This window comes from Neltuma alba, unplaced genomic scaffold, assembly GCF_004799145.2.
Source record: "Neltuma alba isolate B1F8T4 unplaced genomic scaffold, ASM479914v2 tig00011559_pilon, whole genome shotgun sequence".
In the NCBI taxonomy this organism is placed as follows: domain Eukaryota; kingdom Viridiplantae; phylum Streptophyta; class Magnoliopsida; order Fabales; family Fabaceae; genus Neltuma; species Neltuma alba.
This window is the reverse complement of record NW_021636217.1, coordinates 141,637-209,055: the sequence shown is the minus strand read 5'-3', so window position 1 is coordinate 209,055 and position 67,419 is coordinate 141,637. Positions and strand designations below refer to the sequence as shown.

Sequence of the window (67,419 nt, the reverse complement as noted above, 5' to 3'; positions counted from 1 at the left end):
GTAGTGATTCTTCTGTGCATACAAAATTATAGTTTCAATATTTTCTGTGCACAAAAATTTATTAAGTCCTTTTTACCAATAAAATTTTTAATAAAAAACTGTTTCCTTATTTTTTTCTATTTTTATTGGGTGGATCCATTAGTGACAGAATTTCCCATGGCTTATCAACATACTTTCTTATGAAAATTCTCATAACTTTTAACCTGAAAAGGATATTTCGTGAGAGACATTTGCGAGAAAATACATGAGAGCGCACCATATATGGCGGAAACGAAATAAAAACTAAGGATGAAAATAGCAAGCCAACTTGTTGAGAGCATGTGGCCTGGCTTGTATTAATCATTTATTTTCTATATTTCATAATACTTGTTAATTTTTTATTCTAAAAATGTATTAATCCTTTATTTTCTGTTTTCCCCCTTATTATTTCAAATTTCACAAAAACTAAATTAGGAGTAATTTTGTTATTTAAAGAAGACTAAAACATTTTAGGAAAATAATATATTGATTTTATAAAGTCTGATGTTAGTAAGTGATTTTCTTCATCCATGTACGAATTGTTCTTGTAATAGATAATATGCGACGGATGGTGTCCTAGATTTTTATATTTTCTATGGGTAACGAATTTTATGTATACAAATAAAAAATAAGTTATTAAAAATATGACCCTTTCATGAACATTTCATAAATATTTGACCATGTAAAAGTCAACAACGAAAATTTATGCTTCATGTCTCAAAATTTTCGGAAAAAAAAGGATAAAACTTTGGGAGATGATTTGAGACAAAATATTCATTAGCTCACACCGAATTTTCGCAAAAATTTTATGCATGCACTACATTTTGAAAAAAGAAGACAATTTTTTGTTTGTTATGCAAAGCATCCTCTTATTAGAGATAATCCCATTTGAAGTACTATCATCATCAATCATCAATTATATTCTTGAAAACTTGTAATACCTGATTCGTTTAAAAATAGGTCGGATATGAGATAATGAGATCTAAATATATTCAATTAATGAGATTTAAATAACATCTTGATTGAGATTTGAATATATTGAAATGCTATCTTAGCTATTAAAATGAATAAAAAAATATACTCCTATTAGAATTTTAGCTATCTTAAATAATACAATTTATTAAAATTTTTAAATATAATCATATGCTGATCCGTGCAATGCACGGGGAAGAAATTTGTAGTTAGCTACTACTGGGGCATATTTCTCAGTAATGATTCAAACTTTGTATATCACGTTATAAAGACTAGTCCTTTCCGCTAGACCCAATATCTATTAGTTTAAAAAAAAAAAAAAACAGAGATAAGGTCTATCTTTGCCCTAAAAGTGTTCAACTAGGAGCTATCAATATCTTGAAGTTTTATTTAGAGCAATGTTGCCCTGAAAATTTACAAAACATAGCAATGTTGTCCTAATTTATCTGATCTAAACGGTCAACGTGGTTGACCGTTTATGCTGATGTGGCATAAACTTCACTCTTTTTTGCCAACTCATAGTTCATAAGTAAGGAAAAAGTTAAAAGAAAAAAGAAATCGATCCCATATCTTCTTCATCCTTCTCTCTCACTGAATCGTCGGGCTTCAAATAATCATAGAAGGACAAAAGAGAGAGGATCAAACAACAAAATCATCCAAATTCAATCAAACCCAAACAATAGTTGCGATTAACTTTCATAGAATCAATCGAACCTCATCTCTTTTCCCAATAAGGACCTGAAAACCAAAATCAAAAATATCCAGAAAACCTTAATCCTCATCTTTCTTGCCAGGAAGCCACCATTTGAACCATACTGAAGTAAACTTACTCGTTCGAATTTAAGGTTAGAGAAATTCATGAGGAATTAAAGTGCAACAAACAATTCATAATTGTTCAATTTGAACCAAAATGCAATTTTTTGAGTTCGATTACCTTTAATCGCCTTCAAAAATCAAAACCCAAGTTAGGAAAATTCATAGTTTTTGTTCCAGAAGCAAAACATTTTCCTCCAAGCCACAGTTTAAACTACAACCATAACCCCCCCTGTCATTCTTGAAATCAGCGTTCTCAAAACCAGCAACAGCATTACCTACCAGATTTGCCGAAACCTGTCTCCAGGTCCCTCATTAACTAGCGTCGCCACACCGAAATTGGCCTCTTGCTTGTTATATATCCTATAAATTTTAACTCTGAAGATAAAGAATATAAAATAGACAGAGGGTCACGCAGTGTAATAAAGAAAGAGGCGAAACAACTTTTAAAGTGAAACCCGGACTAAGATTGGATTGTCATTTTGAAAATTGTCTGCTAAGAAAAGGTAGAAGGGGAAATATGCCTGAAATTTTTTGAAAATTCATGAAAAATAGAATAAAAAGTCTAAGATAGTGTTTGAGGCATGAAAGATGAAAACACATGAAAATATTTTATTCTGGATTTTTTGTAATTTCAGAAAATTTTGGCTAATGAGGAAAAAATGGGTCAAATGAATTATTTAAAATATGTAGAGGCCTTAATAATTTATGAAAAATGAGAAAAATTATTTGAGAGGTTATTATAATTTTTAAATTATTTTTTCCCTCTAGAGAGGTTAATTATTTTAGCTTTAAAATATTTAAACCCAAATTATATCAATAAAAGGCTGATTTTGGGAAATTTTATTGAAAGAGTTATATGTCAATATTAAATCTGAAAAAATTAGGAGAACTTCTCCTCTTGAGAGAAAGCTATTGGGGCAAAGAAATTTAATTTTTGAAAGCACTGAATTTAACAGAGTCCAGAAACAATTCAACCGATAGCAAGATTATACAATGTGATAGTCTTATTCTTAGTGGGTGGGACAAAGTTTTTCCAATTCATTCTGCAAACAAAGGGCACCAAATGAGGGGAAGTGGATATGAAAGGAATAATACACATTGTTGAAGGTTAAGTTTGAAGGAGTGGAATTATTGAATAAAAAATGGTTATTTTTTCACATGTGTGATAGGTGGCATATGAGGTGTCCTATGAGTGGTGGTTTGAGAATTAAATGGAAGGACACACCTAAAGGGCTAAGGTGGAGTGATCTTAAGGGAAGAAGAAGCAAGATGTGTACAAGTGTTCTAGGGTAAAAGTTAATGGTGAATGTGGAAAATTACCATAAGGAAAATTGGCTTGCATTATAAATACCTCCTCCACTCCTTGATGGCCAAAATTTCATTCAAGTTGAGAGTAAGAAAGGAGAGGAAAGTCAGCCAAAGAAGGAAGAGAAGTTCAAGAAAACCTAGGTCAAATCAAGTGCTAAACCAAGGTAAGAGCTTGAATTTTCTTCTAGTTTATAATGTCCTGGTTGATTGATGTTTTAAATATGGCTTTGAAGGAATTTGAAGGTCAGAAACTTAGGATTTGGTGTTGTCCAATTTGGTTCATAATGAGATATGATAATTTAAAGGTTGTACATGGATTAGGGGATAGAGTGTCACATCCCAAAAATTTGCATTTGGCAATAAAAGATCAAAAATTGGGATGAGGTCAATATAAAACTAGATGGGGAGATGAAATAACTTTTGATATGAAACCCCAAAAAGATCCAGACTGACATTTTCGTAATTATCGGTCTAGGAAGGGCAAAATGAAAAAATTTTAGGAAAATCCCTGAAAAATAGAAAAGGTGTATAGTAGAGGTTTTGAAAACTTGATTGGGCCTGAAATATAGAATTTCAGTGAAAATGAATTATTACGGAATTTCCCGTAAACGGAGGTTTTTTAGAAAATTATTGGGAAATGAACGAAAAATAATTATTTTAATGAGTTAGAGGCCTCAATAAATTTGAAATATTGATGAAAAATTCATCTAAATATTATTTAAATTTATAAAATTTGTTTTAGGACTTAAAAGCTCAGGAATTATTTTAGAGAATTTATTTTTCCTCATAACTACCGATAAAGGCCTAATTAGAGAAAATTCAAAATAAATACCTAGAGGTGGTGAAAAATTATGAAAATTTTCAGATCATGCCTATATTAAAAGGTGAGTTATATCATGGAGAGAAATGAATTTTTGGAGGTCTGGAAAAATTATGGAATGTTACTAGTGAATAGTAACCGATAAAGTTTCAAATTGGTTTGAGATAGTGATTTGGTTTGTGAGCCATATTTTTCGGTCAGCCCAAACCATTTGTGGGGCCCACAATGGACCCATTAAAGGCCCAATTTCGTGCACTTTTCAGATTCCACCATTTTTATTAAATAAAATGCAAAATTAAAGGATATTGTGTGGAAAAATCTAGAGAAATGCCACATGGTGAGATCTGAAGGTTTGAGGCACTTGATGGCTGCCAACACACCTCCTTATCTGTCATTTGAGCATGCTAATTAGGGGGGGAAATGTCAGAATTTTTGGGTCTACAAATACCCCTTGAAAATACAAAGAAAATGTTGGAAAATTGGGGAAAAATAAGGGGAAACTCTGTCACTGTTCATCCAGCCCTGTTGCACGAAATTCTTGAGGAGTTTTAGGCAAGAAATTATCCAACTTACTTCAAGAAACACTAAGTATATCCAAGCATCAATATCCCTAAGTTTTACATTGATTAAACAGGATTTTTGCTTGGAAAAATTCTGGAAAAATGCTAAAAAATTCTGAAAATTCGTTGAGATGTGTGATGCTTAAGAAAGGATAGAAACCTTAATAATTAAGTGGAATAAGGAAGATTAAGTGGTGTATGGATTGAGTTTTGGATGAAATCAAAGTTAGGGTTTAAGGGGAGAATTTTGTTCAGCACTGTTCATGCAGAACCAATTGGATTTTATTGATTTGATGATTCCAATGGCTTTAAACATGTTTTTTTGTAGGGATATGTTTTATTGGAAAGTGTTTAAAATCATTGGAATCAAAAATAGAATTTTTGGAAATTAAGGACCCCTCTTCAGCCAAACCAGGTTCATGGAGAAGGAATGTGATTTTCAAAAATATGATTGCACCATTGAATTCCTCATGAAAAATTGTGTAGGATTGAGTCATGAGGTGATTTATTCTAAAGAAGGAATCAATTTGTTAAAAATCAAAGAAAAAGGGAGGAAATTGTTAAGTAATGTTAAAGTGTTGGAACTAAGTTGTCTTGTGATTAATATGGCCTATGTTTATGCTTGGTTTAATAGGCATTGAGAGGAGGATTAAGGAGAAGCATTGCTCCTTGGAGGAATTAATTGGACAAGCTTTGCAAAAGTAGCTTTGAATTATAATTTGATTATGATCTTGCTTGTTTGTTGTGATTGTTGTTGCTTGGATTGGAGGAACTTTGTGATGACCTTGATTGCTTGATTGATATTGGTGATGCTTTGGCCAAATGCTTTGTGGTATGTCAATATGGATAACATAATGTTCCTCTCCTTGCATGATACGTGGTATGAATTCCTATGAGTTGGGAATGGTTTGGATTGCATGACATTTCACGATTAAACTTGTATTGATTTACATGATAATTATAATTCATATGCTACTGAGATTTCTTTGAAATCTCATTCCTCCTATGTTTTTTATTTCCTAATGTAATTAGGAAGTGGACCAAGCATGGAGCAAGGGAAAGAATTGGCTTTGGCATGAAATGGCTTTATGAATATTATGTTATGTTAGAAATTTGTATCAAGTATGCCAACTTTATGTTGATTCTATGATAAGTTATGGATGACATTTTGATGTAATTTATATTGGTATTTCATGTTCCAATGTTGGAACTATGCTTGAGGCATTGTGGAAGGATTGTGGTTGAAGGAAAAAGGGGAAATAAATCAAGAAAATGGTAATTAGGAGATAAAAATTATCTAAAAAGTGCCAAAATTGTGGCACATAAAATAATAAGCAATTGTTGGATTTTGAGCATGAAATTTTACAAGCAAACAGATCTCATTTTTAGCTTTAAAACAAGTGATAATTCATCAAATTTGGAGTTGTGTGCTAAGAGTTATGTCCCTCCAAAGTTGGGCAAAAATACTGAAAATTTGAAAATTTACCAAATGAATAGTACACTTTGACGAATTTCTTGGAATTATTCTGGATGGAATTGAATTAATTATTATTTTTTATCCATGGAACTCTTAGCAAGCTTCGTGTGAAAATTGGAACCACCTCGTTTAAATTTCTCTAGATTAGTTATGAATTTTCAAAATTGGCCCATTTTCAGATGAACAGTGTACAAACAGTATGAATAGTGAAATCCTGAAATTTAAAATTTCTTATCCAGAAATGCTACGAAACGACTTATAATAGTTCTAATTGACATATAATAGATATTAAGAGAGGTGTGACATAGAGAATTGTTGGAACATAGTGTTTAATTTTGTTCTTGGAAGAATTTCAACTTGTGAAATCTAGAATTTCAATTTAGCCAGACCTAGTCTATTGAGCTACGGTTTGGTTTTTGTAATTTGATACTTCTGATGAGTTTAGGAGCTATAATTGTTCAGGGATATGTGAAGAATATGTGTTTGGAAACATTAAAATTGAAAATAAAATTTTTAAATTTCAAGAGTACCTCTCAGCCAAGCTTGATTATAAGAGAAAAGAATTGGATTTTGATAAATCTAAATTTATATATAGATTCTACAAAAAATTATATAGGAAAACCTAAGAGAGTTGTTAAAACAAAGAAGAAATAATACCCTAAAGAATCAAGAAAAAGGGTGAAGGGAGATTAGAAAGTGTTTGATGTGGTATGAGTTATAATGCGGAATGTCCTATTGCTTGATTAATATGCATTGGGCGGTTGCTAGAGGAGTATCAAGAGAAGAAGCTAAGAGGCAACAAAACAAACTCAAAAGAAGGTAGCTAGAACTTCTAACTTTAATGTTAACTTTGTATTGTATGTTTGCCATTTGTCTTGGTGCCATGATGTGATAGAGCTCGTAATTTTGAAATGTATTGAACTTCTTACATTTATATCTTGGCTATATGCATTGTTAAGTTATTTTAAGGCATGTTGTTTTCCTCCATTACCATGGTATGAATTTTGCAAGAAAGCATATTGATAGCTAGAAATATGGCATAACTTACTTTGCATGTTTGGCATTACTATTGTGGTTACATGCTATTGAGATATCCCCAAAATCTCACCCCTTTCTATGCTCAAATTTCCCCCCACTTAGGAGCTGGAAGTACAAGAGGAAAGGCAAGAAAGTGGCCTTAGCTTGAGGAAGAATACTATATGTTTTTATTTTATATGACTTTTAAACCTTTCTTCATGTATTGCGTAAATTAGTAGTAAAAGTGGAAGAATGACTCAATGACCACATTACTTTGTAAGTTATAGTTGAAGTATGGTTAGTTGATGCTATGCTTAAGAAATGACTAGTATAAATTAATATAGCATGAATTTGCAAAAATAGAGCTAAAAAGGGATAAAAGTGACCTATCAAGGGAGAAGGACGGTAAAAATGCTTCTTAATGGAAGGAAGAGTTTGAAGGGAAGGGAAGGAATCGCAGCCCATCGGATTGGCGTCAACAAGGCTCGTCAATGTGGTCTTGGGTAAGGACAGTTTGGCCGATGGTCATGCCGTTGGTGCTATGGTGTCGATGACGGAGATACCTATGATCTTGTTGTGACACTTTGTGGAAGATCAAGGTTTTGCATTGAGGTGAAGGTTGAAGTGGACGGAAGTTATGGTAGACAGAGAGCTTCTGGAGTTTTTTTTTTTTTTTTCGCTCCTTAAAAGTATGAGTTGGCCCTAAGTTGGCAAAAAAAAGTGACGTGTACGCCACATGGAGATGCCACATCAACATAAATGGTCAACTAATGTTTGACTGTTTAGATCAGTTAAATCAGAGTGTCATTGCTATGTTTTGCAAACTTTCAGGGCTGACATTGCTCCAAATGAAACTTTCAGATATTGATAGTTCTTAACTGAACACTTCCAAGATAAAAATAGACCTTATCCCAAAAAAATTGGTTGTGGTTATTTTAGAAAAATAATGACACCTAGATTTGGGTCCAAAATTGAAAAAATAGTTTAAACTGAAGCAGTATAAGGAAATTTGAGTTTGCAGTTTTATTTAATTTTCAAGAAAGAAGGGTCTTTCCTTTTTGCCGCTTTCTTATAGTCAATATAATAAAAAATAAAAAAGGCATTCTATTACATTCAAAATGATTTTGGTTAATGGGTGTTTGGGATATTTCCAAACACCAGTGGAGCATGATAAATTTTCAGAAAATGAGATTGTTAGGGCTTATTAGGAGAACGTTCAATTAATTATAAAGCTTTTTGTTGACAAAAAAAATATCTATTCAAAATATATTATCAATATAACAAAAAATATTTTTTAAAATGTAAATTTGTCTTGAAAGTTTTTACTTAAGAGCATTTGGCACTACCCAAAAGTCTTTTGGGTACAAATTTCCTCCAAAATTTAAAATTGTGGCAATTGTACCCTATACTATTACAAAATTAACTTTATCTGTTAAAAAAATGACATTGACAGTTAACATTTTAACCGTAGAGAGACAAATTGCTACAATTTTCAACTTTTAGAAAAATTTGCATCCCAAAAAACTTCTAGGTACCAAGCATTCGTAAGTGAAAATTTTAGGACAAATTTGCCCTTTAACCATTTATTTATTACTAATATATTCAAAATTGTATTTCATAATTGTAAAAGATCTTAAGCACTGTCGTCCAATAAAGACTTATATCATATTAATTTCATCGAATAATTTATTTCATTTAAAAAATATGGCAATTATGCATAAACAATGATATTTTTCAAACTACTACTTTATTAACATAGAAAATATAACTTACAAGCATTTTATTATCTGTATCACTCTAATTGGGAAAGAAACATTGAAAATAAACCCCAAGAAAAAAAAAAGAAGAAGACTTCATAGAATTTGATATTCCCTGCAGCATTAATCCCCCATCCCCCACCAGCTTTCAACCTGCTTGAAAATTTAAAAAAAAAAGACATTAAATAAAATAATCATAAAAATTTAAAAAAAAAATCCTTATTAACCATCCCTTTTTAATTCTTATACCCATACTTATCAACTCATGATGAGCAACAGAGCATATATAGAAGTTTCTGTTCTTCACGATCTTATTGTGCTATTTGTACTTGTTAAGTAATTATTACAAGTTTATAATTAAGAGAAAATTAATATGCAAGTTTTTTATAACTTTACCTTATTTTCAATTAAGTCATTGTGATGTTTTTCTTTTTTATTTTATGGAGTTTTTATAACTTTCCCAATAATAGGTATTGATCTACATATACCCACAACACTATAAAAAATAAAAAAGAATTTTGGCTCGACACCTGTTGCTGCCAAAAGGTCATTGTTCTAACTATTGTTGAATGATAATAGTCCGTTTGGTTTGAGGAAACCAAGATAAAACGATGAGAGAAAATTTTAATGAGTTTGATTTTAAAAAAAATTGAAGAAATGTAATTATAAAAATTTAATAAAGAGAAATTTAAAATAAAAGAATGAGAAAAATTAATTGAAGTTGAGGTTTTCATGTTCAGGGAGTGGATTATCCTTTTTTTTGTTTTCCATTTTTCTTTTTCATTATCCTCATTTTATATTCAATAAGCTTAACGAAATTCAATGTGAAGAAGGAAGGTCCTAGAGGCCGGATATGTCATTGAACAACTTGAGACAGTAATTTAAGAGTTAGTAATACACTGAATTGAGATCAACTCAATCATAATCAAAATAATATAATATGATGAAAATATATAAAAAATATTCATGTACAATCATAAAAGAATAATGTATAAATAAAATATTAATTCACATGTAAATAGAATATTTATATATAAGTCACATATAATCTAACAAAACAAAGTTACCAAAACATAATATGAACTTAATGTTATTTTTTTTCAACTCAAAATGATATCATTTTGAGCTTAACAAAGTGGGGAAAAAAATTGAACCTGATCGACCCCTTTCAAAATTCTTGACCCAACCGGTTAGGGATTAATTTACCAATTTGATCACTGGTTTGATCGAACAATCCATGTTGAATTTTAATACTATGTGAAGAAGTATGATAAAATTACCTTAGCATATGAATAGGCTCGAAGGATTCACTTTGAATCATGAGGACCGGCTAATTCTGCAAGAGTTGGTTTATTGCTCTTCTTTGACTCTGAAGTTTTAGAAGAGGGATAAGTGTTGCCATGACCAGCATTTCCAACAACATCTGATTTGTTGCCCTTGCCTGAGCCTGAAGCTTTAGAAGGGCTCTTATAGGTTTCACCATGCCCAGCATGGTCACCCAAATCTTTACCGCCATTGTTTTGCTTCTTAGAACTCATTTTGCCTCTAACAACACCAGATATTTCTTCACACACAATCTTGTGCTGCTCTTTGCCTTCAATTATGTAAGTTGATCTCCTATTTATATAGAACTTAGAAGTGTGTCCTAATGAACATTTTTGTGAAAATGTGCCCAATGTTCTTTCAAGTTTCATCAAAATTTTCTCAAGTTTTCGGAACACAATTTGAGCATTAATTTAATCAGCTTATTCACACAGTCAAAGATTAATGAAAAGTTTATGCAAATGAAAGTCTCGTAAATTGTAAATTGGCTAGCTACTTATTCTTTGCACCTCCAACTTTATTAATTCCATTAATCTTAAATAAAGGAGCTGGATAATTAATTTAAAAGATTAAATTTTTTTAATGAAATTAGCTATTTGTAAAAATATGTGTTGGTTTTCATAAAAGAACTTCTTCAATTATTTGCATTTGAAACTACTTGAAGGATGAAAAGATTGTAGTTTTATATTTAAAATCAAAGCAAATCTCTTTACTAGTTCTTACATTTAAAATCAAAGAGAGCGTAATTTTTTCTGTAGCTTTCTAAGCTTTTTTCAAAAAAAAAAAAAAAACGAAAAGTGTAACCCTAAGCGTACGAAATGAAAATTTAGTGAAACTGCGTCCATATTTCTTCAAAGTTTTATCAAATTTTACGGAAGTTCTCAAACAAAATCCAGGCTTATACAAGTTTACTTATTCAAATGGTCAAAGTTTTATGAAATATTTCCTGAAACGATCTGTACATTCCCATTGAAAGTGTGTCCACACTACTGCTTGCAAGCGCTTGACTATATATGCACCAAATTGTTTATTAACTACAAGAAAACCATCCTTTCATAAGAAAATTGGGAAACAAATCCTCCATTAAAAATTTTAATTTGTTGGTGATAAGAATTTAAATCAAAGTACTTGTACTTTGTTTATGCAAAATTCAGAAAGTACAAAAACTTTATGTATAGAAATTTATCAGGTTCTTCTCATCAATAAAATTTTTAATGAAGATTTTTCTGTTTCTTTTTCTATTTAATTGCATGGATTCATTAATGAAAGAATTTCCCATGACATCACTACAATTTCTGATGAAAATTCCCGTAAATTTTATCCTAAAAACAATATTTCGTGAGACATTTGCGAGAAAATACATAAGGAAGGTAGCATATATTGGGGGAGTGAAGTAAAAAGGTTTCTCACAAATTTTCCAAGTATTTCCCACAAAATAATTACGAGAAATAAGGAAAATTTTCATTAATTAAATTGTTGTCGAGGTGTGTGTATTATATGTATTATAAAAAGGCTTCTCACACTCATTCGTAATTTCTAAGTTCAAACAAATGGGCATTATATCTATGTGGTATTATTGTATTAATAAAATTGGTAAATGTTTAGTTTATTAATTTTACAACAAATTTTAATTTAGTCCTTTAATTTTATAAAATACTTTTTCAGCCATGAAATCTTAAGTCTTAATACTATTAGTGTCAAAATATGATTTTTGTGACCATCGTTATTAGTTTCGAAAATTAAACTTAACATGTCATTGTTTGATATATTTTGTGAATATTAAAAATTTTAACAGAAGCATTTTTTTGGTTGATGAAACCAATGGTGTTAAATTTATAGAAATCAAAAGACAAATTTTTGATTACCTTAAAAAAAAAAAAGAAAGAAAAACAGACAAAGCAAATACAAACAGAAATATAAAGGTAGACTCCTCCCATCGTTTATGTGAAAACTACTTAACTACTTAGATATATTAAGAAAGTTAAATAAATTATTTAATTTTAACAAAATTGACATATTCTCCTAAAAATATCCCTATATGTCGTTAGATTATATATATATATATATATCATTTTATGAGTTAGATAAATTAGTTTGAAGAACATTAATAATATGATAGATAAAATAGACTGAAGTTTTACAAATTTATTACCAAAACTAACTTCCTAACTACCCCTTTACATTTAGGAAGTATTCTAGTTCTAACTAAGAGAGTAGACTCTATGAAATTGTTTTCTTTTATAATATATGTCATAATTTTATGATTATTATTCAATAATTTTTCAAAGCAGAGGCATGAGATCGATGTTTATATTTATTTTTAAAATCATTTTTATCTTTTCCCCCCCGAATTAACTCTATTTTTTGTAATCAATAGACAACTTATATGAAAAAGAAAAGTTTCAAAACTTTACTATGTGTATTTATGAAGAAAAACTTTATTTTTTTGGCCTGCTGAAGAAAAAAAACTTTATTAAGGCTGGCTTACATGAATGAAAGTTAGAATGGCGGTATTTATTGTATACAAATAATGATACCTTTTTTTACAAAATTATAAAAACTGAAAAAAAAATTGATGAAAATTAAATGGAACTATAATAATTTAACAACAAGAAAAAGTTACAGAAACCTGATTAAAAGTCAGATAAAATTATAAATATTTACCAAAAAAAATAAAGCTAAAGGGACCAAATTCAACAGTAGGAAAAAATTATAGAAATCTTTGGTGCTTTCTATTTTTTACCCTCAATGGACAATTGGGCCACAACATAAGTCCAAGTTTTAAAATGTTTTTAAGCTTAAGCCCAAAGTTCATTTAAATATGGTGCGGGCCTCTGAAGAGAGGATTAGGCCGTTAAAAGTGTTTTGGGCTTTGCGAGTCAAATCGGGTAGGGTTTACTAGCGGTTGCAATTCGCCTACATACCTTTCTACTTTCAGTTCCCCCAAGCCTTGTTTGATCTTTTGCTTGGCATTCGTACTCTAGAGCAGACGTCGGCCTTCTCATCATGGTATTTTCTTCCTCTCTGCAATTTTCATTCTGTTGATTAGCGATTCGTGATATTGTACATTCTGCTTCCCTACCTTATGGCTTAAATGAAGTATAATGAAACGGGACATGATGCATGTCTCTTTTCTGTTGGGGATTTGAATGATACGTTCTTCACTCTGTTTGAATCTGGGTTGAATTTGTAATGGCTGGACTTTTCTACTTAAAAACGGAAGGTCGAATGATAACTTGTTCTCTCTCTGGTTCCCCCCCCCCTTTCCTTGGACTCGTTGTAGAATGAATAGAAAACCGTACTGGAGTTAATTTGTAGAAAATGACAGAAAACGGGAATGAAGGGAATTTGGAAATTGGAAGTGTGTTGTTATTCCTTATAATATGAATATGAAGGCTAAAATATTTTTGTTGCTTATAAATGGCGTGTATATAGTTAAGATCAAGAGGAGCTCTACTATGAACCCTAAAAGCAGTGTGTTACGTGCATTTTCTGAGATCTTCACTGAATTCTTTGTTGGGGCTTATGTATTTCCGGATGTAGATGTTTAATTTCATAGAAATCAGCTATTTTATCAACCGCTGCTAATTAGTCATAGCTTCTCAACTTTTTGGGTATCTGTTTAATTACTCGTTGAATTCGTTGTTGTGGGTTTTGTATACCCAGCTGTAGGAATTGAATTAGACAGAAGTCAGTTACTGTATCAGCTAATTAGTTATAGCTTCTTATTTCATCGTTACTTTTTAGCTAGTCCTTCTTGCTGCTATAGGTTCTTTTATGATTGAACGTGCATATTACTGGTTCGGGTCCTTTTTTATATGTCTACGCTGACACTTAAAGTTGCATTGCAATTTTCAATTTGTTAATCTATGGTGTTAGAAGATCTGGGCTTGTCAATTGATGTTTTGCAGGATGTGATAACATGTTTGAAGACGTTGTTGATTCTTCAAAATTTAGTCTCAATTTTTTTTCCCGCCAACAATGCATGATGTGATTACAGATTAGCGCTTTAAAACATGATATGGGTTTGATTTCAGTGCTTGTCATAATATGTGTCAAATTCTGATAGTTCTCAGCATATTAACATTAACATTTCTCTTAGATAAGAATATAAAAAATAAAAATGTTGTGCATTCTACGCAGCCTAAGCAAATCCACGAGATTAAGGATTTCCTCCTTACTGCAAGAAGGAAGGATGCAAGGTCAGTGAAAATCAAGAGGAGTCGAGATGTTGTCAAATTCAAGGTCCGATGCTCCAAGTATTTGTACACACTTTGTGTGTTTGACCCAGAGAAGGCTGATAAGTTGAAGCAATCACTTCCTCCGGGTTAGTAAAGATGAATGGTCCCGTCCTTTATTTGATGAATGTCAGTTGGATCCTCTGTAGTCTATACATTGGTACAAATGAGCGTAATTGTACATGCATTCATACTGAACTTGACATTTTAAAGAATAAGCCACCTGCATCTAGACAGATGTCACAGTGATTGAAATTACACAGAGACAATTGAAACTTTTATGTTGTGTCTGTTTTATATAAATGTTCATGCCTTCTTTGGGTGCTGTGTCATATTGGATGCCACACTATAACTTGTATTCCTCTTTTTGATCGCAGGTTTGAGCGTTCAAGATCTGTGAGAGCTATGGAAGAGCAAACGGTTTTTTTGTTTCTTATGTTTTATTTTGGTGTTGGTTTCTTAGTTATTCTCTAGTGCCTTGTATCAAGAGAATGGTTTGCTGCCATGTTTGGATAGTGTATTTTTGTCTTTAAACATGATTTTGTGGGCCGCTTATTTGGAAAAGGAATGAAATTTCGTTTTGTCTGGATATATAGGCTATGTTTGGATTGCCGATTGGGGTGCCAAACGTACGTTCAGTAGAACAAAGCTACGTTAGGGTGTGTTTGGGTGACACCCCAAACCATGGTTTGGGGAATAATCTACCCAAACACCCCCTCCAAAAACCAAAACCATGGTTTTGGGTCAAAACCATGGTTTTGGGTCAAAACCATGGTTTTGGCTCCAAAACCATGGTTTTGGAAAAAGCAAAATTTTTTTGCTTTTGGAAAAAAAAGGAGAGTGTGAGGGCTTATATAATATGTATCTTATTATTTTTTTTATAAACATATTTTTTTATAAATATATTTAATCTTATATTTTATAAATATATATACACATTAATTATTTATTAATTATATTATCTTATGTATTACTCCCTCCGTTCCTTATTATAAGAGACAAATAACCGAAGTACGTTGATCAAAAAAACAGTTAAAGTTAGTTAAGAACAATTAATGTATAAAAAGTATAATTTTTTTTCCAAAAATACCCTCATTAATAAGGAGAGAAAGAATAATTAAATTATTAAAAGAAAGAGAAGTGGGAGGGAGAGAGAGTGTGAGTTGGAGATAATAAATATGGGTAAAATAGTAAATCAACACAAAAAGTAGAGACAACTTGTAAGTGTCTCTTATATATAGGAACATGACATAAGCATCAAGTGTCTCTTATAATAAGGAACGGAGGGAGTATTAATTATGTTGGTAAAAAACATATTATTAACAATTTTATTCCTTCAAATTAAAATATATCATAAAATCTATTTTTTCTGTAATTATCATATTAACTTATGTCTTTTTTTTAGTAATTTGTATATATAAAAAGTGCTTCTGATAACAACTATCCAAACACTCTCACTTCTCAGAATCACTTTTTTACAAAATCTATTTTTCACAGAATCTATTTTCCCCAGAATCTATTCTCCAGAATCACTTTTCCAAATCACGGTTTGGTTTCATCCAAACACACCCTTAGTCAAATTTTTCTTGTTGGGATCAGCAGTAGCTCATAAGTTAGGGAAAATAACACTGAAGGTCCCATGCAACACAAGATACTACAAAATGGTTTCAGGAAATTTGGTAATGATTCTGAAGTTCCAAAAGGACTTGAGTGCAATTTGATGAATTGTAAAAAGATGTTTCTGTTCCTGATGAGATGCAACCACAGTAACTAAATGCTATCTTGTTTTTCAGTCTGAAAATCAGCACTCAATACACAGGAAACAAGAGGGAAAAAACCCAAATTTTATTCTGCTTCTTCTCCCATTTCCATATGAAAATCTCATCCATTTCATTAGCATCAATCATTGGCAAAAATCGCTTGTGTTTTTGGTTTTGGTGTGTATTGGTCATTCAAGTTGGGGTTTTATTATACATGGGTTAGGGTGATTAGGGATATTCTGTTTCTGGATATATTGTGAGTGGGTTGAAAGTGGGCTTCCTTTGTCTGGGCATGATTCAGAGGGAATTGATGAGAAAGATGAAGGTTGATATGATTAGAAACTTACTGTGAAATAGGAAAATATGTTGTCAATATAGATCGTGATAGTTATCAATATAACTCTTTGACTTGTCAATAGTAATACTGTTGTATAGATTTAAATTAACTAATTTTTTAAATTTTTCACACAAAGGCGATAACCTTCTATACCCTTGACTTATTAGTAGAGGTTACAAAAAGAGGGAGAAAAACAACGAAGGAGGGTGAGCAGTCACATAAGGCAAAAGATAAAAAAATGAAGAAAAAAAAACCACTTTAATCCTAGATAAATGATGGCAAAATAATTTTTTTGTAAATAGAAGTGGCATGAATTTTTTTTTTGTAAATGTCACAATACACACAAACAATTAATTTGATACTGGATACATGCAATTATATTTTTTTTTAATGGGTTATGAAATTGGTGTAATTACATGTATATGATGTAATAAATGAAAGTTAGCTGTTTATTACATTCTGATACATAGTTAATTGTCATTATCTGTACCCTTTATTATCAATATATGTTTCATCACTCGTCACTCACTGTACCATTAGTTGTCAATTAATGTGCTAATATAATTTTTTTAAAAAAATGATTTTACGTTACATGATGTTATACACCGTCATACAATATCACTAATTCCTCAAAACTAATCCATTTTTTATAATGTGATATAAAATACTGCCTCTGGTCCTTAATATAAGACTTTGTTTGACTTTTATTCTAGTCCTAAATATAACACTCCAATCTACTTTATCGCTCATATTTATCTATTTTTTCTAAGATAGTCCTTCTAATAATGTAATAATAGTTCTAAATAATAAACTTGGTTAGCAAGGATATTTTAGGAAAAATAATACCTATTCATTACAAATAACTAACTTAACTAAATTTCTAAGTCTCCCCAAATTAGTCAATTGGGTCTTATAATTAAGACCGGAGGTAGTAGTTATTAAAAGTCAATCATCACTGATATGAAGTCATAAAATTACTTGTCATGAACAACATATTCACTTGTTAATGGTCTTAGTGTAACTTGTCAATGATTGTATTATCATTTGTTAATTTATTTGCTGATATAAGTTTTAAAAAAATGTGAATTGAAGTTATATAATATCTATATTGATACATGAGTTTTCTTTTTTGCTAACCTAAGTTACTTTCTTTGTTCTGGTTTATAATAAGGACTACTTAATCTTTTAATATTGAACATTTTTTATAATGATTGTTGTGGTATTCATGTCTCTTTAGGGTTATAATATTTATTTCTAAAAAAAACAAAAAGTAAACCAATTCTCAAAATCATACATGTCAATAGGAAAATTGTCAAGTTATTGTACCACTGTTAATAAGTCAAGATGCAAACATTAGCAATTGATGCAATGAACATTAATTCAAATTTGCAATTCTATTATATTTCACTTAAAATAGAATTATTATATCATCTTATATCATATCATAATCAAAATGTGTTGCTGAAATTTATGTTAATTAAATAACATTTTCCCCCCCCCCAAAACTTAAGCAGATTCACAACGACGTTATTGACAAATCACAATACCACCATTAACAAGTGAATGCGCTATTCATAATAAGTGATTTTATGACTTCATATCAGTGGCGACTGACTCTTAATAACGATTATATATCACATTATTAAAAAAATGAATTCGTTTTGAGGAATTAGTGATATTGTATGACGTTGTATAATATTATGTAACGTAAAATCCTTTTTTTTTCAAATTTATATCAGCACATTAATTGACAACTAATGGTACAGTGAGTGACAAGTGACGAAGCATATATTGACAATAAAAGGTGCAGATAATGACAACTAACTATGCATCAGAATGTAATACACAGCTAACTTTCATGTACAACTTTATATACATGTAACCAATTTCATAACCATTAAAAAAACATATAGTTGCATATAACCAGTATCAAATTAATTATTTGAGTGTATTGTGACATTTACAAAAAAAAAATATGTCACTTCCATTTACAAGAAAATTCTTCTGCCATCATTTATCTGAGATCAAAGTGGCTTTTTTTGTTTTTTTTTTCATTTTTTTTCTTTTGCCTCATGTGACTGCTCACCATTCTTCATTGCCTCTTCTTCTTCTTTTTGTAACCTCTACCAATGACTCAAGGGTATAGAAGGTCATGGCCTTTGTATAAAAAATTTAAAAAATCAGTTAATGTAAATTTGCACAACACTGTTACTATTGACAAGTCAATGAGCTATATTGACTACTGTCGCAACCCATATTGACAACATATTTTCCTATTTCGCAGTAAGGGTTTCTAACCACACCAACCTTTATCTTTCTCATCAATTCCCTGAACCATGCCTAGATAGAGCAAGCCCACCTTTAACCCACCTACAATATACCCAGAAACAGAGCACCCATAATCACTCTATCCATCTATAATAAAATCCCAACTTGAATGACGAAACACACACCAAACCAAAAACACAAGCGATTTTTGCTAATGATTGACATTAACGGAGTGGATGAAATTTTTAGATGAGAATGGAAGAAGAAGCAGAATGAAGTTTGGGCTTTTTTCCCTCTTACTTCCTGCATATTGAGTGCCGATTTTCAGACTGAAAAACAGGGCAGCTTTCAGTTACTGTGGGTGCATCTCACCAGGGGCAGAGGCGTCTTTTTACAATTCACCAAATTGCACTCAAGTCCCTTTGGGACTTCAGAATTATCACCAAAATTTTTGAGACCTTTTTGTAGTATTTTGTGTTACATGGGACCTCTGTCATTTTCCCTGCAAGTTATTTTGCTTCATAACCTGTGTCAGGGCTGCGGCTATTTGTTTTTTGTTTTTTACTTTCACGTTAGGTGAGTTGGGTTTCGTTGGGTTGCATGAGTACTTTCCAGATTTGTCCTCCTTTCTTTTCTCAAAATGAAGCCTCCCTGTTCTCTCTTATTGTACTATGTGAATGTGGGCTGGGTTTTAAGGTTTTTTTTTTGTGGCTGTGTTTTATGTTTTTTTTTAATTTGACTTTTTTAATTAGAAAAATCGTATTAAAGACTCTGGAATTTTTAAAACACAGATAAGGACCCGTAACAACTTCACTATGGCTTTTAACAATAATTATAATGAAGTTGTCATGGGTCCTTATCTGCGTTTTTCAAATTCCAGGGTCTTTTTTTGCTATTTTTCCTTTTTAATTAGATTTTCTACTGCCTTTAATCTTTTAATTATTTGTTTTATTTGTAATTTTTATATATTTATTTATTAAATATATATAATTATTTGTTTTTAAATATATTTACAAGTTGTATATATATAATATATCATATTTGCTCCTTGATATAAGACCTTAATAGATTAATTTGAGTAGATGAAAAAAACTAAATAATTACTTAATTATATTATATATTCTATGATCTTTCTAAAATATTTATGTATATTATTAAATTATATATTACTTTATCAGTCAATTAAATTAATTAAATATAAATACTTTATAGTAATTTATTTAATTTTTTCAATCTTCTCAAATTAGTTAATTGAGTTTTTTTTAAAAAAAAACTCATGTCATTTTCAATTTTACATCTAAATTTACTTTTTAATTATCTATCTAAACAAGTTTTAACTTTTTAAATTGATTTTTTAGAAACATCAATATGAAGATAAATTATATTACAATAATTGACTTTTATTTTTATCTATTTTTACAAAAATCAGATAGAATAAACGTCAGTTTTCTCATTGTTAATCCAAACACACTTATAGTCAAGTAAGTTTTAGATTAAGAAGGGTTAGATATTATGTTGATTCCTCAATTATGTAAAATGATACAGTGATACAGCGCATTTTGGTGGGTATTTAAACATGCCCCGTCTCAGAAAACGTGTCATATTTCAAAACCCATTTGAAGAGCCACTAGCTGAAGAGTGGGGACGCCTGAATTAGAAGGGTGTTGAAAGGTAATGAAGTAATGAACCATTGGTTTAACTTTGATGAACCAAAATGGTATTTGATTTTTTTATACTAGTATCCAAAAAGACCAGTGTTTCTGTTGGCTAAAAGGGAAAACAAAAACCAAAAAACAAAAAAGGCCAGTGTTTGTTTTTTTTTAAAAAAAAAAGAGAAAAGACCAGTGTTTCTAGTTAGCATTGACACAGCATTAGAATAGGACCGTTTGGTTCAAGGACATTCTAGTGAAGGAAATGGAAAACTAAAATTTTTCAGAGGCCGTGATCGCTTGGTTGAAAGAAGAGGTTGGAAAGGAAATAAAATGGGATCATGATTTTTCTTTAAAGAGCAGCAGAGTGGTGGGAATTAATTTTCAGTTGCCCGTGTAAAATAGCCAATGACCCATTTGCCCTTGATAAGATTGGACCCTCATGAAATCTGTAGACAGAGTATTGTGGGGAAAAATCTAGTGAGGGTGAAGACTCTTCTGCAAGCGTGGACTTTCGGGACAAGAAGTATCATTCCTGAACTTATCATCATTTGACTCCTATTATAGCATTTAAAAACTCATGAGGTTAGAATTAATTTGAGTTTGGTATTTGAATCAACTTGAAAATTCAAGACGAATTGGTAAAATTTTTGTAGATGATGGAGTTAAGAGTTCAAAAGCATTGCAACCATCCAGTATCCTTGTATTGTGAGAGGCCATTGCATGTGGCATGGAATGCAAGAGTACGGCAAGATAAGTAGTCACAAGAATATGGCAAGATGAAATCAACAAGAGTATGGCGAGAACTGTATTTTTATATTCCACAATATGAATTGCTAATTTGGTTAATTGATTTTTTTTTTGGGGGGGTTCTCATGCATAAGCAACCGGAAACTTACTTTGTTTTGTGCATTGAAAACAGGGTATAATTAAGGGTTTAAGTACCATGTAGGTAAATTGAAATTTTGTCTGGAAGTTAGAATATGCTTAAACAACATGAAATATACTTGAACAAATTCGAATGCTATGAAAGAAAATTTAAATTTTTCTTGAGTAAATTTGAATTTGAATTTGAAATTACTGGATCAAATTTGAGTTTGCCTACTTCTTTCTTGTCATAATATTAAAGCTTTAATTTTACTGGACTTGACTTTAAAATAAAAAGATTTTTTGAATGGGTCATGTTATGTTAGATGAAACAACCTTCCTAAATAAACAGATAAACATACTTTTTTTTATAGTAACTTTAAGAAATAACTTTTTATAACCAAACCATGCTAAATACAAACTCAAATTATATCACAATCATCTACACTAACTAATTATATAATATTGTTATTTGTGATAAAAAAGAGCAGCATCCAATCATACATCCTATCACGGATAAAAGAACTTTTCTTAACTCATTTAAAAACAAACTACATAAAAAAGGATCAATCTTATCTAATCTGGTTACAAAACAACATATAATATAGCTCATAAATCAAAATATTAAAAATTAAATCTTAATTCATACTTTATAATAAATTCATAAACAAATCACATGCGAATAGGCCTCTGGCCACCTATCAGCACACATACCACAATAGTACACTCAAAGGACATAAGAAATAATAATGCATGAATCAATTAAAACCAATTTATTCTAAGGTGACAATATACAGGATACAACATAGCTCATAAATCGAGGAGACGCTACAAGTTGCTAATGTAGCTTTACTCCTCCTGAGCCTTCCCTGATGTCCCTCCTTTAAAACTTTCACCTGAAAAATGTTAAACAATAGGGATGAGACAACGTTTCAGTAACTAAATCCCTACCTATCACACACACTAGCATGGGCTAACGAGGTGTCAGGTGGGATACACAGAGTTAATAATAGTCAATAGACACTTATCTAACAGTTGAACTCACAATAACCATATAGGTCAAATATATCGGCCAATCTCATGCAACTAATGATTTCAACAGAGATAACATACTTTTCATTTATTCAAAAGATATAAACATCAATGAAGATACCATGTCATATGAAATCCATGAACCCAAATTCATCTTTATATCCTCCTTATTTCCGCTGACTGGACCCATAGGCTAAGTTCTTTCCATTTGACTAGCTACTCTGACAAGCTCACCACTCGAGTGATATGGACCGGGCAAAGACCACAGAGCACTCGGTGGACCATGGGTTCCCTCTCGAAGAACTAGTGGGGTGTCGCAGTCCCTCAAAGAACTAGTGGGACAATAATAGTGGTCAACCATAGAGCTCCGTATGGAGGCCAATACCACGTGGTAAGTATATAAATCTCAATAACTCCAATCATCTCCTTTCCCCACCCAAACTAGATGCACAAGGTTTAAAATAACACATTTATATGCATAATCAATCGAATTCCAGAATAACATCTCATAGTCATAATCATTAATTTCCAACAATACAAACGATTTCAATCCTTTTCAAAACAGTATCCCACAAGACCATTCATATAAAACATAATATATGTATACGAAACTTGGTTATAAAATTACTCACCAACCTCATACCAATGCATGTAACAGATAGAAATTTAGTTACTTGGTCTCCTAACTAACAATCAAGCATAAACAAGGCCCGTACTCGAAAATGTCACAATGGGGTTTATATTTACAATTGAAATTAAAACATTATTTCTACAGTATTAGAGTAAACTACTCACAAATTTCTAACCTTTAACACTCCCTCTACTACATTCAGTTGTTACTCGAAAATCTAGCTCGAAAGGCTTTTTTTTTCTAAGGTTTGGGGTAAGACCATATATATGATGATTTATATTTAATTCCTAGGCTCCCTTAACTTATGTTATCTTTAATTATTAAATTATATCATTTGAAGCACCAAATTCACAACTTAGATAGAAAACCCTCAATTTATAACTTATGTTTTATCTTCAAAGAATTTAGACGGATAACCTCAATATGAGTTAATTTATTCTTACTATAGAAGCCTAATTATTAATCTAACAGTTGAAACTAACAAGTTTGAAGTCTAGGATCAGCTGACCAAATTGCAGCCCGATCCAATGGTTTACAGAACCGTAAATAGCACTTTACTGAGACTATCTCAGTTTTGTGCGAAAATTATTTGGTTCATCTTTCACTCTTCCCTACTACCACCTATATATAGGCTCCTAGAGCTTCCTCTTCTCATCATTTAGTTGATGTGGGACTTCTTAACATTGCTATTTTATACACTTCCTATCATTTAATCAATGTGAGACTTCTTAACATCGCTATTTTATTCATTTTCTCATACACACACAAAATCAGAATTATTTTAATTACATATATGTATATTTAACCTCTACCTATTCTATAAAAATTTGTTTAAATATTAGATATATGAAAATTAGGATGTTACATAGAAATTAGTCTCAGTAAGCTTTTAATTGATTTGTCATTTGTCTAATTTGTATTTAAATTAATAAAGATATGTTCTCTCCTTATCATATTACATCTTATGATTTAAAGACAAAATGTGATCGACTTAAAAATATAAACAAGGAATTGAAAAAAAAAATTTATCATCTCACGAACCAAAATTAGAATGTATGATTTTTATATACCCCTCTGGTTCTATTTATAGAGCAGAGAGAGAAGATATTTTTTAGTCCTATTTATAAAGCACTAAGAGAAAATTTTTGTATGGATATATAATTTTACTCCGCATTTATTATTGTATTGATTTTGTTTATATACAATATAATGCATATTAAATAGGGATCAAATTGAGAAGTTGTTGAATTTTAAATGGGAATTAATGAAATTTAATGTTTTCTTTGGACTATGTGAAATATGCTGAAAGTGACTTATAAATAGAACCAGAAGAGTAATATCTATATTTTTGTTTCATATTCAAATTGAGTATTTTGCTTTTTTTTAAATATATTTTATTTACACTTTGTTATTTAATTTTATTTATTTATTCTTTAATTATTTAATATTGGGTGATTTATATGTATTTAATAATCATGATGTTTATTTAAATTATAATTTTACGGTTAAAAAGAATTTTTTTATTTATATCCTTTTTTATAAAAAAGGTATTTTTATTTAATAATATTATATTCTTTCATTAAGGGCAATACGGTGAAATAGCTCATTTTTTTAACCTCTTGTCATCCAACCAAATATAAACTTTTTATTAAACCCATTTTCAATTCTACAGTGAATCAAACACCCATGTGGCCAGAATTTTTTTTTTTTTCCCATTCTTTTTCATTTATTTTCATTTCAATCGACTCTTTAACCAAACGGGTCCCTAGAAAGGATAACGTGCCAACTGCCAAGGGATTCGCGAATCATTGGCAAATATTTCAAATTTCTAGTTGAAGTCAATAGTTTAGCTTGCAAATATAATCATTGATGTTTTTGAAATAAATATAATTTCAACAAAAAATTATTTGACTACAACGTTTGAGTTATACAGTAATAATGATGTATGGAATGATTTTTTTTGCCCTTTTAAAGAGAAGACAAAGTAAAACCACTTACTATTTTACTTATTTATTTACAATTAGTAACTATAAAATTTGAATTATAGTTGGTTAAAAAATTTTGGATTATAATTTCTTATAATTATATGCAATCAAGTTTCAATTATTGTTGTTGGGTGACATGCCGAAAAAGAAACAAAAGAAAACCACCTGTCCATTTTCCAGCACTGTTCTCGACCTCGACCCGTCACACCTTTGCGAGTTGCGACATAAACAAGTCACGGACTCACAGTAGCAATCCAACTAACCTGCTGGCAATCTCTAGTAGCAATGGTGATTCAGATATTGAGAACTATTTATTGCTTTGTTTTCTTCGTTTTACTCCGGCATTACCTTTGAATGGGAGTTCAAAACTTCAGTTTCTGGAGAAGAAACGCTTTGTTCGAGTTTTGAATTTCTTCCTGTCCAACTATGGCTTCTTCTTCTTCTTCTTCTTCTTCTTTCTTCAATGATTCTCAAGAAAAATACGATGTGTTCATCAGTTTCAGCGGCAAGGACGTTAGACGAGGTTTTCTGAGTCATCTAGTAAAGGAACTATGTCGAGCGAAAATTAGGGCTTATGTAGATGAAGAAATGAAAAGAGGAGAACAAATATCATCCTCGCTTCGGGGAGCAATTCAAAACTCGCAAATCTCAATCGTCATATTCTCAAAAAACTACGCCTCTTCAAGCTGGTGTTTGGATGAGCTTGAAGAAATCATGAAAATGAAGGAACAAGTTGTTTTACCCGTTTTTTACTACTTAGATCCCTCACATGTACGGCACCAGCGAGGCGCTTATAAGAGGGCATTTGCTAAACATGAATTGAAGTTTCAAGGAAACGGCTTGAAGGTTCAAAATTGGAGATCAGCCTTGAAGAATGCTGCTGAGCTATCTGGCTATAATATGTCCCATTATCGGTAAAAATTTGAAAAATACTATTTAAACATTTATTTCTGACATCAGCTCCCAAAAAAAAAATTATTTCTGACAGTTGATGTATCTGTCTGCGTGTAGCGGGCTACCTAATTTAGACCTTGAAATACGTTTCTTCTTGTTTCGTAGAAACTAGAGCATGTTTTGCATCGGAATAATTTAACTGGTAATTTCCTAATATGAATTGCAACAGTTTCATTCCGTGCTCAGGTTGATGTTACATTTACCTTGAGTGTTTTTTTTGGGTGAGATTACCTTGAGTAGTTCTATTCTAATTATGTCAAGAAAAGGGTTAAAATTTTGCTGGTGGTCACATCAAAATTTAATGCAAACGATGCAAAAGCAGTACCATAGATATCATGAATGAAGATTAAAAATGTGACATCATTTTATTGATGAGAATATTTACCTTAATTATTAACTAGTAAGTCTAACAAACGGTTTGGATTAGGAGTCACTGAATTGTGTGCATATCAGTATTCCTCTTGTTGATCAGCTAATTTATTTCATCTTCTTGTCCTGATTGATTCTTTTTTCCTTCTCTGATTTAGTAATGAATCTGAACTCATAGATGGCATCGTCAATGGTGTTTCGTCAAGCTTGAATATCTCTCCTAGTGAATCAAAAGGCCTTGTTGGGATTGATGAACATCTTGATTGTATTAGATTGTTTTTGGAAAGGAAGTCAAAAGAAGTTCAAATCCTTGGAATTTGTGGCATGAGGGGCATCGGTAAATCAACCATTGCACAAGTTGCAATTGACAAATTCTCTTCCCACTTTGAAGGCTCTTACTTTTTAGAAAATGTGAGAGAAGAATCGCAAAAGTATGGGCTGAAATCTTTAAGAGCGAAACTTATTTCTGAGCTGCAAGGGGAAAAATCCACTTTTGTTCATAAAAGGCTTGTTAGACGAAGAAAAGTTTTTGTTGTGCTTGATGATGTGGGTTCTTCAGAACAACTACAGCATTTGGTTACAGATGGAATTCATTGGGGACCTGGTAGTAGATTCATTGTAACAAGCAAAGACAAGCAAGTGCTAACTGCTGGCGGAGTTCATGCCATACATGAAGTCAAGGAATTGGGCCCTAAAGAATCCCTTAAGCTTTTCAGCTTAAATGCCTTCAAAAAAAGCCATCCTGAACAGGGATATGAGGAACTTTCACAGAGGGCAGTTGGTTATGCCAAGGGCCTTCCTCTAGCTTTAAAAGTTGTGGGTTCATCTCTTTGTTCTAGAGACAGAGGAACATGGGAAAGTACACTGAGAAAACTTGAGAGGTACCCCGATCCTCAAATTCAAGATGTGTTAAAAACGAGCTATGATGGATTAGATGATGTGCTAAGGGACGTATTTCTTGACATTGCTTTCTTTTACAAAGGAGAAGATAAAGATCATGTCATAAGGCTACTTGATGCCAGTAACCTTTTTGCTGCTTATGGAATAGAAGGACTTCTAGATAAAGCTCTTATATCCATTTCAAATGACAAGGTAATACAAATGCATGACTTAATTCAAGAAATGGGTTGGGAAATAGTTCGGCAAGAATGCAAGGAAAATCCTGGAAGACGTAGTCGGTTGAAGGACTTTGAGGAAGTGTATGATGTGTTAAAAATAATAAGGTACGAGAAAGATATCTTATCTTCTCTCTGCAAATGATTTTTGTACAAAGTGCAGCCATATTCATATCATTTACTTTTCTTATGAATTTGTTTTATTTTTCAGGGAACTGATGCCATTAAAGGGATAGTGTTATATGCTTCTCTCTTTAAAGATGTGCAATTGAATGTTGACACCTTCAAAAATATGACTAATCTCAGAGTTGTCAAATTCTACTCTCCTTGGCATGTGAGATCCTGTAATGTGCACCATCCAACAAGTTTTGAGTCATTCTCTGACGAATCAGGGAGCCTAGAGTGGAATGGATACCCATTCAAATCTTTACCATTAAATTTTTATCCTGAGAAACTTGTTGAGCATTCTATGCCAAACAGTCATGTTATGAAACTTTGGAGACCAGTGCAGGTAGCTTTATTTGTATCTTTAATTAGTTATCTTCTATGAAAATTCTAAAATTTTCCCCATTTGTTTAATTGCTTCAGGATTATGTGAATTCTAAGAGGATAAGCCTTGGCAGATCAAAACAGTCCATGGACTTGCTTGATTTCTCAAAGGCACAGGAAATAGAGTGGGAGGGTATTTGTTTTTGCGAAAGTTTCTGTAACGTTGATCCACACATATTATCTCTTTCCATGACTGTTGCCTTGAATTTTGTCCGCTCCAAATATTCAAAGACTCTTCACAGTGAGGGTAATTTTAGATCCCTTAGAAACTTTGATGTCAGTTTCTGCTTTAGCGTGAAGGAATTTTCATTGTCATCAAAGGAAATATCAGATTTGGATTTGTTAACTTCAAATTCCAAAATACTGTACTCATCAATTGGGAGTCTCAGTGAGCTACGAAGGATCATACTAGGTGGTTCAAGACTAGAGATTCTTCCCATAAACGAGTTATGTTGCCTGAGATCTTTTGAAGAGCGTAATCTTTCTGATTGCAGACAAATGAATCAAAGCCCAAAGCTTCATGTCCTATTCGATGCCTTATTTGATTTACAAGAGCTATTTATGGCTGGATGCAGTGACTTCTTTGAAGTCCCTGATATTATTGGCACTTATTCATCATTAAAGTATTTGGGACTGAAAGGAAGTTGTATTGATAGCTTACCTGCTAGCATTAAAAATCTTCCATTGCTTAAAGCAATTTACCTGAGGAATTGCAGGAGGCTTCTATCTATACCACAACTTCCGCCATCAATTATGCATCTAGATGCAACTAACTGCACATCACTGGAGAATATATTCACTATAACTACATCTGCACCACAGCAGGATGACATTTTGTCATATTTCTTTTTGTTTGTGAATTGTTTGAAATTGGATGAGCATTCACTTTGCAATATAATGGACAATGCTTACCTCTCGTTGAAGCGAGCAGTTCTTAACAATTTAGAAGCAAGTGTTTTTTGTTATCCGAGTAACAGAGCTCCAGAGTGGTTCAGATGTAATCAAACAAGAGGGGCTTCCATGTCTATGCAGCTTTCACCAGCTGTTGATGAATTGTTGGGTTTCGTTTTCTGCACTGTTCTGCCCCAGTTCACCCCAAATGAAATATGTCCAACTTACGTGAAATGCTCATGTTGCTTTGAAGATGGTGAAAAGCTTGAAGGATCAAGTACATGTGGTTATTCCATCACAGAATTATACTCTGATCATGTTTTTCTGTGGTATGACCCGCAGTACTGTATACACATTGTAGAAGGGGTTAAATCAAAATTAGGACAAGGTGAGGACGTCCCAAAGGTCTCATTTGAATTCTATGTTGTTACTTATGATGATGACAATGGTGAGAGGGTCAAACATGAGCACCTGATCAAAGAATGCGGAGTCCATCCAATATATGCCCCAGACCAACAAATGGAATTGGAATCAGAGTTAAAAATGAAGTCAAGGTGGGGACTTGATAAGCTTGATTCATTTATGGGCCGAGTTTATTCTAGGAAAAGGAGGAACAAGGGCGCATTAACGACTAGGGGGACTGATGAGTCAGTTAAAGAGGCTGAGGTTGCACCTAAGAAAGTTGCCAAGGTGGCAAGGGCTAAGTTGGACCGTTTCTAGGTCTGTATGCTACTGAGGCAAAGGTGGACACTGTTTTGGGCAAGGAGAGGTCCTGACACTGTTTTTAAGGCAAAGGAGGATAGTGTTTTAGACCTGGTTCTACTATTTGCTGGTGTAACTTTGTCTTCATTTTGCTCCTCGTGTCATCAAGCTGCAAGCTGTACACCAGAACCTATCCAGCATTAATAAAACATCTTCCAGGTCCCATCAGGGCGGAAAATTGGTGAGCAATAAGTTGATAACGACTCCATCCAACTAAGAATATTTCATTCTTTGATCAATCCACTTGTTTAGATGCTCCGTGGGAATGGAATTCAAGCTGAGTACTCAGTCCATGGGCTATGGCTACTCAGAATGTTGATGATTTAACACTCATACTATCAGAATGGTAGTTGAAATGGAATCTCTGCTCCTGTTAAGCAATGGATCTTTATCTTCTCTATTTTTGGATCCAAAAGTCCAGTGCATCTCTATCTTCCTCACCTTGGAACTACAGTTTGCAAGCAGAATGGAAGGAAAATGGTCTAGAGAAATTTTCCATGATTGGTTGGTTCTCTCTCTCTCCCTCTCTTTCTCCTCTCATCCCTTGGTACACGAATTTTCTTCATATTATATACATGGGAATCAATTGATAGTTGAAATTTTGCGTAGACAAGAATAAAAATGGTCATCCTTGAAGAATAACACTTCCTTATGTTTCAAAGTGGCTACTTTTCTAATGTGCTTAACTCTTATGGTATGCTTGAATCTCTTTTTGTTCTGAAGTTTGGGAATAATTTCTTTTGATTTGTTATTGATGGAGATTTGGTAGTATGGGATACCAAGTCTCATATTGAGTAGAATATGATGCTCAATAAGGTATTTAAGTGGGTTGGTTCTCCCATCTTAACAGCTAGTTTTTGGGATAGGGTTTCATATCCCACTTAGGTACCCATTAATTGATATCAAAGTCAGGTTGTTGACGGTTTCGGAGAAGGCTACCTATAGAGGGTTTTGACCGGCAGCAGGCCGAGTGAACTGTTGTGGAGTGCAACCGTTGGCTTTCTGACAGGGACCAATTGATGGGGACTTGATAGTATGGATACCAAATCCCACATTGAGTAGAATGAGATGCTCAATGGGGCGTTTAAGTGGGTTGGTTCGCCCACCTCAACAGTTAGCCTTTGGGATGGTGTTTCCTAAGAAAACAAGTCACGGACATCGACCCGTCGCACCTTTGCAACATAAACAAGTCACGGACTCACAGTAGCAATCCAACTAACCTGCTGGCAATCTCTAGTAGCAATGGTGGTTCAGATATTGAGAACTATTTATTGCTTTGTTTTCTTCGTTTTACTCCGGCATTACCTTTGAATGGGAGTTCAAAACTTCAGTTTCTGGAGAAGAAACGCATTGTTCAAGTTTTGAATTTCTTCCTGTCCAACTATTGCCTTTAATCTTTTAATTATTTGTTTTTATTGTAATTTTTATATATTTATTTATTAAATATATAATTATTGTTTTTAAATATTTACAAGTTGTATATATATAATATAGGGAAAATCCCAGAAAAAGTCCTTTGAATATACTAAATCCTAGATTGGGTCTTTAAATTTTGAAAATGACAGAATGGGTCATTGACCCAATCTGTCATTTGTGAAATTCAGGCGAATTGACATTTTTGCCCCTGAGCAAAAGTGAGTAGTTATTTTCTAAACAAATTTAGGTAACGCTTACATTGTTCTAGTGATTACAAGATTCGTTGTAGTTAATAATAAGGTACCTGACAATAATAAGATACCTGACTATGAAAAAATGAATAGTTATTCTCTACACAAATCTAGGTAATACTTACATTGTTCTAGTGATTACAGAATTAGTTGTAGTTAATAACAAAACACCTGACTATGAAAAAGTGAGTAGTTATTCGCTACACGAATCTAGGTAACAACTAAACTCTTATAGTGATTCTTTGAATCATTGTAGTGAATGAATAAATGAGGGTAAAATTGTCAATTCGCCTGAATTTCACAAATGACAGATTGGATCAATGACCCATTCTGTCATTTTCGAAATTTAAAGACCCAATCTGGGATTTCCCATATTCCAATGACCTTTTTTGGGATTTTCCCTATAATATATGACATTTGCTCCTTAATATAATACCTTAATAGATTAATTTGAGTAGATTAAAAAAATAAATAATTACTTAATTATATTATATATTTTGTGATCTTTCTAAAATATTTATGTATATTATTAAATTATATATTACTTTATCAGTCAAGTAAATTAATTAAATATAAATGCTTTATAGTAATTTATTTAATTTTCTCAATCTTCTCAAATTAGTTAATTGAGTTTTTTTAAATAAAACTCATGTCGTTTTCAGTTTTACATCTAAATTTATTTTTTTGATTATCCATCTAAACAAGTTTTAACTTTTTAAGTTGATTTTTTAAAAACGTCAATGCAAAGATAAATTATATTACAATAACTGACCTTTATTTTTATCTATTTTTACAAAAGTCAGATAGAATAAAGATCAGTTTTGTCACTGTTAATCTAGACACACTTAAAGTCAAGTAAGTTTTAGCTTAAGAAGGGTTAGATATTATGTTGATTCCTCAGTTATGTAAAATGATGCAGTTATACGGCACATTTTGGTGGCATTTAAACATGCCCCGTCTCAGAAAACGCGTCATGTTTCAAAACCCATTTGAAGAGCTACTAGCTAAAGAGTGGGGACGCCTGAATTAGAAGGGTGTTGAAATGTAATGAAGTGATGAACCATTGGTTTAACTTTGATGAACCAAAATGGTATTTGATTTTTTTATACTAGTATCTAAAAAGACCAGTGTTTCTGTTGGCTAAAAGGGAAAACAAAAACCAAAAAACAAAAAGGCCAGTGTGTTTTTTTTTTTTAAAAAAAAAAGAGAAAAGACCAGTGTTTCTAGTTAGCATTGACACAGCATTAGAATAGGGCCGTTTGGTTCCAGGAAATTCTAGTGAAGGAAATGGAAAACTAAAATTTTTCAGAGGCGGTGATCGCTTGGTTGAAAGAAGAGGTTGGAAAGGAAATAAAATGGGATCATGATTTTTCTTTAAAGAGCAGCAAAGTGGTGGGAATTAATTTTCAGTTGCCCGTGTAAAATATCCAATGACCCATTTGCCCTTGATAAGATTGGACCCTCATGAAATCTGTAGACACAGTATTGTGTGGAAAAATTTAGCGATGATGAAGAATCTTCTGCAAGCATGGCTTTCGGGACAAGAAGCATCATTCCTGAACTTATCATCATTTGACTCCTATTATAGCATTTAAAAACTCATGAGGTTAGAATTAATTTGAGTTTGATATTTGAATCAACTTGAAAATTCAAGACGAATTGGTAAAAATTTTGTAGATGATGGAGTTAAGAGTTCAGAAGCATTGCAACCATCCCGTATCCTTGTATTGTGAGAGGCCATTACATGTGGCATGGAATGCAAGAGTACGGCAAGATAAGTAGTCACAAGAATATGGCAAGATGAAATCAACAAGAGTATGGCGAGAACTGTATTTTTATATTCCACAATATGAATTGCTAGAATTGATTATTAATTTAATTTGGTTATTATTTGCTAGAACCAGACCCAAAGTTTTTTTTTTGGGGGGGGGGGTGTCATGCATAAGCAACCTGAAACTTACTTTGTTTTGTGCATTGAAAACAGGGTATAATTAAGGGTTTAAGTACCATGTAGGTAAATTGAAATTTTGTCTGGAAGTTAGAATATGCTTAAACAATATGAAATATACTTGAACAAATTCGAATGCTATGAAAAAAAATTTAAATTTTTCTTGAGTAAATTTGAATTTGAAATTGAAATTGAAATTACTGCATCAAATTTGAGTTTGCCTACTTCTTTCTTGTCATAATATTAAAGCTTTAATTTTACTGGACTTGACTTTAAAATAAAAAGAGTTTTTGAATGGGTCCTGTTACGTTAGATGAAACAACCTTCCTAAATAAACAGATAAATCTAATTTTTTTATAGTAACTTTAAGAAATAACTTTTTATAACCAAACCATGCTAAATACAAACTCAAATTATATCACAATCATCTACACCAACTAATTATATAATATTGTTATCTATGATAGAAAAGAGCAGCACCCAATCATACATCCTATCACGGATAAAAGAACTTTTCTTAACTCATTTAAATACAAACTATATAAGAAAGGATCAATCTTATCTAACCTGGTTACAAAACAACATATAATATAGCTCATAAATCAAAATATTAAAAATTAAATCTTAATTTATACTTTATAATAAATTCATAAACAAATCACATGCGAATATGCGATCCTAGGCCTTCGGCCACCTACTAGCACACATACCACAATAGTACACTCAAAGGACATAAGAAATAGTAATGCATGAATCAATTAAAACCAATTATTTTAAGGTGGCAATATACAGGATACAACATAGCTCATAAATTGAGGAGACGCTACAAGTTGCTAATGTAGCTTTACTCCTCTTAAGCCTTCCTTGACGTCCCTCCTTTACAGCTTTCACCTGAAAAATGTTAAACAATAGGGATGAGACAACGTCTCAGTAACTAAATCCCTACCTATCACACACACTAGCATGGGCTAGCGAGGTGTCAGGTGGGATACACAGAGTTAATAGTAGTCAATAGACACTTATCTAAAGTTGAACTCACAATAACCATATAGGTCAAATATATCTGCCAATCTCATGCAATTGATGATTTCAAAAGAGATAACATACTTTTCATTTATTCAAAAGACATAAACATCAATGAAGATACCATGTCATATGAAATCCATGAGCCCAAATTCATCTTTATATCCTCCTTATTTCCGCCAACTGGACCCATAGGCTAAGTTCTTTCCATTTGACTGGCTACTCTGACAAGCTCACCACTCGAGTGATATGAACCGGCCAAAGACCACAGAGCACTTGGTGGACCATGAGTCCCCTCTGGAAGAACTAGTGGGGTGTCGCAGTCCCTCAAAGAACTAGTGGGACAATAATAGTGGCCAACCATAGAGCTTCGTATGGAGGCCAATACCACGTGGTAAGTATATAAATCTCAATAACTCCAATCATCTCCTTTCCCCACCCAAACTAGATGCACAGGGTTTAAAATAACACATTTATATGCATAATCAATCAAATTCCAGAATAACATCTCATAGTCATAATCATTAATTTCCAACAATACAAATGATTTCAATCCTTTTCAAAACAGTATCCCACAAGACCATTCATACAAAACATAATATATGTATACGAAACTTGATTATGAAATTACTCACCAACCTCATACCAATGCATGTAACAGATAGAAATTTAGTTACTTGATCTCCTAGCTAACAATCAAGCACAAACAAGGCCCATACTTGAAAATGCCACAATAGGGTTTATATCTACAATTGAAATTAAAACATTATTTCTATAGTATTAGAGTAAACTACTCACAAATTTCTAACCTTTAACACTCCCTCTACTACATTCAGCTGTTACTCAAAATTCTAGCTCGAAAGGCTTTTTTTTTTCTAAGGTTTGGGGTAAGAACATATATATGATGATTTATATTCAATTCCTAGGCTCCCTTAACTTATGTTATCTTTAATTATTAAATTATATCATTTGAAGCACCAAATTCACAACCTAGATAGAGAACCCTCAATTTATAACTTATGTTCTATCTTCAAAGAATTTAGACGGATAACCTCAATATGAGTTAATTTATTCTTACTATAGAAGTCTAATTATTAATCTAACCGTTGAAACTAACAAGTTTGAAGTCTAGGATCAATTGACCAAATTGCAGCCCGATCCAACGGTTTACAGAACCGTAAACAGCACTTTACTGAGACTATCTCAGTTTTGTGCGAAAATTATTTGGTTCATCTTTCACTCTTCCCTACTACCACCTATATATAGGCTCCTAGAGCTTCCTCTTCTCATCATTTAGTTGATGTGGGACTTTTTAACATTGCTATTTTATCCACTTCCTATCATTTAATCAATGTGGCACTTCTTAACATCGCTATTTTATTCATGTTCTCATACACACACATAAAATCAGAATTATTTTAATTACATATATGTATATTTAACCTCTACCTATTCTATAAAAATTTGTTTAAATATTAGATATATGAAAATTAGGATGTTAAATTAGAAATTAGTCTCAGTAATCTTTTAATTGATATGTCATTTGTCTAATTTGTATTTAAATTAATAAAGATATGTTCTCTCCTTATCATATTACATCTTATGATTTAAAGACAAATGTGATCGACTTAAAAATATAAACAAGGAATTGAAAAAAAAAATTTATCATCTCACGAACCAAAATTAGAATGTATGATTTTTATATACTCCTCTGGTTCTATTTATAGAGCAGAGAAAGAAGATATTTTTTAGTGCTATTTATAGAGCACTAAGAGAAAATTTTTGTATAGATATATACTTTTACTCCTCATTTATTATTGTATTGATTTTGTTTATATGCAGTATAATGTATATTAAATAGGGATCAAATTGAGAAGTTGTTGAATTTTAAATGGGAATTAATGAAGTTTAATGTTTTCTTTAGACTGTGTGAAATATGCTGAAAGTGACTTATAAATAGGACCAGAAGAGTAATATCTATATTTTTGTTTCATATTCAAATTGAGTATTTTGCTTTTTTTAAATATATTTTATTTACACTTTGTTATTTAATTTTATTTATTTATTCTTTAATTATTTAATATTGGGTGATTTATATGTATTTAATAATCATGATGTTTATTTAAATTATAATTTTACGGTTAAAAAGAATTTTTTTATTTATATCCTTTTTTTTATAAAAAAAGGTATTTTTATTTAATAATATTATATTCTTTCATTAAGGGCAATACGGTGAAATAGCTCAATTTTTTAACCTCTTGTCATCCAACCAAATATAAATTTTTTATTAAACCCATTTTCAATTCTACAGTGAATCAAACACCCATGTGGCCAGAATTTTTTTTTTTCCCATTCTTTTTCATTTATTTTCATTTCAATCGACTCTTTAACCAAACGGGTCCCTAGAAAGGATAACGTGCCAACTGCCAAGGGATTCGCGAATCATTGGCAAATATTTCAAATTTCTAGTTGAAGTCAATAGTTTAGCTTGCAAATATAATCATTGATGTTTTTGAAATAAATATAATTTCAACAAAAAATTATTTGACTACAACGTTTGAGTTATACAGTAATGATGTATGGAATGATTTTTTTTTTCCTTTTAAAGAGAAGACAAAGTAAAACCACTTAGTATTTTACTTATATATTTACAATTAGTAACTATAAAATTTGAATTCTAGTTGGTTAAACAATTTGGCTTATAATTTCTTATAATTATATGCAATCATTTTCCAGCACTGTTCTCGACCTCGACCTGTCACACCCTTGCGACATAAAGGAGTCACGGACTCACAGTAGCAACCCAACTAACCTGCTGGCAATATCTAGTAGCAATGGTTGTTCAGATATTGAGAACTATTTATTGCTTTGTTTTCTTCATTTTACTCCGGCATTACCTTTGAATGGGAGTTCAAAACTTCAGTTTCTGGAGAAGAAACGCATTGTTCAAGTTTTGAATTTCTTCCTGTCCAACTATGGCTTCTTCTTCTTCTTTCTTCAATGATTCTGAAAAAAAATACGATGTGTTCATCAGTTTCAGCGGCAAGGACGTTAGACGAGGTTTTCTGAGTCATCTAGTAAAGGAACTACGTCGGGAGAAAATTATGGCTTATGTAGATGAAAAAATGAAAAGCGGAGAACAAATATCATCCTCGCTTCGGCGAGCAATTCAAAACCCGCAAATCTCAATCGTCATATTCTCAAAAAACTACGCCTCTTCAAGCTGGTGTTTGGATGAGCTGGAAGAAATCATGAAAATGAAGGAACAAATTGTTTTAGCCGTTTTTTATTACTTTGATCCCTCAAATGTACAGCTCCAGCAAGGCGCTTACAAGAGGGCATTCGCTAAACATGAATTGAAGTTCCAAGGAAACGGCTTGAAGGTTCAAAATTGGAGATCAGCCTTGAAGAATGCTGCTGAGCGATCTGGCTATAATACGTCCCATTATCGGTAAAACTTTGAAAAATAGTATTTAAACATTTATTTCTGACATCATCTCCAAAAAAGAAAAATATTTCTGGCAGTTGATATATCTGTGTGCTTGTAGCAGGCTACCTAATTTAGACCTTGAAATACATTTCTTCTTGTTTCGTGGAGCCAGAGCATGTTTTGCATCAGAATATTTAGCTGGTAATTTCCTAATATGAATTGCAACAGTTTCATTCTAGATCCTAAAAGTTCCATTCCGTGCTTAGGTAGATATTACGGGCGTTGGGCAAAACTGACTTCTAATTCAACTGACTTATGTAACTGAAGTTAGAGTAAAAGTCAGGTAGTGTAATGCAATTTATGTTTGGATAGGTGCTTTTAAAAAGTCAGTTGAAAAAGTTAAAAGTTGTTTGGATGATTAATAAAAAAGTTAATTTAGTTGTAAAATAACTGAAAATGACATTGAATAGTGTTTGAAATTTTATATTTTTAATGTGATAATAGTTTTAAAAAACACATAAAATTATTATGATAAAATATAAATAGTTTATTTGTGAAATTATAAAATAAAAATATTTGTTACGGAGAAAAATTTGAAAATGCATTGTAAATAATTAATTAAATATACATAATAGACAAACATGAATATAAATTAAAATTTATTTGGCCTCTAATTAAAGTAAATGGAATCACATAACTAATTAGATCGTAAGCTTTGCACAATTTTCCCATAAGTCAATTAGAAAAGTTGATCCAGATTGCGTTGGATAAGTCAGTTAGAGAAGTTATTTTTTTTTTCCATAAGTCAGTTAGAAAAGAAGCCTCATCCAAACAATTTTCTGAGCTACAATAAGCTACAAACCTCAGTTTCATGTTTTTCCGTGTGCTTTTACTATTTGCAACAGCAATCCAAACGAGTCCTACATTTACCTTGAGTGTTTTTTTTTTTTTGGGTAAGATTACCTTGCGCCGTTCTATTCTAATTATGTCTAGAAAAGGGTTAAAATTTTGCTGGTGGTCACATCAAAATTGAATGCAAACGATGCAAAAGCAGTACCATTGATATCATGAACGAAGATTAAAAATGTGACATCATTTTATTGATGAGAATATTTACCTTAATTAAGTCCAACAAACGGTTTGGATTATGAGTCACTGAATTGTATGCATATCAGTATTCCACTTGTTGATCAATTAATTTATTCCATCTTTTTGTCCTGATTGATTCTTTTCTCCTTCTCTAATTTAGTAATGACTCTAAGCTCATAGATGACATCGTCAATGGTGTTTCATCAAGGTTGAATATCTCTCCTAGTGAATCTAAAGGCCTTGTTGGGATTGATCAACATCTTGATTGTATTAGATCGTTTTTGGAAAGGAAGTCAAAGGAAGTTCAAATCCTTGGAATTTGGGGCATGAGTGGCATCGGTAAATCAACCATTGCACAAGTTGCAATTGACAAATTCTCTTCCCACTTTGACGGCTCTTACTTTTTAGAAAATGTGAGAGAAGAATCGCAAAAGCATGGGCTAAAATCTCTAAGAGAAAAACTTGTTTCTGAACTGCAAGAGGAAAATTCCACTTTTGTTCATAAAAGGCTTGTTAGATGAAGAAAAGTTTTTGTCGTGCTTGATGATGTGGGTTCTTCAGAACAACCACAGCGTTTGGTTACAGATGGAATTCACTGGGGACCTGGTAGTAGATTCATTGTAACAAGCAAAGACAAGCAAGTGCTATTTGCTGGAGGAGTTCATGCCATACATGAAGTCAAGGAATTGAGCCCTAAAGAATCCCTTAAGCTTTTCAGCTTAAATGGCTTCCAAAAAAGCCATCCTGAAAAGGGAGGTGAGGAACTTTCAAAAAGGGCAGTAGGTTATGCCACGGGCCTTCCTCTAGCTTTAAAAGCTGTGGGTTCATCTCTTTGTTCTAGAGATAGAGGAATATGGGAAAGTACACTAAGAAAACTTGAGAGGTACCCCGATCCTCAAATTCAAGATGTGTTGAAAACGAGCTATGATGGATTAGATGATGTGCTAAGGGATCTATTTCTTGACATTGCTTTCTTTTACAAAGGAGAAGATAAAGATCATGTCATAAGGCTACTTGATGCCAGTAACCTTTTTGCTGCTTATGGAATAGAAGGACTTCTAGATAGAGCTCTTATATCCATTTCAAATGACAAGGTAATACAAATGCATGACTTAATTCAAGAAATGGGTTGGGAAATAGTTCGGCAAGAATGCAAGGAAAATCCTAGAAAATGTAGTCGGTTGAAGGACTTTGAGGAAGTATATGATGTGTTAAAAAATAATAAGGTATGAGAAAGACATCTTATCCTCTCTCTACAAATGATTTTTTTTACAAAGTGTAGCCAGATTCATATCATTTACTTTTCTTATGAATTTGTTTTATTTTTCAGGGAATTAAAGGCATAGTATTATATGCTTCTCTCTTTAAAGATGTGCAATTAAATGTTGACACCTTCAAAAATATGACTAATCTCAGAGTTGTCAAATTTTACTCTCCCTGGCATGTGAGATCCTATAATAAGCACCATCTAACAAGTTTTGAGTCATTCTCTGACGAATCAGGGAGCCTAGAGTGGAATGGATACCCTTACAAATCTTTACCATTAAATTTTTATCCTGAGAAACTTGTTTAGCATTCTATGCCAAACAGTCACGTTATGAAACTTTGGAGACTAGTGCAGGTAGCTTTATTTGTATCTTTAATTAGTCGTCTTCTATGAAAATTCTAAAATTTTCCCCATTTGTTAATTGCTTTAGGATTATGTGAATTCTAAGAATAAGCCTTGGTAGATCAAAACAATTCATGGAATTGCTTGATTTCTCAAAGGCATAGGAAATAGAGTGGGAGGATATTTGTTCTTGCGAAAATTTTTGTAACATCAATCCACACATATTATCTCTTTCCATGACTGTTGCTTTGAATTTAGACTGCTCCAAATATTCAAAGACTCTTCACAGTGAGGGTAATTTTAGACCCCTTAGAAACTTTGATGTCAGTTTCTTTTTTAGTGTGAAGGAATTTTCCATTGTCATCAAAGGAAATATCAGATTTGGATTTGTTAACTTCAAATTCCAAAATACTGTACTCATCCATTGGGAGTCTCAATGAGCTACAAAGGATCATACTAGGTGGTTCAAGACTAGAGATTCCTCCCATAAATGAGTTATGTTGCCTGGGATCTTTTGAAGAGCTTAATCTTTCTGATTGCAAACAAATGAATCAAAGCCCAAAGCTTCATGTCCTATTCGATGCCTTATTTGATTTACAAGAGCTATTTATAGCTAGATGCAGTGACTTCTTTAAAGTCCCTGATATTATTGGCACTTATTCATCATTAAAGTATTTGGGACTAAAAGGAAGTTGTATTGATAGCTCACCTGCTAGCATTAAAAATCTTCCTTTGCTTTAAGCAATTAACCTGAGAAATTGCAGGAGGCTTCTATCTATACCACAACTTCCACCCTCAGTTATTCAACTAACTGCACGTCACTAGAGAATGTATTCACTATAACTACATCTGCACCATAGCAAGAAGATATTTTGTCATATTTCTTTTAATTTCATTTAAATTGATAAAATTGTTTTGGTAAGAGAGGATGACCCAAAGTGTTGCAGAACTCCGAGAGTCTCAAGGGTTAGCTGTAGACTCTACAACCTCATTCAGGGTAGGTTTTTCCAGATCCGAGCACCTAGGATGAGTTAGGGGACTCGGTTTTGGTGCCACACTGAGTGTCGTTTATGGTCCGGGCCATTATGTGTCTTCTAAGGCAGGGACTTCGTAGTCAGCAGCAGCATCACACCAGACCTCTTCTGGCATGAGGAATCTAAGAGAGCCATTAGTTAGGCAGCTATGTGAGGAGTTTGAGGCCCAGTTTCAAGCTCGTGAGGCCCATGTTAAGGCTCATGAGGCCAGGATGCAGGCCAAATATGAGCAGTGGATCAAAGCTGCTAATGCGATGATAGAGATTGTCTGGCGAAGGGTAGCTCCTGATATTCCTACTCCTGTGTTGCCTGGTATTTCCATGGACAATGATCTTCTACCCCAACTGCCCCAGCTCCAGCCTGAGCCCGAGCTCGAGCCCGAACTTAAGCCGGAGCCCGATGCGGATGATGATTTTGTGGAGTTGTCATAGAGGGCCGATATTTTTTTTTTAATTTTTATTATCAATCAAACTTTTATTTATTTATGGATTACTATAATTAATAATTGAATTTTAATTTTCATGCGATTCTAAATATTTGAATTAGTATTAGCATTTTTTATTATTTAAAAGTTATTCGATAAAATCAAACATAAATTAAATTTATTAATTAAATTAAAATGTAACTATTAAATTGGAAATTAAAATTAATAAAAACAATATAATCAAGTTAAAGTAATATATAATTCAATTCTAATTTATTAAAATAGAAATTTTTAAATTTTTAAAAAAGAATATTTATATTGGATAAAGAAAATAATATTTTAGATTTTAATTAAAGGTTTATATTCAATTCTAGATAGTTGAATTAGTATTAGCATTTTTTTATTACTTAAGAGTTATTCAATAAAATCAAGCATGAATGAAATTTATTAATTAAATTAAAATGTTACTATTAAATTGGAAATTAAAATTAATAAAATCAATATTTATGTTGGATAAAAAATTAATATTTAGTGGCAGTTATAATTTGCAGCAGTTATGAAACCACTACAAATTTTTTATTTGAAATGAAATTTCCCTCTACTACTAATATTTGCAGCGGTTTAATTAACTGCTACACATTGAAAAATTGCTGCAACAATTAGTAGTGGTTTACTAAACTACTACAATGGTGAAAATTTGAATTTGGAGCCTCTCGTTTTGTAACGGTTATTTAACTGCTACAAATATTTTACTGTTACGATTAGCAGTAGTTTATCGTTTTGCTACGGTAATTTAATTGCTACAATTTTTTGACTGTTGGATTCAGCAGTGGTTTTTGAACTTTGTAGTGGTCATTTAACTGCTATAGATTGTTGACCGTTGCTTTACTCCTTTTTAACCATCTTAAACGTTTCAAGCCCCATTTACACTTCCATTTAAGCTTTTCTCTAAAATCTTTCCCTACTCTTACTTGCATAAGTCATGGATCAAGTTGCCGTGTATGTCCCAACGATATTTGGCTTGATTAACCTCGTTTGTAAAATTTGCTTCAACGCATTCAACTACTAATGGTAAGCTTCTTTGTCCATATCCTAAATGCAATTTTAGTAAGTGGCACCCACATGATATTGTTAAAGACCATTTAATTTTGAAGCCTTTCCCACATACATTTTGGTCTTTCTATGGTGGCAACACGATATGATTACTCACTCAACTCCTACAATTTTCCGAATGGGAATTGAAGTGGAGGAGTCTGACCCTATCAATGACGCTGTGCTTGATGCATTTGGGATTTATGAACGCATATCAAATGAAGAAATAAAGGGACCTAAACCAGAGTTCATAAGAAATGAAGTTGTTTGAAGTTTTTTTGATCTCATGGATGATGTTGATAAGCCTTTATATCATGGGTGTACAAAGTACTCAAAGTTATCATTCATGATAAAGCTATATCATATAAAATGCTTATGCCGTATCACAGACAAGGCAATGTCAATACTCCTGGAATTATTGGCAGACACATTCCCTCATGTGAATTTCCCATCATCGTTTTATAAAGCAAAGAAGATGATTAACAAGCTTGGCTTAAACTACATGAAAATTGGTGCCTGCTCAAATAATTGTATGTTATATTACAGAGAGCATGCTAGCATAGAGACTTGTATAAGGTGCAAGACATCTAGGTATAAATCCATATGGAAGGGAAAAAAGCAAAAGAAGAAACCTGCAAAGATTCTAAGGCATTAGTTGCTTTAATATTAGCTTAAATTTTTTTATAAATTATGTCATTATTAAATTAATAATAATTGCTTTCATTTTCTTTAGAAATTATGTCAATAATAAACTAATATAATTTTTTTAATTTTTCTTTAGAAATTATATCATTAATAAGGTAATAATATATTTGCTTTATTATTTTTTAAATTATTTTATTACTTCAGTAATATATTTGCTTCATTGTTTTTTTAGAATTATTTTGTTAATTAACTACTATATATTTTCATCTTTCAATTCTTAGGTCCTTTCCTTTGAAGCCGTGCCTATAGAGAATATATATGTCATCAAAAATGGCAGAGCATATGCGGTGGCATGATGTTGACAAAAATCCAGACGGCAAGTTAAGACATTCACGAGATTTTGAGGCATGGAAAGTACTTAACTTAGAGTTTCTAGATTTTGTTGCGGATCCTAGAAATGTCCAACTTTTATTGGTGACCAATGGTTTTAATCCCTTTGATAACATGAGCACCAATTATAGTATATAGCATGTGGTGTTAATTCCATATAATTTCCCGCCTTGGATGTGCATGAAACCGAGTTCTTTTTTACTGTCCATGATCATTCCTAGCAAGAAAGCACTTGCAAATGATATAGACGTCTACCTATAACTATTGATACAAGAATTGATTGAGTTATGGACTACTGGTGTGGAAACTTATGACTCATATGAGAAAAAGCTTTTCAACCTTCGCGTAGCGTTAATGTGGACAATTAGTGATTTTCCTAGGTTGGGAACATTATCCGGTTGGAATGTACATACGAGGTTGGCTTGTCCTGAGTACAACTTTGACTTCGAACCTGTGCGCCTTCCACATAGTCGAAATGATGCTTTATGGGTCATCAACAGTTCCTTGATTCGAAGCATAGATTTAGATTGCAACGGAATTGCTTCAATGGTAAACAAGAAAAGAGAGACCCTCTTCTTAATTTATCTGGCATTAATATATTTCAACAGCAAGAAGGTGGATGATGTTGAGTTCGACAAGATTGACGAAGTTGAACGAGGTGGATGATGCTCTCATGGCAAATCGGATGGTCAGCCAATGCAATGGCAGAAAAGAAGTATCTTCTTCACCCCTTTCTTATTGGAAATTAATTTGATTCGCCACAGTCTTAATGTCATGTACATCGGAAAGAATGTGTGTGATAATGTGCTATACATGTTGCTCAACAAACCCAAAAAGTCTGTTAGGAAAGATTTACATGCCCTGGGAATCCGTCCAGATGCTTGGCCTGATGATAATGACACGTTACAACCAGCTAAATTCACATTGACAAAGCAGAACAAGGATATCTTCCTGTCAACATTAAAGAAAATAAAAGTCCTTGATGGATATTCCAGCAACATCTCAAGGTGTATTGATCTGCAGGCTCGAAAGGTTACTGGGTTGAAGAGTCATGACTCGCATGTTTTGATGCAACAATTACTTCCTTTGGCACTTAGAAACACGCTCCCTCCTGATGTCTCCATGATTTTAGTTGAGCTGTATTATTTTTCAAAAAGTTATGCACGAAGGTTTTTATACCAGAGGAGCTAGATCAACTACAAAATAAAATAATTTTGACGCTTTGTCATTTGGAGATGATATTTCCTCTGTCCTTCTTTACCGTCACGGTTCATCTTACAGTCCATCTTGTTCGAGAAGCAAAACTTGCTGGCCCAATTCAATATCGATGGATGTACCCTATTGAAAGGTGTGTTATATTATCTCTTTCAATTTTTCACATTTTTATCTCAATTATAGACAGTTATTAATCATTAATTAACTAAACATGCAAATATTTAGAAAAATTAAAATTCTATGTCAGGAATAAGGCATGGCTAGAGGGGTCAATAGCAGAAGGTTATGCTAGAGATGAGGTCCTAACTTTCTATTCCAGATACTTTGACAACATCGAGACAACTTTCAATCGGCCCCCACGCATTGACGATTACCCGCCGGGTCCTTCCAGTTTGAGCAACTTCTTCCCCTTGTTGAGAAACCAATTGGAGTATTTGAATACTTCAAATTGAATCCTACCGAGAAATTATAAGCACACAGACATGTCTTGATAAACTACACTCAAGCTGAACATTTTCTTTAGAAAGTTGTACACTGGTTTTCCTTTTTATGTTTACAATTTCTTCACCATTACCTTCTCTAACAAATAACACTATAGGAAATTTAGAAGATATGTCAGGCGGCAGCTAAGGGTTCATGCACAAACATCCGTTGAGGTTGACAAGAGAGTCCACAGACAATTTTCGAGTTGGTTTACACATCGAATACGTAATGACAACAATCCCCACGTAGCTAAACTCAAAAGTCTTGCATATGGTCTGTTTGATGATGCCAAGATGTTTACTGCATATAATGTCAATGGGTTTAAGTTCCGTACAGTAGTATGTGATCAGGGTTTGGTCACACAAGACTCTAAAGTTTTTGGCACATTCGGAATGATGAGTTATGCTAGTACTAGTGACAATGATGTGCGATTTGGAGGCATTCCTTACTATGGAAAGCTGATTGATATTGTTGAGTTAAATTATGAAGGACTTTTGACTATCACTCTGCTCAAGTGTTGCTAGGCAAGTATGACAACTTCACGTGGACTCACTGCTGATGAATTGGGCATCACATCTGTTAATTTCTCCAGGCTCATTCCTACAGGAGAATCTAAAGATCATGAGCCATATATTCTTGCCTTTGAGGCACATCACGTTTATTATGTCGAGGATAAGAAACAAAATGATTGAAGTATAGTGGTTCACCTCAAGTCACGAGATATTTATGAGATGGTTGATGATGGTAATGACATCGTTTACGACAACGAACCCTTCCAACCAATAAATTTTCAAAATTTCTTCTCCAAAGGAGATGACAATTTACAAATTGTTAGGTATTTCTTTTTTACATATAATTTTGGCTCATTTTTGTTATATTAATTAACAATATATGTTTTAATTTTAATTTATGTGTGTCATAATTATTTTTCATTATTTGACTTTATATATCTCCTTTCCGGCAAGGTGATGAAGACTAAATTTTTAACAGTTTTAGTAAGTTTTTTATTTTTTTACAAAATTTTAATATTTGTAGCTGTTTTATAATGGCTATAAAATGCAAATAAACCGTTACGAAATGCAAATAAACCACTACAAAATAAAACCGCTACAAAATGAATTCAATCACTACAAATGTCACTGGCTCTTTATAAATACCCCCACTTTTCCTCTTATTTTTCATGCCTCTCCTTCTCTCCTCCTCTCCTCTGATATTCTTCATTTGAAAACCTCTCCTCCTATTCTTTAATACTCCTCCTCTCATTTTCAGATTGTAAATTTTTTTAACTGTTTATTTATTTTTATTTTCTCATAGTATTTAATTTTAATTTACTGATAATTTTTTATTTTTTCATGCAGGATTTATTTACTTTTATTTTCTACTCTTTCTAATTTATTTCTTATATTCATAAATAACATTTCAAAAACTTTTTAATTTTTATAATTATAAAATTATAGATCTTCTGATAATATTTATTTAATACTTTAAATATTAGTAAAATTTCCTTATACAACAAAAATTTGAATAAGATTTAATTAAAAATTTGATAACAATTTAATTTCAAAATTATATTTGAAAATCATATTTAATTTATTATATTTTATCTTCAAAATTTAATTAATTGCAAACCTGGAAATAAAATTTTTTTTAATTTAATGTAACATTTGTAGCGGTTATAAAACCGCTACAAAAAATAAAATTAAATAATATTTTTATATTTGTAGCGGTTTATAAGCACTGCAAAATCCTCTCGGTGACATCATTTTTTTTGAAAATTTTACCACTTTTAGTTGTTAAATAACCACTATAAATTTTGCTGGCAAATTAAATTTTTTGATTCCCACCAAACAAAAATATATGCCGACACTTAGTAGCGATTTTGTTAACTGCTACAAAATTTCAAATTTCATTTCTTGCCTGCCCACATGCATTTTCAAAGTGATCTCCTTCATCATGTTATTAGTAGTGGTTGTATAACCGTTACAAATTACTGTAACAGTTTACTATCTTGCGTCGTGATTCATTTGAACCGCAACAAATCCATTTGTATCGGTGGTTTTTGTAGCGGTTGCCATAACCACTACAAGTTTCAATTATAGCGGTTAAAACTGCTACAAATCACCTATTTTAACCGCTACAAATTATTTTTTTTGTAGTGCCTTTATATAAATTTTTCAATCTTTTTATAAGTAGGATTTTAGAAACAGAATTATAATTATTAACTCACTTTCCCAGAAAGCTCTTCCGCTTTCCAAACTACGAGAACATTCATTTTTCACCAAAAGGGAAAAATCATTTTCTCTATCGTCGGCCACACAAGTTTACTTTATGATATGTTTTGCAAGTCGCATCACATTATGAAAGAATAAAAGAAAGAGGAATGGAAATTGAAATGGAATGAAATGATATTACCTAAAACCTCGTTAGATATATTTTAAATAAGACAAAAAAGTATTTTTGCATAATTATGCTTCATAAGGAGTAGATGATAGAATCGAAGCCAAATATGATATGAATTGACCAAATTATCTGATCTTTCATAGTAAAATATCAAGTGAATCATTTTCTTAATATGCGGAAACAAGTTTGAGTTGCTCTCTCTCTCTATATATATTTCGTAATCGGCATATAGCTCATTACACACGTAAAAAAAAAAAAAAAATTTGTGACAAAAATTCTTAACATGAACGCTTATTAAATGATCACAAATTCATTGCAAATCCCTAATAATATTTTTTGTTTCCTTGGTCGCGCGGACTTCGTTATCTCCACGAAACAATTGCAGTTCTCTCAATGTTTAATGAAATGGAAAGGGAAATGCCATGAAATTCATGTTCAGTAAACAAAGAATTTCATCAGATACTACTGTACATCATTTTCGTTTTCTTTAGTCAGCTTTCTTGTGAAGCAAATATGGTACTAATTTTTTATTAATAAATTTTTTTAATCACATAGTTTAATAAAATAAAAAAATCCTAAAAAATTACCTCTAAAATTTCAAAATCCCAAATCAGGAATGATTTGGAGTTTTAAATTTTAAAAAATTTTTTTTGGATTCTCCCTTAATAAAATAGCTTGTATGTTGATTCATTCATTAGAGCTCCTACACTTACTTTTCCTATGGATTCATATTGAATTTCACATGGAGGTTTTCTCTAGTGTCTTCATTACGTAATAATGAAAATTCTAATTATGAAAATTCTAAGGACGTTATTAAGGATTAGATTTACTACTCTCATTTTATTTATACGGGGAAGAGAAAAGACTTTTTGTTGGTCCTATCTATAGGAAAGTGAGATAAATCTTTTATATATATGTACAATTTTGCTCTTTATTCATTATTATGTTGACTTTGTTTAGGTAAAATCTAATGTATATTAAATAGGGATAAAGTTAAAAAGTTGTTAAATTTTAAATAAGAGTTAATAAAATTTAAATTTTTTTTATTTGTGTGAAACATGTTAGAAGTGATTTATAAATAAGATTTTTTTGGGACAAAGACTTATAAATAGAATTAGAGTGAGTACTTATGTGATCTCCTCATCTTGAAAAATTAATTATCAAGTGTCACTTGGCGATAACATAGTAAAAAAAAAAGTACTTATCTTTAAAAATGAATTTATCATGAAACATTACAAATTTATAAATTTGCATGTGAACAATCCAAATTTGACTTGACCAATCATTAATTTCTCAATGCTACTCATGGTTGGCACTTTTTTTTCACATATTTTTTTTTTCTTTAAGGAACTTGTCATATTTCGTACACAATTATATCTCATAATATCTTAACTTTCTACATATTATTATTTAAATTTAAAATTTTAAAAAAATTCAAATATGGTAACTTCTTAGCCCATCATTAATAATTAAGCAAATTTTAGGAGGCTATTTTAGTCAGTAAACTTTCAATCCCAAAATTAAAATTGCAACACGCCGGGGGAGTGTGGTACTGGTCAATCCCATGAATGTAGTATTAAACAATCCCAAGTATTAACAAGTAGTCAAGTATTCCTCCAGTCCTAAATATAAGACCCCCTTTGTAGTATAATTCACACTACAAAAAGGGTCTTATATTTAGAATTATAGGAGTATTTTGTACCAAACATGTCAAATTGAGTTATTCCCTATCTCAATTCCAATCTCAATCCCAATTCCAACAACCCATTCCCACGTACCAAACAGAGCATTAGCAGTTGGCATTAGCTGGCATTAGCAAATAATTTATTCAAATAAACGAATAAGAGGCGTTCCACAGGAATACAAAGACGAGAGAAACAAGTGCCAAACACCCCTGCGCATGTCTAAAACATGTCAAATTGAGTTATTCCCTATCTCAATTCCAATCTCAATCCCAATTCCAACAACCCATTCCCACGTACCAAACAGAGCATTAGCAGTTGGCATTAGCTGGCATTAGCAAATAATTTATTCAAATAAACGAATAAGAGGCGTTCCACAGGAATACAAAGACGAGAGAAACAAGTGCCAAACACCCCTGCGCATGTCTATATGGGCGCATCTATAGCATCCTCTACACGCATTCCCCATTCAAACTGCAACTTCAGATGAGAATGAAATGGAAGTGAGAAAAACAGGGCGGCATTATATGTCGAGGTTCGCTCCGCTTCGGAGCTCCGACTCCTCCTGGTCTCTTCCGCTGATTTGACTCAATCCGTCATTCCCGATGTGCAAGGTACAAGCTCATGTCTCCTGCGGCGTCCATTGGCGAGAGCGCGGGCGGGAGACCGTAAGACGAGTCAAAAAGGATGGAGGAGAGGGAAGGGGGAAAAAGGTCATTTCATGGATAGTGTGTGAGAGAGTGACAAAGTGTGTTTTCTTTGTTCTGTGTTGTCAGAAAAAGCAATGAAGGAGACACTCAGCGGGAGGCAGGGAAAGGAAGACTCAGTTGACAATTGTCCATTTGGTGGGACCCATGGAAGAAACCTAAGGGACATTTGGTACGATTAAACGGTGATGATATTTGACCCAAAAAAAAACAGTGATGATATTTTTGTTATAATACCTAAAACTTTTTTTTAATGTTATAATGGATAAAACTTCATCCAAAACTTAAAATATCATAACTTCCTAGGCCAATGAATATTCAATGAGACAAGGTACTTAAATATTTCAGAAGTATCTAAGAAGAAGCATATAGTATTTGAAAGTTATTGTAGTTCTTGTATGCCTTGAAAGTTTTTTTTTTCCATAACAAAAATACAATGGCTATTATCTACTATTAAATTTGATCGTTAAATAATACAGTTTGACTAGTGTCTTTAACAATCAAATTTAACGGTAGATAACAATTCAAGGCAGAAAATATACTTCCAAAATAAAACTTTCAAAACATATAATAGTTTAAAAAAAAAACTTTCAGGTGTTGGGATTTTTCTTTATATATACTTCCAAAATATTTAAGCACCTTATTCCAATATTCAATAATATGTAGGATGATTTTTTTAAGAAAAAAAGGAATAATAATAGGAAGTTAGAAGGTGTCGAGGAAAAAAAAAATTGAAAGTATCATACTCGTGTTTTTTAACCCGAAACGAACGTGCAAGCGGGGCACAGCATAAACGTGTGCCTGTATTCCATTGCACAAAAATAAACGTATCGTAGATTTGTTTGCAGCTTTTTTCCAAACAGCCCGAATTTGAAACTGGAATGTCCTTGTCCGATGTCTCGCGTCGAAAATACAAATGAAATGATATTTCATCTCGTCCCGAAGTTTCAATTTAAAATATTTGTTATTGACAAAATCAACTAAGAGTTGATGCTTGCCAAGTAATTTATCTTTCTTTTTTTTGGGTCACCAAAGAGTTTCTATTTTGTTAAATTACCATAAATAATATTTATAAAAAATAATTTTGAAAAAGACAGTTCTATAAAGACTATATCACATATTATTTTGATCAAATGATTTGTTTTATTCATACAAGGAACGATGGCAAAATGGGTAAACATTAAACAAGAATGGTTGACAGTTTTAGACTACTTAATATTTTGCCCCAACCAAGCTACTTAATAAACCCTGACACAACAACTTTCATTTATTTGAACAACAGATATTAAAAAAAGTAAATAAAATAAAAGACTTCACAGAGCTTGATATTTCTTCCAGCATTAGAGTCTCCCACCAGCTTAAACCTGCATGAAAAATAAAAAGAAAAGACAATAAATAAAATCATCACAAAAAAGTGTTAAAACTACTTATTAATTAGCTCTTTAATCTTTACAGCCATTACTTATCATCCTAATAGATTAATGATGAGTCTACATAAATGCTTACGATCTTTAAAATTTATCTCTTATTGTGTGGGTGTTTTTGAAACCACGTGAGAAAAAGTTCTTTTGTACTTTACGAGATAAAATTTCTCACACGGCATAACATAAGATCACTTAAAATATGCCAATCTAAACACTCCATGTGTGTTTAATTATGCGACGAAGTGAAATTCACTTTCTTGATAAATAAAGGTTTTCATATGTGGAAGAGAGTTTTCCTATTCTCATATTAAACCAAATGAACCAATCCCTTTGTTTGGTTTGAGGAGAATGGAGGAAGGTGGATGGAAAAAAAAAAACAAATTTTGATGAGTTTAATTCAGAAAAATAAACAAGGGGATCATAAAATTTTGATAGAGAGAAAATGTAAGAAAAAATTAGTTGAAAACTTTCAACCCCACTTCCTACATTATAAGAGAGAGAAAATGAACTCATTAGAATTTTTCCATTTTTCTTTCTCACGTCATTCCCCTCGAACCAAAACAAAGGGTCAAGAAATTCAAAGTATACAAAAATACAATAAAAGTAATAAATTACCTAGCATATGAATGAGTTGTAATCACTCAATTTCAGCGCCGCCTCGCAGCGTCGTCAAGATCAGGTTTGTTGCTCTTCCCTGGGTTTGAAGGTTTTGCGGTTTCATGATGGCTGTCACGACGAGTATGTCGTGCAAGGTTTTCTTCCTTGCTCTTTGGGCTTGGAGCATGAGAAGGGTTCCCGTAGGAATCATCCTTCTTCGCATGGTCGCAAAGCTCTTTTGACCCTTTTTGAGAACCGCTCATTTTGCCTCAACAGCAAAATAGAAGAACACTAAATATTTTGGGATGTATAATGTATGTCTGTTTCTTCCTAATCTTATTTTGCCCTTTGCCTACATCAATTGTGGATTTATATGTTGCCCTATTTATAAAGATCTTGGACGTGTGTGCATGCAAATGGACATTTTTGTGAAAATGTGTTTAAATTTCTTCAAAGTTTGATCAAAATTTTCTCAAGTTTTGTTCGATGTCTCCCAAGACTGTTGCATTTTATGGAAATGGTTTGCTGAAGTTCACCTATTCACATTGTTAAATGTTAATGAAAAGTGCGTGCAAATTAAACGAAAAGCTTTCAGAAGATGTGGAACAAATTATTAATGTAACAAGTGGATGCAGATGAAAATTCTCTGAAAAATGCATCCAAATTTCATCAAAGTTGTATCAAAATTGTTTGAAGCTTTCGTAACATAACGCAACAAAAGTTTTAGAAGGTTTATGAAAGTTTTATGAAACATGATATCATCGACTTAAAGTTTTATCTAGATAACTTCTAATATAACGTTAAGTAATACGTTTATCTCGATATTAATACTTAAATTCTGTAATCCATGTGGAAATAAAGTTTTAGAAGCTTTGATGTAATTATTAGTACACATTGTGTGTATCAAACCGGTTCTACAAATGAAAATCCCAAATGAGAGAAAATTGAAATTTTCTGAAAGAGTTGACTCCCGTAATCGCGCAGGCAAAGATTTATGAAACGTTATTACTATCATACTACAACTTCTTTCCTTTTTTTTGTTTTTTTATTACTATATTACTATAACTTCTCCTACCACACATGTTATGAAATTATTAAGACGGTGTTTTTGAAATTTCGTGAAAAAGAACTGTATATTTTTTTCCTAAGCAATTCAAAGTTTGAAGATTACATTCCCTTTGTATAAATTTTTTAATCCTTTTTATAAGTAAGATTTTAGAAATAGAATTATAATTATTAATTGACTTTCCAGAAAGCTCTTCAGCTTTACAAACTACGAGAACATTCATTTTTCGCCAAAAGGGAAAATCATTTTCTCTTCAGCCACACAAGTAATGTTACTTTATGGTATGTTTTGCAAGTCGCATCACATTATAAAGGAATAGAAGAAAGAGGAATGGAAATTGAAATGGAATGAAATGATATTACCTAAAACCTCGTTAGATACATTTTAAATAAGCAAAAATGCATTTTTGCATAATTATGCTTAATAAGGAGTAGAAATAAAATCGAAGCCAAATATGATAAGAATCGACCAAATTATCTTTCATAGTAAAATATCAAGTGAATCATTTTCTTAATATGTGGAAACAAGTTTGACTCTCTCTCTCTCTCTCTACATATATATATATATATATATATATATATTACGTAATCGGCATAGCTCATTACACACGTTAAAAAAAAAACTTTTGACAAAAATTCTTAACATGAACGCTTATTAAATCATCACAAATTCATTGCAAATCCCTAATAATATTTTTAGTTTCCTTGGTCGTGCGGACTTCCTTTTCTCCACGAAACAATTTCAGTTCTCTCAATGTTTAATGAAATGGAAAGGGAAATGCCATGAAATTCATGTTAAGTAAACAACGAATTTCATCAGATACTACTGCGCATCATTTTCATTTCCTTCAGTCAGTTTTTTTTTTTGTGAAGCAAATATGGTACTAATTTTTTATTAATAATTTTTTTTAATCACATAGTTTAATAAAAGAAAAAAATCCCAAAAAAAATACCTCTAAAATTTCAAAATCCCAAATGAGAAATGATTATAATAAAAATGAGCTGTTACTAATTATATTCTTGAAAACTTGTAATGCCTTATTCTTTTAAAAAGGGGTTGGGTATCACATTATCATATCCAAATATATTCAATTAATAAGGTTTAAATAATACTTTTATCAGGACTTGAGTATATTAATTTAAATGAGGAGCATCATTATTAAGTGAAATTTTAATTGAAGGCTCAAATGGAGAAATTAATAATTAATTTTCAATTTGAATAATATTTTCATTAGGATTTGATTGTATTGAATTAAATAGGAAGTGTCATAATTAAATAGTATGTCAATAAGGGGCTTAAATAAAAAAATAAAAAAATAGTTTTAAATTTTATATATTCCTCTTAAATTCCACATCTCTAATTCAAATCTCATTTGAATGAATTGAAAAAAAAAAAAAGATTCCTCCAAGAAGTGAGCCTTGAGCTATTTTAGATAATACAATTTATTAAAATTTAAAATCTAATTAAATATTTTAGATCGTGCTCATCACACGGGTGAGAAATTTCTAGTTTGTTTTTGAAATGTTGTTGATTGTTATTAAAGTATAATAAACAAGACTGATTTGAACTTTTAAAATTTAAAAGTATTTTTTTTTATTCTTCTTTAATAAAATAGCTTGTATATACGTGTGCAGTGTTAATTCATCCATTAACGCTCCCACACTTTTCCTTTGGATTCATATTGAATTTCACATGGAGACTTTCTCTAGCGTCTTGATTACGTAATTATGAAAATTCTAAGGACTTTATTAAGGATCAGATTTACTCCTCTTGTTTTATTTATACGGGGAAGAGAAAAGACTTTTTTTTATCATATTTATAGGAAAGTAAGAGAAATCTTTTATACGGATGTACAATTTTACTCTTTATTTATTATTGTGTTGACTTTGTTTAGATAAAATATAATGTATATCAAATATGGATGAAGTTGAAAAGTTGTTGGATTTTAAATAAGAATTAATGAAATTTAATGTTTTTCTTGATTTGTGTAAAACATATTAGAAGTAGCTTATAAATAAGATTAGAATAAGTACTTCCATGATCTCCTCATTTTGAAAAATTAGTCATTAAATGTCAATTGGCGATAATCATAGCAAAAAAGAGGTACTTATTTTTAAAAATGAATTTATCATGAAACATCACAAATTTATAAATTTGTATATGAACAATCCAAATTTGATTTGAACAATCATTACTCCATGCTACTCTCGGTTGGCACTTTTTTTTTCACTTATTTTTTTTCTTTAAGGAACTTGTCATATTTCATTAGAGCCACAAAGATGGGCTGAGCCTGTCAGGCCGGTTCAATTAAACCCGTTTAAATTGAGGACTGGGCTTGTAATTTGGATTCTTTAAAAGGAACTTGGATTTAAAAGGGCCAGCCTTGTAGGGCTTAAAAATAAAAAGGCCGGCCCTGTAAGGCCGCGAGTCGACTTGTTTAAGCCTACCAATAATAATTCTTTTCTTAATTTATATATTTTTTCTTAACCCTAACCTAAGTCTCTAACATTTTATGTACCCTCCCTCTCTAAGTTTCACTTTCAGTCTTTCACTTACTCTTAACTCACACCTCAATCTCTAATGATATTAAAACAAATAAAAATATATTCTCTATATCCTAAATTAGATTTCAAATTTGTATTTATTTGAACTAACAGTTATACATTAGAACTAGCAATTATAAACAAATATATTCCCCATATTAAAACAAAAATTTTAATGATGATTGATCCAACAGATACATATCAATTTGTATATATTGTTACAAAATTTTAATACATAAGTTAACACTTTTTCTATAGTGACTATATCATAATTTTTACTCTATATTTATATAGAGTTAAACAAACGAGTTAGACAAAACTATAAAAGACAGTCCTAAACAAAAGCAAGAAAAAAAAAACAGGACATAGCTCATTAAAAGCATACTATGGATCAATTCAAAGTGTTAAGCTATTTAAGACTTCTCATAAGATTGTGCAGCAAAGTGATTTTCACAATTAAAGCTTGAGGAAAAAAAAAAATACTAACTCCAGCCCTGAACATAAGACCTCATTTGACTACGAACGAGGTCTTATAATTAGGACTAGAGCTAGGAAGTAGACAACACAGAATCAATCCCCAATGGTTGCTAAGTTGAAACGTCTAAAACAAATTTAACATTGATATTTTTAAATAAACTTATTGGTGGGCAAAAAATTCAATTCAAAAAGACAGAAAAAGACATATTAGACTCTAGAATAGCTAAATAGTATTGAGAAGAAATCATTGATATTTTTAGAAGTTTAAAAGAGCCTATTACTAGTAAAGCATAATCAAATATTCTTACAATTGATGATAGTGTTTGTCTACTTTTTTTTTTTTAGTGAAAATGTTTGTCTACTTTTAATAGAACTTTTGGATGTTAATGTTATTAACTTAGTATGTCTAATGGATGTTTTAGATTTTTTGTATGTTGATGGACATTTAGATATAATGATCTTTTGTTTTTGTGACTTAATTTTATTCATATTTATGTCTTTTACTACTAATTTCATCGATTTCTTTTTTATTTTTTGATAAAACTTATGAAAAATATAGAAAATGAAAAAAAAATTTAAACAGGCTGAAAGTCTACGGGCCAGTCCTGAGCCCGTCTGTTTAAGGGCTAGGTTTAGTAAATTGGGATATTTTTAAAATTTTGGCCTGTAAGGCTGGCCCTTGTAAGCCCGCCGGCTCGTTTTCCCAGCTTTACATTTCATATACTATTATATTTCATAATATCTTAACTTTTTACATATTATTATTTAAATTTAAAATTTTAAAAAATTAAAATATCGTAACTTCCTAACCCATCATTAATAGTTTCTATCTGAATTTATTGGTTGAATATTTGAAGTTATTTTGGATGTTAGATTAAGAATGTTTATATGTATCTTTTAGTTATCAAAGCCAAGTACGAATATTCAATAATGATTAGGATATTTTTGAAAAAAGGAATAACAATAGGAAGTTAGAATATATCAAGAAAAAAATTTAAAAAATTAAGAAAAATTGCAGAAAAAAACCTTAAAAATTAAAAAGGCCGTTTACAAAAGTTGTTGCCATTTGCTTATCAATTGTTGTCAAAACTGATACTAATATTATAAATAGGTTCTTATTTGTAATTTTTTTTTACTTTTAAGGTCTTTTTTGCCATTTTTCCAAAATATTATATTCCTTTTTTTTTCTAACCCGAAATAAACACGCAAGTGTGGCACACCATAAACATGTGCCTGTACTCCATTATACAAAAATAAATACATAATAGAATTGTTTGCAACTTTTGTTCAAACAACCCAAATTTAAAATTTAAAAAGGAATTCACCTAAGTCATAATTAAAGGAATAAGTAGTTTCCCACACCGTTAAAAATTCAAAACCAAATAAAAATAAAATGGCGTACAATGTTCTGATTAACAAACCTATTCTTTTTGAAGCTAGAAAAATTAGCTTGTATTTATGATCCAACATTGGCATCCTCACAATAGATCTCATTGCATTAAGTCCTTATCTCATTTGTATTCACTTTAAACCTAAATCTTACCGACATATAAGCATATATGTAAATACGATTACAAAAAGTATCTTTATAAATAATATTGGAGGTTTTATTTTGATGTTTCTGGGGTGAAATTGGAATACCCTTGTCTCATGTCTTATCTGGAAAATACATACAAGATTATATTTCATCTCGCCCTGAAGTTTCCATTTAAAATATTTGTTATTACGATCAACTAAAACATTAACCAAGAAAATCGATGGATATGCTTGCCAAGTAATTTTTTTTTTTGTAGCCAAAGAATTTCTATTTTTGTTAAATTACAATAAATAATATTTATAAAAAATAATTACTATAAATAATTAGTCACAATAAACTCATGATCAATAATTTTGAAAAGTACAGTTCTATAAAGACTATATCATATTGTTTTGATCAACTAATTTGTTTTATTTATACAAGGGATGATGGCAATATGGATAAACATCAAACAAGAATTGTTGACAGTTTTAGACTTCTTAATGTTTTTCCCCAACCAAACTGCTTAAGAAACCCCGACACAGCAACTTACATTTATTTAAACAACAGATACAAAAAAAAGTAAATAAAATAAAAGACTTCATAGAGCTTGATATTCCTTCCAGAATTAGAATCGCCCATCAGCGTAAACCTGCATGAAAATTACAAAGAAAGAACATTAAATAAAAGGGAAAATTAGAGAGAAGGACCAATAAGGAGTGATATTCAAGGGAGAGGACCATAAAAATTAAAATTATTTAAAAGGACCAAACATACAAATATAAATTTAAAAATACTACCTCATACAAGCCTCCTACATTTTCTCCTACATTTTATTTTTAAAACTAATGTGAATTAATAAATTTTACTAAATTAAACATGGTTTCTCTCAAAATTTAAACTTACATAAAAATTAATTAAAAAATAATCAAATATTGTTCAATCATGTAAAAATTAAATTTTTTTTTTTATAAAACCATCACAGACTTTCATTGAAAATAAAAGTTATATAATTTTATTAAAATTTAGATTATTAGATAAATAATTTTAAAAATTTTAAAGAAAATTATTTCATTAAATTTCTTAACATTACATGAATTTTTTATTTTAAAATCTGATATAAATTTCCTATAAAATAAAAATAATAAGTAATAAAAAATTTCTTTGAATTTTTTAAAACCATTTATATAATAAATTATATAATAATCTATTTTAATTTTAATTTTAAGTTTTAAAACCACACCGTTAGTTAAAAAGAAAATTTTAAATTTTTATAAGGAAAATAAAATTATAATTTTTACACAAATAAACAATGTTTGCATATTTTCTAAGTTAAGTTTGAAAACTTTGAGAAAAATCAGGTTTAATTTAGTGAAATTTGTTGATTCGCATTAGTTTAAAAATAAAATGTGGGAGGGAATATAGGAAAAAATGTAGGAGGTTTGGATAGAGACAATATGGTATTTTTAAATTTATATTTGTATATTTTGTCCTTTTATATAATTTTAATTTTTTGGATCCTCTTCCATAAATATCATTCCCCAGTGGTCCATCTCTCTAATTCATCATTACAAAGAAGTGTTAAAATTCCTTGTTAATTAGCTCATTAATTTTTATAGCCGTTAATTATCATCCTGATTAATGATGAGTATACGTAAATACTTAAGATCGTTAAAATTTCTCTCCTATTGTGTACGTGTTCTGAAACCATGTAAAAAAGTTATTTTCCACTTTAGGAGACAAAATTTTTCACACAGCATAACATAAAATCACTTAAAATATGCCAATCTAAACACTCCATGTGTGTTTAATTATGAGATGAAGTGAAATTCACTTTCTTGATAAATAAAGGTTTTCATGTTTATGGAAGAGATTTTTCCTATTCTCCTATTAAACCAAATGAACCAATCCCTTTGTTTGGTTTGAGGAGAATGGGGGAAAAAAAATTTGATGAGTTTAATTCAGAAAAATAGACAAGTGGATCAGAAAATTTTGACAGAGAGAAAATGTAAGAAAAAATTAGTTGAAAACTTTCAACCCCTTCTCGTACATTATAAGAAAAAATGAACTCATTAAGAGTTTTCCTTCTTTCTCTCTCACTTCATTCCTCTCAAACCAAAACAAAGGGTCAAGAAATTCAAAGTATACAGAAATACGATAAAAATAATAAATTGCCTAGCATATGAATGAATTGTAATTACCCAATTTCAGGGTCGCCTTGCATGGTCTGCAATATCAGATTTCTTGCTCTTTCTTGGGTTTGAAGGTTTTGGGGTTTCATGATGGCTGCCATAACCAGCATTATCTGCGAGGCTTTCTTCCATGCTCTTCTTTGAGCTTGGAGCATGAGAAGACCTCTCATGGGAATCATCTTGCCTCATAAGGTCTGCAAGATCATTCTTTTTTGACCCTTTTTGAGAACCACTCATTTTGCCTCAGCAGCAAAATATAAGAACACTAAATATTTTGGGATTTATAATGTATGTTTGTTTCTTCCTAATCTTATGTTGCCCTTTGCCTATTTCAATTGTGGGTTTATATGTTGTCCTATTTATAAAGATCTTAGACGTGTGTGCATACAAATGGACATTTTTGTGAAAATGCGTTTAAATTTCATCAAAGTTTGATCAAAATTTTCTCAAGTTTTGTTCAAAGCCTTCGAAGACTACTGCATTTTGTGGAAATGGTTTGCTGAAGAGTTAAATGTTAATGAAGAGTGTGCGCAAATTAAATGAAAAGTTTTGCGAAGATGTGGAACAAATTATTAATGCAATAAGTACATGCAAATGAAAATTCTTTGAAAAATTGGTCCAAATTTCATCAAAGTTGAATCAAAATTGTTTACAAAGTTTTGTGAAAGTTTTATGAAACATGATCGACTTAAAGTTTTATCTAGATAACTTCTAATGTAACCTTAATTAATATGTTTATCTTGACATTAATACTTAAATTCTGTAATCCATGTGGAAATAAAGTTTTAGAAGCGTGATGTAATTATTAGTACACGTTGTGTGCGTCAAACAGGTTCTACAAAATTAAAATGCCAAGTGAGAGAAAATGAGAATTTAGTCTCAACCTAAATTTCTTGAAATTTTCTGAATGAGTTGACTACCGTATGCACGCAGAAAGCTTATCATATTGCTGCACTTCTTTTTTTTTTTTTTAATTACTATATTACTATAACTTCTACTACTAAACTTGTTATGAAATTATTAAGACGGTGTTTTTGAAATTTCGTGAAAAAGAGCCGTATATTTTTTTCCCAATCAATTCAAAGTTTTAAGCAGATTACATTCCCTTTATATTAATTTTTTAATCTTTTTATAAGTAAGATTTTAGAAATAGAATTATAATTATTAATTGACTTTCCGAGAAAGCTCTCCAGCTTTCCAAACTACAGGAACATTTATTTTTCACCAAAAGGGAAAATCATTTTCTCTATCCTCAGCCACACAAGTAATTTTACTTTATGGTATGTTTTGCAAGTCGAATCACATTATAAAAGAATAGAAGAAAGAGGAATGGAAATTGAAATGGAATGAAATGATATTACCTAAAACCTCGTTAGGTATATTTTAAATAAGACAAAAATGTATTTTTGCATAATTATGCTTAATAAGGAGTAGAAGATAAAATCGAAGCCAAATATGATAAGAATTGAGCATGTTATCTTTCATAGTAAAATATCAAGTGAATCATTTTCTTAATAAGCGGAAGCAAGTTTGACTTTCTCTCTCTCTCTCTCTCTCTATATATATATATTCCGTAATCGGTATATAGCTCGTTACACACGTAAAAAAAAAAACTTTGTGACAAAAATTCTTAACATGAACGCTTATTAAATGATCGCAAATTCATTGCAAATACCTAATAATATTTTTTGCTTCCTTGGTCGTGGGGACTTGCTTATCTCCACGAAACAATTTCAGTTCTCTCAATGTTTAATGAAATGGAAAGGGAAATGCCATGCAATTCATGTTAAGTAAACAAAGAATTTCATCGGATACTACTGTACATCATTTTCGTTTCCTTTAGTCAGTTTTCTTGTGAAGCAAATATGGTACTAATTTTTTATTAATAAATTTTGTTTAATCACATAGTTTAATAAAAGAAAAAAATCCCAAAAAAATACCTCTAAAATTTCAAAATCCCAAATCAAGAATGATTACAAAAATATGCTGTCATTTGTTTTTCAAATGTTATTAATTGTTATTAAAATATAGTCTTGTTGGACTTTTAAAATTTAAAAGTTTTTCCTTTTTTTTGGATTCTCCCTTAATAAAATAGCTTGCATATACGTGTGCAGTGTTAATTCATTCATTAAAGCTCCTACACTTGCTTTTCCTATGGATTCATATTGAATTTCACATGGAGATTTTTTCTAGAGTCTTGATTACGTAATTATGAAAATTCTAAGGACCTTATTAAGATTAGATTTACTCTCATTTTATTTATATGAGGAAGAGAAAAGACTTTTTTTGTCCTATTTATAAGAAAGTGAGAGAAATTTTTTATACGGGTGTACAATTTTACTCTTTATTTATTATTGTGTTGACTTTATTTAGATAAAATATAATGTATATTAAATAGGAATAAAGTTAAAAAGTTGTTGAATTTTAAATGAGAATTAATGAAATTTAAAATTTTTCTTGATCTGTATGAAATATGTTAGAAGTGATTTATAAATAGGATTTTTTTTTTTGGACAAAGACTTATGAATAGAATTAGAGTGAGTGCTTCTGTGATCTCCTCATCTTGAAAAAATTAATCATTAAGTGTCAATTGGCGATAACATAGTAAAAAAAAAAAAGTACTTATTTTTAAAAATGAATTTATCATGAAACATTACAAATTTATAAATTTGTATATGAACAATCCAAATTTGACTTGACCAATCATTAATTCCTCAATGCTACTCCTGGTTGGCACATTTTTTTTCACTTTTTTTTTTCCTTTTAAGGAACTTGTCATATTTCGCACACAGTTATATTTCATAATATCTTAACTTTCTACATATTATTATTTAAATTTAAAATTTAAAAAGATCAAAATATCGTAACTTCCTAGCCCATCATTAATAATTAAGCAAATTTTAGGAGGTTATTTTAGTCAGTAAACTTTCAATCCCATGATTAAAATTGCAATACCGAGGGAGTGTGGTACTCGTCAATCCCATGAGTGTGGTATTAAGCAATCCTAAGTATTAACAAGTATTTTGCACCAAACATGTCAAATTGAGTCATTCCCTATCCCAATCCCAACCCCCCTGTTTCCACATACCAAACATCCGTGCGCATGTCTATATGGGTGCATCTATAGCATCCTCTACACGTATTTCCCATTCAAACTAGCAACTTCAGATGAGAATTAAATGGAAGTGAGAAAAACAAGGCGGCACTATATGCCGAGATTCGCTCCGCTTCGGAGCTTCGACTCCTCCTGGTCTCTTCCTCTGATTTGACTCAATCCGTCATTTCCCGAGGTGCAAGGTACAAGCTCATGTCTCCTGTGGTGTCAATTGGCGAGAGCACCGGCGGGAGACCGTGAGAGGAGTCAAAGAGGATGGAGGAGAGGGAAGGGGAATAAAGGTCATTTCATGGATAGTGCGTGAGAGAGTGACAGAGTGTGTTTTCTTTGCTCTGTGTTGTCAGAAAGAGGAAGGAAGGAGACGGTGAGAGGGAGGCAAAGAAAGGAAGACTCAGTTGACTTGGATTGAGGGAACAGAGTCGACGAAAATGAGAGAGATAGAGGGCCGGAGAGTTGAAATGGTGCATTTAGTGGGACCCACGGAAGAAACCTAGGGACATTTGGGACGATTAAGCGGTGATGATATTTTTGTCCTGTTTTAAAATACCCATGTACTCCAAAATTTTGGGAGTATATTTTGAAAAAATGATAAATAAAGACCCATAATATATGAAATTGTGATTTAGACTCTCAATTTAAACAATAGCAAATAAAAACCCGATCTCATATTACAAATATAAAATCTTGGTAAAATGTCTGAAATACCTCTCAGTCAAATGACAAGTTGACTATGAAAAATGACAAGTTCAATAGATCAAATTACAACTTGACTGAGAGTATGCCAAATGACAAGGTAACTATAGGAAATGATAAGTTTACTTTAACGAATAACAATTTCAGTAGACCAAATCACAATTTGGCTGAGGGGTATTTTAGATATTTCACAAAGATTTCATATTTACAATATGGGAGTAGGTCTTTATTTGTCATTTTTCAGATTGAGAGTCCCAAATTGCAATTTCACATATTGGGAGGTCTTTATTTATAATTTTTTCATATATTTTTGTTCCCAAAATTTTGTTATAATACCTGATACTTCTTTTTAATATTATAATGGATAAATATGCATCTTGACCCAAAACTTAAAATATTATAACTTCAAAACCCATCATTAATAGTTTCTATTTGAATTTATTGGTTGAATATTTGAAGTTATTTTGGATTTTAGATTGAGAATATTTACTTGTGTCTTTTAGTTAGCAAAGCAAATTATGAATATTCAATGAGATAAGGTACTTAAATATTCCAGAGGTATCTAAGAAGAAGCATACAGCACTTGAAAGTTTTTTTAGTTCTTATATGCCCTAAAAGTTTATTTTCATAAAAAAATACAATAGCCATTATTTGCTGTTAAATTTGATCGTTAAATAATATAGTTTGACTAGTGTTTTTAATAGTCAAACTTAACGGTGGATAACAATTCAAAGCAGAAATGCTACAAAATAAAACTTTCAGAGCATATAAGAGTGAAAAAACTTTCAGGTGTTGGGGTGTTTCTTCCTATACACTTCCAAGATATTTAAGTACCTTATTCCAATATTCAATAATGGGTAGGATGAATTTTTTTTTTCAAGAAGGAATAATGATAGGAAGGTAGAAGTTGTCGAGAAAAACATTGAAAATATTATACTCTCATGTTTTTTAACCCGAAATAAACACGCAAGCGCGGCACAGCAAAAACCTGTGCCTGTATTCCATTGTACAAAAATAAACGTATCATAGATTTGTTTGCAGCTTTTTTCCAAACAGCCCGAATTTGAAATTGGAATATCCTTGTCTGATGTCTCGTTTCGAAAATACATATGAAATGATATTTCATCTCGTCCCGCAGTTTCCATTAAAATATTTGTTATTGACACAATCAACTAAGACTTGATGCTTGCCAAGTAATTTATCTTTTTTTTTTTTTTGGTCAACAAAGAATTTCTATTTTCGTTAAATTACCATGAATAATATTTATAAAAAATAATTACAATAAATAATTAATCACGATAAACCCATGATCAATAATTTTGAAAAAGACAGTTCTATAAAGACTATATCATATATTATTTTGATCAAATAATTTGCTTTATTTATACAAGGAACGACGGCAATATGGATAAACATTAAACAAGAATGGTTGACAGTTTTAGACTACTTAATATTTTCCCCCAACCAAACTATTTAATAAACCCCGACACAACAACTTGCATTTATTTGAAACACAGAGATATTGAAAAAAGGTAAATAAAATAAAAGATTTCATAGAGCTTGTTATTTCTATCAGCATTAGGGGTCTCCCATCAGCTTAAACCTGCATGAAAAATAAAAAGAAAAGACAATAAATAAAATCATCACAAAAAATTGTTAAAACTACTTATTAATTAGCTCTTTAATCTTTATAGCCATTACTTATCATCCTAATAAATTAATGATGAGTATACGTAAATGCTTAAGATCGTTAAAATTTGTCTCTTATTGTGTAGGTGTTTTGCAACCATGTAAAAAAGGTTCTTTTGCATTTTCCGAGGCAAAATTTCTCACACTACATAACATAAGATCACTTGAAGTATGCCAATCTAAACACTCCATGTGTGTTTATTTATGAGATGAAGTGATATTCACTTTCGTGATCAATAATGGTTTTCATGTTTATGGAAGAGAGTTTTCCTACTCTCATATTAAAGCAAATGAACCAAACCTTGTTTGGTTGGAGGAGAATGCATGGAGGAAGGCGAATGGAAAAACAAATTTTAATGAGCTTAATTCAGAAAAATAGGCAAGTGGATCATAAAATTTTGATAGAAAGAAAATGTAAGAAAAAATTAGTTGAAAATTTTCAACCCCACTTCGTACATTATAAAGAAAAAAATGAACTCATTAGAATTTTTCCCTTTTGCCTTTCTCACTCCATTCCCCTGGAACCAAAACAAAGGGTCAAGAAATTCAAAGTATACAAAAATACAATAAAAGTAATAAATTACCTAGCATATATGGATGAGTTGTAATTACTTCTTTTGGCGCGGGCCCGCAACGTTATTAAAATCAGGTTTCTTGCTCTCCCCTGGGTTTGAAGATTTTGCAGTTTCATGATGGCTGCCAGAACCAGCAACGTTATTAAGATCAGGTTTCTTGCTCTCGTTTGAGCTTGGAGCATGAGAAGACCTCTTATGGGAATCATCTTGCCTCATATGGTCTGCAAGATCTTTCTTTTTTGACCCTTTTTGAGAACCACTCATTTTGCCTCAGCAGCAAAATATAAGAACCCTAAATATTTTGGGATTTATAATGTATGTTTGTTTCTTCCTAATCTTATTTTGCTCTTTGCCTACTTCAATCGTGGATTTATATGTTGTCCTATTTATAAGGATCTTAGACGTGTGTGCATTCAAATGGACATTTTTGTGAAAATGTGTTTAAATTTCATCAAAGTTTGATCAAAATTTTCTCAAGTTTTGTTCAAAGCCTTCCAAGACTATTGCATTTTGTGGAAATGGTTTACTGAATTTCCCTTATGCACGTAGTTAAATGTTAATGAAAAGTGGTGCAAATTAAATGAAAAGCTTTGCGAAGATGTGGAACAAATTATTAATATAATAAGTGTGTGCAAATGAAAATTCTTTGAAAAATGGTTCCAAATTTCATCAAAGTTGTATCAAAATTGTTTGAAGCTTTCGTAACATAACCCAACGAAAGTTTTAGAATGTTTATGAAAATTTTATGAAACATGATCGACTTAAAGTTTTATCATGGTAACTTCTAATGTAACCTTAATTAATAGGTTTATCTTGATATTAATACTTAAATTCTGTAATCCATGTGGAAATAAAGTTTTAGAAGCTTTGATGTAATTATGAGTACACATTGTGTGTATCAAACCGGTTCTGCAGAATTAAAATTCCAAATGAGAGAAAATGAGAATTTAGTCTCAGCCAAAATTTCTTGAAATTTTCTGAATGAGTTGACTACCATTTGCGCGCAGGCAAAGATTTATGAAACGTTATTACTATATTACTACAACTTCTTTCTTTTCTTTTCTTTTTTTATTTTATTACTGTATTACTATAACTTCTGCTACTAAACATGTTATGAAATTACCAAGATGGTGTTTTTGAAATTTCCTGAAAAAGAGCTGTATATTTTTTTCCCAATCAATTCAAAGTTTGAAGATTACATTGCCTTTATATAAATTTT

General features: G+C 31.3%; 5 protein-coding genes and 2 long non-coding RNA genes across 7 annotated transcripts; 5 read left to right on the top strand and 2 right to left on the bottom strand.

The window, feature by feature from the left end:
* Positions 1–12,983: 12,983 nt before the first annotated feature.
* Positions 12,984–14,897, top strand: LOC114714970 (60S ribosomal protein L38). The gene is made up of 3 exons (XM_028899766.1): positions 12,984–13,077; positions 14,212–14,395; positions 14,684–14,897. The coding sequence occupies exons 1-3, from the start codon at positions 13,075–13,077 to the stop codon at positions 14,704–14,706; spliced, it is 210 nt and encodes a 69-aa protein (XP_028755599.1). The 5' UTR covers positions 12,984–13,074; the 3' UTR covers positions 14,707–14,897.
* A 10,243-nt stretch (positions 14,898–25,140) lies between these two features.
* Positions 25,141–27,509, top strand: LOC114714968 (TMV resistance protein N-like). Its single transcript, XM_028899764.1, has 3 exons — positions 25,141–25,749; positions 26,317–27,381; positions 27,485–27,509. Exons 1-3 carry the CDS (start codon positions 25,262–25,264, stop codon positions 27,507–27,509), a joined length of 1,578 nt encoding a protein of 525 aa, XP_028755597.1. The 5' UTR covers positions 25,141–25,261.
* A 56-nt stretch (positions 27,510–27,565) lies between these two features.
* On the top strand, positions 27,566–29,084 carry LOC114714966 (disease resistance-like protein DSC1). The gene is made up of 3 exons (XM_028899762.1): positions 27,566–27,784; positions 27,862–28,969; positions 29,056–29,084. The coding sequence occupies exons 1-3, from the start codon at positions 27,566–27,568 to the stop codon at positions 29,082–29,084; spliced, it is 1,356 nt and encodes a 451-aa protein (XP_028755595.1).
* Positions 29,085–36,970: 7,886 nt separating this feature from the next.
* On the top strand, positions 36,971–37,792 carry LOC114714969 (toll/interleukin-1 receptor-like protein). The gene is made up of 2 exons (XM_028899765.1): positions 36,971–37,564; positions 37,665–37,792. Exons 1-2 carry the CDS (start codon positions 37,089–37,091, stop codon positions 37,759–37,761), a joined length of 573 nt encoding a protein of 190 aa, XP_028755598.1. The 5' UTR covers positions 36,971–37,088; the 3' UTR covers positions 37,762–37,792.
* A 1,166-nt stretch (positions 37,793–38,958) lies between these two features.
* Positions 38,959–40,217, top strand: LOC114714965 (disease resistance-like protein DSC1). Its single transcript, XM_028899761.1, has 3 exons — positions 38,959–38,971; positions 39,161–39,858; positions 39,963–40,217. The coding sequence occupies exons 1-3, from the start codon at positions 38,959–38,961 to the stop codon at positions 40,203–40,205; spliced, it is 954 nt and encodes a 317-aa protein (XP_028755594.1). The 3' UTR covers positions 40,206–40,217.
* Positions 40,218–51,410: 11,193 nt separating this feature from the next.
* On the bottom strand, positions 51,411–52,626 carry LOC114714979 (uncharacterized). Its single transcript, XR_003737507.1, has 2 exons — positions 52,353–52,626; positions 51,411–51,677 (listed from the first exon to the last, which is right to left on the bottom strand). It is a non-coding gene; the product is annotated as an uncharacterized LOC114714979 (long non-coding RNA).
* Positions 52,627–58,352: 5,726 nt separating this feature from the next.
* Positions 58,353–60,441, bottom strand: LOC114714978 (uncharacterized). Its single transcript, XR_003737506.1, has 2 exons — positions 60,138–60,441; positions 58,353–58,588 (listed from the first exon to the last, which is right to left on the bottom strand). It is a non-coding gene; the product is annotated as an uncharacterized LOC114714978 (long non-coding RNA).
* Positions 60,442–67,419: the final 6,978 nt, after the last annotated feature.

What these genes read in the sequence shown, in the direction of transcription:
- LOC114714970 (XM_028899766.1), top strand. An exon ending in GAAGCAATCACTTCCTCCGG is followed by an intron (nt 14,396 to 14,683) that starts GTTAGTAAAGAT and finishes TTTTGATCGCAG; the next exon opens with GTTTGAGCGTTCAAGATCTG.
- LOC114714968 (XM_028899764.1), top strand. Translation starts at nt 25,262, where the DNA reads ATGGCTTCTTCTTCTTCTTCTTCTTCTTCTTTCTTCAATGATTCTCAA. An exon ending in TATAATATGTCCCATTATCG is followed by an intron (nt 25,750 to 26,316) that starts GTAAAAATTTGA and finishes TCTCTGATTTAG; the next exon opens with TAATGAATCTGAACTCATAG. An exon ending in GATGTGTTAAAAATAATAAG is followed by an intron (nt 27,382 to 27,484) that starts GTACGAGAAAGA and finishes TTTATTTTTCAG; the next exon opens with GGAACTGATGCCATTAAAGG.
- LOC114714966 (XM_028899762.1), top strand. Translation starts at nt 27,566, where the DNA reads ATGACTAATCTCAGAGTTGTCAAATTCTACTCTCCTTGGCATGTGAGA. An exon ending in AACTTTGGAGACCAGTGCAG is followed by an intron (nt 27,785 to 27,861) that starts GTAGCTTTATTT and finishes TAATTGCTTCAG; the next exon opens with GATTATGTGAATTCTAAGAG. An exon ending in CTCATGTTGCTTTGAAGATG is followed by an intron (nt 28,970 to 29,055) that starts GTGAAAAGCTTG and finishes TATGACCCGCAG; the next exon opens with TACTGTATACACATTGTAGA.
- LOC114714969 (XM_028899765.1), top strand. Translation starts at nt 37,089, where the DNA reads ATGGCTTCTTCTTCTTCTTTCTTCAATGATTCTGAAAAAAAATACGAT. An exon ending in TATAATACGTCCCATTATCG is followed by an intron (nt 37,565 to 37,664) that starts GTAAAACTTTGA and finishes TGCTTGTAGCAG; the next exon opens with GCTACCTAATTTAGACCTTG.
- LOC114714965 (XM_028899761.1), top strand. An exon ending in ATGTGTTAAAAAATAATAAG is followed by an intron (nt 39,859 to 39,962) that starts GTATGAGAAAGA and finishes TTTATTTTTCAG; the next exon opens with GGAATTAAAGGCATAGTATT.